A 61,828-nucleotide genomic window follows, 5' to 3' on the forward strand; every position below is an offset into this window, starting at 1 on the left:
TCTAGATGGGGAGATGGAGAATAAATAAAATTACGGATATGTACATAAGCGCTATGGGGCTGGGAGGGAGGATGAATAAAAGGAATAAGTCAAAGCGATGCAGAGGGAGTGGGAGAAGAAGAAATGAGGGGTTAGTCAGGGAGGGCCTCTTGGAGGAGATGTGCCTTCAGTAAGGCTTTGAAAGTGGGGAGAGTAATTGTTCATCAGATATGAAGAGAGAGGGCAATCCAGGCCAGAGGCCGGATGCGGGTGAGATGGATGAGATCGAGGTACAGTGAGAAGGTTGGCATCAGAGGAACGCAATGGGTCGTAGGAATGGCTGGGTTGTAGTAGGAGTGTAGCGAGGTGAGGTAGAAGGGGCAAGGTGATTTAATGCTTTAAAGCCGATGGTAAGGAAAGAAAGAGGGGGGATGCTGCTGGGATAGTATTCCCCCCTTGGCCTCTGCCCCCCACCGCAGCACGATCTAACCTGAGTCTGCTCTACCAGGGGCCTGAACTCCTCACCTTTCACAGCCCTTCCCAAGCCAACTGGAGCAAATACCATTAAAAAAAGGCTACCCTCTTAACTTTTTTTACTCCCTTCCAAATGGGGAGTGGGGAGAGCTGGAGGGCTTGGGGAGGCAAGAGGTTGACTATGACAGCCCAAAAAGTTTTCTTGTTCTCTCTCCTACTAGCAGCATGGTGTAGTGGATACAGCACAGGCCTGGGAGTCAGAAGGTCATGGGTTCTATTCCCGGCTCTGCCGCTTGTCGGCTGCGTGACCTCGGGCAAGTCACTTTACTTCTCTATGCCTCAGTTTCCTCATCTGTAAAATGGAGATTGAGTCCGTGAGCCCCGTGTGGGACAGGGACTGTGTCCAACCCGATTTGCTTGTATCCACCCCAGCGCTTAGTACAGTGCCTGGCAAACAGTAAGCGCTTATTAAATACCAGAATTATTAGGCTGTGAGCCCCAGGAGGGAGAAGGACTGTGTTTAACCTAAGTAACTTGTATCTACCCCAGTGCTTAGAACAGTGTTTGTCACATTAGTAAGCGCTTAACAAATACCATAAAACAAAACAACAAACAAGAGTTGGCTGGGAAGCAGCGTGGCCAATTGATAAGAGCATAGGACTGGGAGTCAAAGAGGACCCGTGTTCTAATCCCAGCTCTGCCATTTGTCTGTGATGTGACCTTGGGCACGTCATTTAACTTCTCTGCACCTCAGTCACCTCATCAGTAAAATAGGGGTTAAGACTGTGGGACATGGACTGCGTCCAACCTGATTATTTTGTACCTATACCAGAGCTTAGTACAGTGCCTGGCACATAGGAAGGATTTACCAGATACCACTGAAAACAAACAAACCCTCCAGAGCAGCCAAGCTCCCTCCTTATGGCAAAACCCCCACTCAGAGCAGCACCCTCTGCACAGCAACATCCTCCATATACTGACACCCTCCTCTCAGCAATTCTTTCCTCACAGTGATGCCCTCCTCAAAGAGACAATATCCTCGGGGTGGAAATCCTCCTCAGAGTGCTATCTCTCTGCTCAGTGATGGCCTCCTCAAAGAGAGAGTGTCCTCAGACTGGACACCCTCCTCCGAGTGACACCCTGTTTTCGGCAATGCCCTCCTCTGAGTGATGGTTTCCCCCTAGCAATGTCCTCTGCCCAGCAATGCCCTCCACAGTGCCCAGGAGTCAAGTCTGGTGGTGGCCAGCTCTGCCAGGCCTGACTCCCTTCAGGGCCTTCCTGTCCCCCCCTTGGCCCCTCGGGAAGGTCTGTGCCAGGCCTGCCCACAGGACTGGGCTAAGGAGTGGTGGAGTGTGGGCTGAGGCGGCAGGCTCCTGCTTCCTCAGTTTTCCTCACTGAATCCGGGAGCCTTTCTGGTGACCGGAGTCTCGAGGGGAAACCCTCTTCAGGAGAAATTTGGCTGCCCTGACCAAGTCAAAGCCTGACCCAGCTCCAGCGGGGACTCATCTCCCCTTACAAGCCCTCCAAATCACCTACAGAAACAAGTCACCGGACCTCAAACGGTACCTCGCTGGCCACCCCCATCTTGGCCCAACCCATTCCTTCTTCTTGCCCCACCAGCAAGCTTCTCTCTCCACCTCCACCGGCTCTCTCATCAGGCTCAGAACAGAGCAGCCTGGTTGGAATCCACTCCAGCCTTGCCCTCTTCCTCTCAGGGGGAATGAATAATAATAATAATGACGGCATTTGTTAAGCACTTACTACGTGCCAAGCACTGTTTTAAGCTCTGGGGGATATACAAGGTAATCGGGTTGTCCCATGTGGGGCTCAAAGTCTTAATCCCCATTTTACAGAAGAGGTCACTGAGGCACAGAGAAGTTAAGAGACTTGCCCAATCACAGGAGCAGTGTGGCATAATGGAAAGAACATGGGCCTGGGAGTCTGAGGATCTGGGTCTTTGCCACTTGCCTGCTCTGTGAACACGGGCAAGTCACTTCATTTCTCTGTGTCTCAGTTTCCTCATTGGTAAAATGGGAATTCAAGACCTGTTTTCCCTCCCTCTTAGACGGTGACCCTCATTCATTCAATAGTATTTATTGAGCGCTTACTATGTGCAGAGCACTGTACTAAACGCTTGGAATGAACAAGTCGGCAACAGACAGAGACAGTCCCTGCCGTTTGACGGGCTTACGGTCTAATCGGAATGAATTAGACCTGATTAACGTGTATCTACTTCAGAGCTTAGAAGAGTGCTTAGCACACAAGTAAGCGCTTAACAAATATCACACAGTAAGTGCTCAATAAATACGATTGAATCAATTTTTTTTAAAAAAATCACAGCTCTTCCACAGGGCAGAAGGGTCAATCTCTCATTCATGCAGTTTCAGATGGTTGCCTGCAGAAGTCAGTTAAAAGCAGCAGGTCTGTAGCCAGTGGGGATCATTTGACCAACCTGGCAAATCCCCCGCAGCTGGAGATGAGGAGTCCTGCCCATGGAACCCCAGCGGTCTGGACATTCCCTCAACCGTGACCTCCTCCAAGAAGCAGCATAGCCTGGCGGAAAGAGCACGGACCTGAGAGTAAGAGGACGTGAGTTCTAACTTTGGCTTCACCGCTTGTCTGGTGTGTGACTCGGGGCAAGTCACCTAACCTCTCGTGCCTCAGTCTCCTCATCTGGAAAATGGGGATTCAATCTTACTCCCTCCTTCCTAAACTCATGTGGGACAGGGTCTGCGATCTGATCTTCTTGTATCTCCCCCAGGCCTTAGTACAATGCTTGGCACATAGTAAGAGCTTAACAAATATCTTAATTATTATTATCATTATTTCTGCCCTCTCCCCAGAGCTCAGCCTTCTGTCTCCTTGGCTTCAGGCATTTCCGGGTCTGCGTCAAGTTGGGGATGACGTACCCCACCTCTCTTTGGCTGCTCCAGCAGATACCAGCCCTCTGCCTATGTCTCCCCAAAGCTCTTGGCTTTTGTAGAAGCGGTGTGGCCTGGTGGAAAGAGCCCGGGCCCGGAAGTCAGAATACATGAATTCTAATCCCAGTTCCACTACATGTCTGCTGGGTGATCTTGGGCCAGTCACTTCTCTCTGCCTCAGTTACCTCATCTGTAAAGTGGGGATGAAGACTGTGAGCCCCATGTGGGACAGGGACCGCATCCAACCTGATTTAGCTTGTATATAGCCCGGAGCTTAGTACAGTGCCTGGCAGATAGTAAGCGCTTAACAAATACCATATGAGAACCAAAAGGGGCCCATGCACCCGGGCCTACGGGCTGGGGTCATGCAGCGGTCACAGAGAGGAGTCGGGGCAGGGTCCGCCTCATCTCTCCTGCAGCAGAAGAACTGAGAGCGAGTAGCAGAGATGCAACTCCTTCACGACTGGACTCACAGAGGGAATGGAGGCATGCGCCCGGTGGCCTGTGGTGCAAACCTCGCTTTTCTGAAGGAAAGGGGGGGGGAGCCGCAACAGCTGCCCCGGCCTTCGGGCTCCATCTCATTCCTACCCTTTGACCCCCAGTAACATCATTAGGCCCCTCTCAGGATGGCACCTGGAGAGTTTCCAGTACCCTACCAGTCTCGGTTACGGGAGGGAGAGTCAAGCAGAGGCCTACCCGTTCCATTCTTAGCTTGGGCAGTGGCTAGCGAGTGGAAGGCAATCCGCTACAAGTCCGAATTCACCCGGGCTGGGCAGCAGCGGTACGGGAGAGAGTCGAGGGCGGAGACTCGAGTTGACCGCGCGGAAGAAGGCAATGGTAAACCACTTCCGTATTTATACCAAGGAAATTCTGTGGATACGCTACCATTCATTCATTCAATAGTATTTATTGAGCGCTTACTATGTGCAGAGCACTGTACTAAGCACTTGGAATGTACAGATCGGTAACAGATAGAGACAGTCCCTGCCCTTTGACGGGCGCACGGTCTAATCGGGGGCTTACAGTGTAATCGAACGATTGCAGGTGGAGGTGGGGCGTTCTGGGAGAGATGTAGTGTAAGTTCCATGAGGGAAGGGTTCTTGTCTCCCGACCCTGTAGTATTCTCCCAAGCGCTTAGTTCAGTGCTTTGCACACAGTAAGCACTCAGTAAATACCAATGATTGGTAGATTGGTTGAGGTCCTGCCCTCTGGAAACTCTGCCCAGGGACTTGGCTCCGTGGGGATTTGCCCGGCTTGCTGAGAACATACGTCCAACCCAGCCGGAGGGGAGTCCATCTCCTTCCCCTGACTGCGCTACTGAGCCCTGGTGTACTCCCCACCTCTCTCAGGACTTAATCTACATTTTTCACATACACCGTCAAAAATTTACTCATGTAGACAGACCTCTTTCCTTCAAAATAATAATAATAATCATGATAATTGTTAGCACCTACTATGTGCCAATCACTGTACTAAACGCTGGGGTAGATCCAAGATCATCAGGTCGGACACGGTCCCTGTCCCACAACCTTAGACGGAGGGAGAATCCCCATTTTACAGACGAGGGAACTGAGGCCCAAAGAAGTTAAAGTGCCCCGCCCAAAGTCACACAGCAGATAAGTGGCAGAGCCTGAATTAGAACCCAGGTCCTTATGACTCCCAGGCCTGTGCTGTATCCACTAGACCACGCCGCTTCTCATGAAATTTGCCAGGAAATTAATCGAATTTGACGTATAAACATCTACCCACCTTGACTTTAAAATCTAATACATCACAAGTAACTTCGTGAGCTCATTATGGGCAGGGAACGTCTGCTAATTCTCTTGTATCGTTCTCTCCCTAGCACTTAGTACCAGGCACTGCACGTAGTAAGCGCTCAATAAATACCACTGACTGAGTGAAAAACAGATCAATCAGTCAGTAGTATTTAGGGGCCACCTACTGTCTGCAGAACCATGTACTAAGCATTTGGGAGAGTACTACAGAGTTGGTAGTCACGATCCCTGCCCTCAAGAAACTTCCAGTCCCGTGAGGGAGGCAAAGGGTTGAAGAAATGGACTCCAGCGCCCAAGTCGCACGGCTCCACATATAGGCGCGTGGGTCTTCAGTTACACACAGCCGTCTCCTACATGTACACGTTCACATACACACTCACCAATCCCTTGCCTCAGATTCTTGGAGCGACTCCACATGGGATTCTTGGAAAGGAAAAAAAAACCTGGAAAACCCCAAAAGCCGGAAACCAGAGGCTCTGCCAAGCCGTTTGCTCGCCTGTCCTCGTCTCCGCTTCGGAGAGGGGCAGCTTTCGGGGGACGCCTGCCCTCGGCCCAGCCCCCCCGTCCTGCCCCCTCCGGCCCCCTCCCCGGCCCATCCCCCCGGTCCTCCCGGTGCCAGACCCCAAGCAGCAGCAGCAGCAGCAGCAGCAGCAGCACAGAGCCGAGCTGCGGACCTCCCGCCTGAGGTGGGGAGGCCCGGACCGGGGCTGGGGCTTGGAGCTTGGGGTGGGGGCTGGGATGCAGCAGATCTGGGGGCGTCAGACACGTTGGGAACCAACTGCGAAAGGGCCCAGGGTCCAAAACCACATCCTCCTCCGCTCTGTTGCTTCCAACGGGCGACGTCTTCCCAGAATCGACTTCCTCCACCCCGGCCGGGGGCCGGACTGGCCGGGCCGCCCTTCTCCCCATCTCTCTCCTAGAGGCCCGCAGACCAAACCCGGCAGTGGGCAACTCAGGGGGTGGAGCAGGGGGGGAAACCACCCACCACTGCATAATGGGCAGCAGATTCACCCGCTTCCAGGCACCACTGCCCACAGAGGACGAGGACGGGAGCAGCCAGAAAGAGGGGCGGCGGAGGGAGGAGGGCGATGCTGAAGGCCCTTACACTAATTTTCCGCTGAGCTTTTTGTTTCTTTGTTTTGTTTTACGGTATCTGTTAAGCGCTTACTAATGTGACAAACACTATTCTAAGCACTGGGGTAGATACAGGTTACTTAGGTTGGACACAGTCCCACTCCCTCCTGGGGCTCACAGTCTAATAATTCTGGTATTTATTAAGCACTTACTGTGTGCCAGGCATGTACTAAGCGCCGGGGTGGTTACAAGCAAATCGGGTCGGACGCGCTCCCGGTCCCACATGGGGCTCGCAGACTCAATCTCCATTTTACAGATGAGGAAACCGAGGCGCAGAGAAGTAAAGTGACTTGCCCGAGGTCACACAGCAGATAAGTGGCAGAGCGGGGAATAGAACCCATGACCTTCTGGCTTCCAGGCCCGCGCTCTATCCGCTACACCACGCTGCTAGTAGGAAGGAGAACAGGAGAACTTTTCGGGCTGTCGTAGCCCACCTCCTGCCTCCCCAAGCCCCCCAAATCTCTCCCACTCCCTATTTGGAAGGGAGTAAAAAAGTTAAGTGTGCACCCTTTTTTTTTCATGGTATTTGTTATGCACTTACTATGTGGCAGGCATTGTCCTAAGCGTTGGGATAGACACAAGTTAAGCAGGTTGGATATAGTCCATGTCCCACACGGGGTCCACAGTCTTAATTCCCATTTTACAGAAGACGTCACCGAGGCGCGGAGGAAGTGAAATGACTTGCCCAGGGTCACACAGTAGACAAGTGGAGGAGCTGGGAGACTTGCCCACAGCAGACAAGTGGCAGAGTCGTGATTAGCACCCGGGTCCTTCTGATTCCCGGGCCTGTGCTCTTTCCGCTAGGCCACGCCACTTCTCAGCCCTTCCCAGCCCCCAGGGCTTCGTCTCGGCCCAAGCCATGGCTCGCTGGACTGCGGCTCACTGGACGCAAGGGCCGGTAGAGATCGCTGGTGTCCCGCCCATCCCTTTCTCCTGCCTCTGGGGTTCCTAATTTTATTAGAGGAAGGAATGTCTCTGTTATATTGCTATATTGTACTGTCCCCGGTGCTTAGTACAGCACCCTGCACACAGTAAGCGCTCAATAAATACAATCGACCGACCGGTGTAGGAGATTTGGAGCCGCGATGGTGGGCCTGTGGTGAGCGCTGAGATCCTTCACTCATGCATCGACGGCCACAGAGCTACGTGGAGAGAAGAAAGGCAGGCTCCTGCTGGCTTGGGCCTGGGAGTCAGAAGGTCATGGGTTCTAATCCCAGCTCCGCTACATGTCTGCTGCGTGACCTTGGTCGAGTCACTTCATTTCTCTGGGCCTCAGTTACCTCATCTGTAAAATGGGGATTGAGACGGTGAGCCCCACGTGGGACAGGGACTGTGTCCAACCCGACTGGCTTGTATCCACCCCAGTACAGTGCTTGGCACATAGTAAGTGCTTAAGAAATACCACGATTATCATCATTATTATTATTATTAGTCCCAACTGGCAAACCTCTCCTCCCGGGAGAGTGGGGGCATCTTGGAGGATGAACGATGACTCCGTGTGCCTTGGGTCCGTGGGAATTGCCGATGTGGAGCATCTGAGCGTTGACCACAGGCCAGGGAACCACGTGGACCCCAGCCAGCTGAGGGGGGAGGTCTTGCTCTGCACACAATAAGCGCTCAATAAATGCGATTGAACGAACGAATAAATGAGAAGACGTGACCCAAGCAAGGGATGGGCACACAGGTTCTCCCTCCCCGAATCCAGCCTCGCCTTCTAATCGATGGTAATTATCGAGCGCCTACTGTACGCAGAGCACTGTACTAATGTCGGGGTCGGGTTTGGACTGTTTGCTTTAAAGTCTTCTTGGGAACCTCACCCCCCTAAAATGTTTAATAAGCAGCACCAATAGGGATGTGGCCTAGTGGAAAGAGCACAGGCGGGGGAATCAGAGGACGTGGGTTCTAATCTCCACCGTGCCACGTGCCGGCTGTGTGACCTCGGGTAAGTTGCTTCGCTTCTCTGTGCCTCCGTTTCCTCATCTGTAAAATGGGAATTAAATACCTGTTCTCCCTCCCCTTTAGATGGTGAGTGTCATGTGGGTCAGGGACTGCCTCATCTGACTGTACTGGACTTGGCACATATTGAGCGTTCACTGTGTGAGGAGCGCTTGTACTAAGTGCTTGCGAGAATACAATCCAGAGTCGGTAGACCCATTCCTTACCCACGAAAAGCCTATCGTATACGGACACGTAATATGTAGCGAACACGCTTCACAATAATAACAATTAGTACTACTGGACTACCCGGGGAATTCAGATCCAATCCTCTTGGCCCAGCCCCGATCCTGCTTCTTGACCTCGTTTTGCTAGGCAGGGCAGACTGCCAATCAATCAATTGTATTCATTCAATCGTATTTATTGAGCGCTTACTATGTGCAGAGCACTGTACTAAGCGCTTGGGAAGTACAAATTGGCAACATATAGAGACAGTCCCTACCCAACAGTGGGCTCACAGTCTAGAAGGGGGGAAATAACGGTATTTAAGTGCTTACTATGTGCCAAGCACTGTTCTAAGTGCTGGAGTAGATACAAGGTAATCAGGTTGTCCCACGTGGGGCTCACAATCTTAGCCCCCGTTTTACAAATGAGGTTACCGAGGCGCAGAGAAGTTAAGTAATAATAATAACGATAATGATGTTGGTATCTGTTAAGCGCTTACTACGTGCGGAGCGCTGTTCTAAGCGCTGGGGGAGATACAGGGTCATCAGGCCGTCCCACGGGAGGCTCACGGTTAATCCCCATTTTACAGATGAGGTAACTGAGGCGCAGAGAAGTTAAGTGAGTCGCCCACAGTCACACAGCTGACAAGTGGCAGAGCCGGGAGTCGAACCCACGACCTCTGACTCCGAAGCCCAGGCTCTTTCCACTGAGCCACGCAGCTTCCCTAAATGACGCGCCCGAAGTGACACAGCTGACAAGTGGCGAGGCCGGGATTAGAACCCAGGTCCTTCTGACTCCCAGGGCGGGCTCTATCCACTAGGCCATGTTGCTTCGCGGCTTAGTGCTGTACTAAAGGCTTGGGAGAGTACAATATAACAGAGTTGGTAGACGTGTTCCCTGCCCACAAAAAGCTTTACGGTCTAGACGGGGAGACGGGCACTCATATAAATAAACTACGGCTTAGGTACGTAACTGCTGTGGGACTGGGGAGGGGGGTGAAAAAAGGGGGTCGGGGAGACGGGCACTAACGTAAATAAATAAACTACGGCTATGTACAAAGGTACTGTGGGGCTGAGGGAGAGGTGGAGAAAGGGGGCCAATCCAAGGGCAAGGGTGAGGCGGAAGGGAGCGGGAGAAGAGGAAATGATCCTCCTTCCAGCTCTGCTGCCCTGTTGATCAAAGGCCCCTGCCAGGGCCCGTGGTTTTCTCAACCTCAGTGCCAACCTCTGGCCTGAGCCCCGGGGACCGTCACCGCAGCCCCAGCGGTCACTCTCCCGGCCAAGCCGGAGAACCACGGCACGGCAGGAAACCTCAGTTGGGAGGGAGGTCGGGGAGGTAATGGGATAAATGCGGGGTCTGAAGGAGGTTGGGCGGCCCACGGCGGGCAAAGGGCCTCAGCGTGCCAACCCGACTGCTAGACGTGGACACCGGGAAGGACAGGGCGGGGACGGGAGGGAAGGGGACGTGGAAACCATCAATGAGGTAGGGAGGGAGGGTGGCCCGGTGGAGAGAGCACGGGCCTGGGAGGCAGAAGACCTGAGTTCTAATCCAGATCAGCCAATTGTCTTCTGTGACCCCGGGTGAGTCGCAACTTCTCCGAGCCTCGGTTTCCTCACCTGCAAAATGGGGATTCCATCCCGGTTCTTTCTCCTACTTAGACTGTGAGCCCCTTGTGGAACGGGGACTGTGTCTGACTTAATGAACGTGTATCTATCCCAATGTTCATAACGGTATTGGATACACGGTAAACAGCAAATACCATTAAAACAAAACAAAAAAAACCCCAAAGCCCTCTCCCAGACCTCGGCACTGGGGAGCCCGTGACCTGGTTTCCCCTCGGTGCTGTAATGCTGAAGGGAAGATGCTTAGTACAGTGCCTGGCACAAACACCATTATTATTATAGTAAGTGCTTAACGAATACCATGTAAAAAAAAAAAAGATGTGCTGTAAGATTCTTGTTTTCTTCTGGAGGAAAGAGAATGTAGGAAGCTGCGGGAACCTTGGTGGGAGGGGAAGGTGGTTACAAGAAGAAAGTGTCTGAAGTGGCATGGCCTAGCGGAAATAGCACGAGCTTGGCGGTCAGAGGACCTGTGTTCTAATCCTGGCCACTTGTCTGTTGTGTGACCTCGGGTCACACAGATTTCTCCGTGCCTCACTTTCCTCAACTGTAAAATGGGGATACCGTACCTGTTCTCCCTCCTACTTGGACTGTGAACCCTTTGTGGGACTGGGTGCTGCTCGTCTTGCCTCCCGTGTGACCCTGGGCAAGTCACTTAACTTTTCTGCGCCTCAACGATCTCCTCTATAAAACAGGGATTGAGACCGTGAACCCCATGTGGGACAGACCGTAAGTTTCTCGTGGGCAGGTAATGTGTCTGCCAACTCTGTTGTACTGTAGTCTCCCAAGTGCTTACCACAGTGCTCTGCGCAGAGTAAGGGCTCAGAAAATACTACCGATGACGATGACGATGACTAACAAATAGTTATAGAGAAGCTATAGAGAAGCAGCCTGGCTCAGTGGAAAGAGCACGGGCTTTGGAGTCAGAGGTCACGGGTTCGAATCCCGGCTCGGCCACTTGTCAGCTGGGTGACTTTGGGCAAGTCACTTCACTTCTCGGTGCCTCAGTTCCCTCATCTGTAAAATGGGGATGAAGACAGTGAGCCCCACGTGGGACAACCCGATTCCCCTGTATCTACCCCAGCGCTTAGAACAGTGCTCGGCACATAGTAAGCGCTTAACGAATACCAACATTATTAGTTTCCCCAGTATGGATGGACTGAATATCGTAATCTGGAGGGAGGGTGGGAGGCTGTTGAGGAGGCTTCGTGGTAAACCCACTTTGTTGGAAGGGTAGCATTCAGTATATAGGCCACCTCCGCATAGTTTCCCGGCTCCAAAAGGCCGGAGCCAGGGGTAAGCGGCCAGCTGGGACCTTTCCTGGCTTCCCGTCCACTCGAATCTCCACAAATGCATTGTATTTCCAGATGTACATTCTCTACCTCTCCTCCTTTCTCTCTCTCTCTCCTCCCCTTCCTTCGCTCTTCCCTCTCCCCTTTTCGGGGAGACACGATCTCCCTCGTAATTTCCAAAAGAAAAGCAGGGTGGCCTAGTGGATAGAGCAGAGACCTGGGAATCAGAAGGATCTGGGTTGTAATCTTGGCTCTACCGCCCGTCTGCTGTGTGACCTTGGGCAAGTCACTTTACTTCTCTGGGCCTCAGTTCCCTCATTTATAAAACGGGGATTAAGAAGGTGAGCCCCATGTGGGACAGGGACCCGATTAGCTTGCATCTAAACCGGTGCTTAGCACAACGTCTGGGACAGAGTAAGCACTGAACAAATGAGCAGCATGGCCTAGTGAGTCAGTAGGACCCGGGTTCTAACCTCAGGTCTGCCACTTGTCTACCAAGATTTGGAAAAGGCACTTAATTTCTCCACGCCTCAGTTGTCTCTTCTGCAAAATGGGGATTAAATAATTATGGTACTTGTTAAGCACTTGCCACGTGCCAAGCATTATTAGGTCATGGGTTCTAATGCCGACCCGATTAGCTTCCACCTACCCCAGCGCTTAGTAATATAATAATAATTACGGCATTTGTTAAGTGCTCACTACGTCCCAGGCACCGTACTAAGCCCTGGGGTAGATGCGAGCATATCGGGTGGGACGCGGTCCCTGTCCCATGTGGGGCTCACATCCTTAATCCCCACTTTGCAGATGAGGGAACTGAGTCCCAGAGAAGTTAAGTGATTTGCCCAAGGTCACACAGCAGACAAGTGACAGAGTCGGCATTAGAACCCATGACCTACTGACTCCCAGGCCCATGCTCTACCCACTAGGCCATGCTTCTTCTCAATAATAATAATAACAATATGGGCGTTTGTTAGGCACTTGCTATGTGCCAGGCACTGTACTGAACGTCAGGGTGGATCCAAGCAAATTCATTCATTCAATAGTATTTATTGAGCGCTTACTATGTACAGAGCACCGTACCAAGCGCTTGGAATGTAGAAATCGGTAACAGATAGAGACAGTCCCTGCCCTTTGACGGGCTTACGGTCTAATCGGGGGAGACGGACAGACGAGAACAATAGCAATAAATAGAATCAAGGGAGAACAATAGCAATGAATAGAATCAATTGTATTTATTGAGCGCTTACTGTGTGCAGAGCACTGCAGTAAGCGCTCGGAACGTACAATTCGGCAACAAATCGGGTTGGACACCGTCCCTGTCCCACCTGGGGCTCACAGTCTCAATTCCCATTTGACAGATGAGGTAATTGAGGCCCAGAGAAGCGAAGGGACTTGTCTAAGGTCACACAGTAGACAAGTGGCAGAGTCGCGATTGGAATCCAAGACCTTCTGATTCCCAGGCCTGCGGTCTGGCCGGCGCACCCTGCGGCTTCCCATAAATAGAGAGAAGCAGCGTGGGTCAGTGGAAAGAGTCTGGGCTTGGGAGTCAGAGATCGTGGGTTCTAATCCCGGCTCCGCCGCTTGTCAGCTGTGTGACCCTGGGCGAGTCCCTTCACTTCTCTGGGCCTCAGTCCCCTCATCTGTCAAATGGGGGATTATGACTGTGAGCCCTACTTGGGACACCCCGATTACCTTGTGGCTCAGTGGAAAGAGCCCGGACTTGAGAGCCAGAGGTCATGGGTTCGACTCCCGGCTCTGCCACTCGTCAGCTGTGTGACCGTGGGCAAGTCATTTAACTTCTCTGTGCCTCAGTTACCTCATCTGTAAAATGGGGATTAACTATGACCCTCAAGCGGGACCACCTGATGACCCTGGATCTCCCCCAGCGCTTAGAACAGTGCTCTGCACATAGGAAGCGCTTAACAAATACCAACATTATTATCACTGTTTAGAACAGTGCTCGGCACATAATAAGCGTTTAACAAATACCACCATTATTAATCCCCGCTCCGCCCAGGGTCACACAGCTGAGTGACCCTGGGCGAGTCGCTTCTCTTCTCCGGGCCTCAGTCTCCTCATCTGTCAAATGGGGGATTATGACTGTGAGCCCTACTTGGGACACCCTGATTACCCTGTATCATCCCCAGCGTTTAGAACAGTGCTGGGCACACAGTAAGCGCTTACCAAATACCAACATTATTAATCCCCGCTCCGTCCATGTCAGCTGTGTGACCCTGGGCGAGTCGCTTCACTTCTCCGGGCCTCAGTCCCCTCATCTGTCAAATGGGGGATTATGACTGTGAGCCCTACTTGGGACACCCTGATTACCCTGTATCATCCCCAGCGTTTAGAACAGTGCTGGGCACATAGTAAACGCTTACCAAATACCAACATTTTTAATCCCCGCTGGGCCCATGTCAGCTGTGTGACCCTGGGCGAGTCGCTTCACTTCTCCGGACCTCAGTCCCCTCCTCTGCAAAAACGGGGCTGGGGATTGGGATCCCCACCCGATGACCCGGTCTCTCCCCCAGCGCTCAGAACAGTGCTGGGCACGTAGTAAGCGCTTAACAGATGCCATCGTCATCATGATTATAAATGGCAGGGGCAGGCGCAGGGTGGAGGGAAGGACCCCTGGAGGGGAGGGGGCTCTCCTAGGCGCCGAGTACCGTGCCCCGCACGTCGTAAGCGCTCATTGAGGACGATGGGCCGATTGGGTGGCAAATCCCAAATGCCATGAGATTAGGGATGTGGCCCGGGGCCGGAGGACCAAATGGTGGCCGGCCCGCCCCCCCCGCCCCCCCATTGGCTCCGGCCCGGACGCCGCGGCTCCCCATTGGCCGCCCGCGCACGTCCGTCCGCCGGTCCCCATGGTGACCGGGGGCGGGGAGGGGGGGCCCCCCCCCCCCGGCCCCCGCTCCCCCCGCCCCGCCCGGCCCGCGGAGGAACAAACTTTGTCTGGAGAAGTTGCGGGTCCGGGGGGCGGGGAAGGGCGACCCCCCCCCCCCCGCCCAGCACCCCCCCGGTAGCCCCTCCGCCCCCACCCCACCCCCGGTGCCCCCCCCCCCGCCCCGCTCACCCGGGCCCGCGCCGGCCGGGCAGATCCCCCGCAGGGCACGGCCAGCTCCGACGGGGCACCGCACAGACCCGCTCAGCGCCCCCCGGCCACACCGACCGGGGAAGCCAGCCCACTCTCCTCCTCCTCCCCCTCCTTTCCTCCTCCTCCTCCTCTTTTCCTCCTCCCCTCCTTTCTTCCTCCTCCTTTCTTCCCTCCTCCTTGTTTCCTCCTCCTTCCCTCCTCCTTCTCTCCTCCTTCCCTCCTCCTCTCCTCCTCCTTCCCTCTTCCTCCTCTCTTCCCCTCCTCTCCTCCTCCTCCCTTCCTCCTTTCCTCCTCCTCCTCCTCCCCTCCTCCTCCTTTCCTCCTCCTCCTTCCCTCCCCCTCCTTTCCTCCTCCTCCTTCCCTCCTCCTCCTCCTTTCTTCCTCTCCCTCCTTTCTTCCTCCTCCTACTTCCCTTCCCCTCCTCTTTTCCTCTTCCCCTTCTTTCTTCATCCTCCTCCTTCCCTCCTCCTTTCTTTCTCCCCCTCCTTCCCTCTTCCTCCTCTTCACCTCCTCCCCTCCTCCTTCCCTCCTCCTCCTTCCCTCCTCCTCCTCCTCCTTTCTTCCTCCTCCTCCTCTTTTCCTCCTCACCTCCTTTCTTCCTCCTCCTCCTCCTTCCTTCCTCCACCTCCTTCCGTCCTCCTCCTCTCCCCTCCTCTCCTCTCCTCCCCCCCTCCTTCCCTCTTCCTCCTCTTCCTCCTCCTCCTCCCCTCCTCCTCCTCCTCCTTTCTTCCTCCTCCTCCTCCTTTCCTCCTCCCCTCCTCCTCCTTTCCTCCTCCTCTTTCTCTCCTCTTCCTTCTCCTCCTTTCCTCCTCCTCCTCCCCTCTTCCTCCTCCTCCTCCTCCCTCCCCAGTTAAGTGACTTGCCTGGCAGAGTCAGAATCTGCACCCATGTCATCTGATTGACAGGCCCATGCCCTATCCACTGTGAAGGTAGAACCAAAAGGATTTAGTGAGAGATTGAATATGTCGGTTGAATGAGCGAGAGCAGTCAAGGATAAAGCCAAGGTTAAGGGCTTGTGAGACAGGAAGGATGGTGGTGATGCCTACAGTGATATGACAGGCACAGGGAAACATGGTTCTCCACACCCAACCTTGAAATACCCGATATGAGGATTTCAATACGAGGGGTTACCACAGGACAATTGCTTAGCTTGTCTCCTGATTCTCTCCTTTTTGTCTTCCTCCCTTCCACTCCCACCCTGTCGAGTCCCTACCCTTCGACACGTTCCCGTCAACGAATTCCCGATCGACTCCCTCCAAGTCGACTCGTTCCCGGTCGACTCCCAACCTTTCGATTCCCTCCCCGTCGACCTCCTCCCTCTGTTGAAACCGTTCTCGTGAAGGTTCTGTGACTTACTTTTCAAAGGGGGAGGACTTAATGTTTTAGATTCCTGCCCCTTTGAGCATCGGATATACAGGTATGAGATAGGTCCATGTCCCACATGAGGTTCAATCCCCATTTTACTGAGACACAGAAATCTCCCTTCTCGTTCACCCTGACTTGCTTCCTTTATTCATCCCTCTTCCAATCCCACAGCACTTATGTCCATATCTGTAATTTATTTATTCATATTAATGTCCATCTCCCCTTCCAGACTCAGGCAGGGAGCATTTCTGCTAACTCGGTTGCATTGTACTCTCCCAAGAACACAGTAAGCACTCAATAAATACAACTGGCTGACCAAGTAACTTGCCCTGGGTCACACGTCAGGCAACAGATGGAACTGGGATTAGAACCCAGGTCCTTTGACTCCCAGGCCCACATTCTTTTTGCTAACCCACGCTGCTTCTGTCCATATCAGAGCATCTCTAACGAGCTGTCCAATCTCTCATTCCAGGACCCATGACTGTCTGCCAGGAGGGGGTTCGGGGAGGCGGGGGCGGGGGTGGTGGTGCCAAGAAAGTGCTCTGGGGATAATCTAACCCATTAAAGTACCAATGTCCAGAGCACTCTGTGGCTAACTGTAGCAGAATATTAGCCAACACTCTTCATACCTCTCCAGCAGGTAGTACAGTGTCACACATCTCATGGACACTTAACAAATAATTGGTGCTGCTGTTTATAACATCTACAAAAGCACTTGGCCCAGCATTTAGTGAATGTACCATCTGTGAGTGGGGTGGATTTGCACTCTTTGGTCCTCCGTAATGTTTTACAATGTCTAGCTGCGCCGAAATGAGTAATTGGGTCTCTAAGGGTAACTAAATAGTAAACTCCAATTTCGCACAAAAGTAAAAACCTGCTAGTATTTTAATTCATAGCGAAGAGACTTTGTCAGGAGATCAATCAGTATTTACTGAGCGGTTATTAGGTGCAGAGCACTCTACTAAGTGCTTCGGAGAGTACAGTACAACAGGGTTAGAAGAAACGCTTCCTGCCCGCAATGAGCTAACAATCTGGAGGTGATCCTTCAGACCTTGGAGAAGAAGGATATCAAGTCATTTCTTGAAGATAATCTCTTTGGCTTTTATAACTGATTTTCTGATTTCTCATGATAACACAAAACTTTTCCACTGCCAATCTTTCCTATGTACCTCGGGACTTCCATCTTAATTCTTGTTGTGTGGACCTCCCTCTTGTCTTCTCTATTCCTAGGCCTGTTTGGAGACATTGATGGTTAAAAGTATTTGAGGCTCTGATATTTCCACCTTTGGGGTTTCTTTGGAGGTGCTCAACTGAGCTTTCTAGTCTGTAAACTCATTGTGGGCAGGAAACGTGTCTGCTAATTCTACGGTATGATATTATCCCAAGCACTTAGAAAAGTGCTTTTAACACAGTAAGTGCTCCCTAAATCCGATTGAATGAATGAATATAGGATGGCTGTCACTCTGAAAAACTCTGTATTGCCCAGATCTCAGGCAACTAACCCAGGCTGTGTCAGCCTACACCCAGTCTGAAGCATATTAATGGTGTTTCCCTTTTAGGATCTAGGCAGGGTCTCAGAAATTTGTTATGGAAGTTTACAACTGCGCTTGGTGTCCACACGAACCACACCCACTTACCTGACTGTGCCGTGACAGCCCCGATCCCCTTGATATGATTAGGCCTTATAGAGATCTTTGGGGAGTGGGAGTTCTGGGTGCCACCAGGGAGATTCAGGGAGCAACACTGGCCTGAGATTGGTGTGAGGCCTAGGAAGGGAGAGTCGAAGGACCCAGCTGGGCATGCTGTTGGTAACTGCTTGGTAAAGTAGCCGACATGGGGCCAGGGCCTAGAGATGGAGAAGCAACATGATTTAGTGGAAAAAGCCTGAGCCTGGGAGTCAGAGGACCTGGATTCTAGTCCCAGCTCTGTCACTTATCAGTTATGTAACTTTGGGTGAGTCACTTAACTTCTCTCTGCCTCAGTTACTCATCTGGAAAATGGGGATTAAGACTGCGAGTCCCACGTGGGACATGGACTGTGTCCAACCTGATTAGCTTCCCCACTTCTTAGTACAGTCCCTGACACATAGTAAGTGCTAAACAAATTCCTTAAAAAAAAAAAAATCAAACAGAAGGTGTGGCTTCATGGCCCAACTTCATGTGTGACTTTGTTCCTGACTGGTTGTGTGACCCTGGACAAGTCATTTCACTTCTCCGGGCCTCGGTATATCCCTCTGGAAGAAAGGGGGTAAAAATGATTTGCATCTCTCTGAACACTGACAGGTTATTACATCCCCGGTCATACTTGGGCACTTGGTCTGGCAATTTGAGCTGGTCCTCCCTGTCCGTTTCCACCCACTGCTCAATGCTTCCCTGCCATTCCTTCTCTCCCCCACCCCCCACTCACGTTTTCCAGGTGGACAAAGTGAAATCCAGAGGCGAGGATGGAACAATGGAAGCAAAATCGGCACCTCCAGCAGAAGGATCCAGGCTGCAGTCTCCAAATTTAGACCTCCCAGACCCCCGGGCATACAGCGTACAGCATGCAGCAACTCTCTGATTGGGGTTTCGAGTGGTGTCTCTTTAAATCCTCACCAGAGCTGAGCAGGGAGGAGGACGAAAGAGGAGCAAAGCCCTGGCCTCCTTCCAGGAGCAGTGTGGGTGGTCGCTGCTGGGGCCCAGGCCAAGGCATGTGAGTGGCTGGTCTTTTTGAGGGGAGCAGAGGGAGGGGCTGGTGTGCTGCCGATCTCTTTCCCTCTCATCTGCCCTCCTCTTTCCCCCTTCCCAGGATGATCTCATCCTTCAGAGTTAGGGAGCTTGCATTCCTGGCCTGGAGGTTCCTGGGCAGCCTCTTGGCCTCTTCTCCCTGGGGTTTTGGAAAGCTGGAACTAGTGGAGAAAGGCAACAGGCCTGAACCCTGAAGAAGTGACCACCCTCCATCAGCTGGGGCGAAAGGCTTTTTTTTTTTCACCAGGCCTCCGTTGCCAAATTACCCTTTCTTAACTGGGGGAGAAACCTTTCTTCATCCGCCTCCGAGTCAAGGGAGGACCTTGGTTGGATCAGGACAGCAGTGTGGTCTAGTGGATACAGCACAGACCTGGGTTCTAATCCTGACTCTGCCCCTTGTCTGCTTCTCCGTGCAAACCACTTTAACGTCTCTGTGCCTCAGTTATCTCATCTGTAAAATGGAGATTAATACTGTCAGCTCCATGTGGGACATGGACTGGGCCCAACCTGATTAGCTTGTATCTATCCTAGTCAGTCAGTCAATCTTATTTATTGAGCGATTACTGAATGCAGAGCATTGTACTAACACCCGGGGGAGTACACAACAAGTTTACAATCTAGAGGGGAGACAGTCATTCATTTAAACAAATAAATTACAGATATTTTTGTAAGTGCTGTGGGGCTGGGAGGAAGACACAGAAGGGAGTGAGAGAAGAGGAAAAAGGGTCTTAGTCAGGGAAGACCTCTTGAAAGAAATGTGCCTTCAATAGGCTTTGAAGGTGGGGATAGTAATTGGCCTAGTTGATAGAGCACAGACCTGGGAGTCAGAAAGTCAGGGGTTCTAATGCTGGCTCCACCACCTGTCTTTTGTGTGACCTTGGTCAAATCACTTTACTTCTCTGTGCCTCAGTCACCTCATCTGTGAAATGGGGATTGAGACTGTGAGCCCCACATGGATCAGAGACTGTGTCCAACCCGATTTGCTTGTTTCCACCCCAGCACTTAGTACAGTGCCTGGCACATAAGAAGTGCTAAACAAATACCACAATTATTATTATAATTACTAACTGTCTGTCGGGTATGAACAGGGAGGGTGTTCCAGGACAGAGGCAGGATGTGGGCGAGAGCTCAGGAGCCGGCAGTAGGGCTGGGGGCGGCGGAAGGGCATGTGCCATTTCCCACCCTGCTGAGATCGTGCCCTGCCCCTTCTGATCCCAGCCTCAACCCTTCTCAGCCATAGAGGGGTTAATGGCCCATAGAGTTAGCTGTGCCTGGGGGCTAGGGACCCTCGGGAGGGGGTCAATGCCAGCCAGGGTTTTGACATCCAGGCCCCCTCTACCTTTCCCTTGTGAGAATCAGCTTCCGGGGTGCAATTAAGCAGAGAGGCAGAATGGGAAAAGATGAATCCTGTGTGATGTTGATGAAAGATATATTGGGGGGATGATCTGGAGAGGTAGAACAGGAAGAATGTAACTTTTGAAATTTGAGTGACTCCAGCTATCAATCAATCAGACTTATCAAGTGCTTGCTGTTCCCTGAGCACTGTACTAAGTGTTTGGGAGAGTACAATGTAACAGAGTTGGTAGACACATTCCCTGCCCAATTAGCTTACAGTCTAGAGAGGGAGACAGACATTAATATAAATAAATCAGTTACGGATATGTACATAAGTGCTGTGGGGATGAGGGAGGGGTGAATAAAGGGTGCAAATCCAAGTGCTTTGGTGACGCAGAAGAGAGTGGGAGAAGTTCAGGAAGGCCTCTTGGAGGAGATGAGGTTTTAATAAGACTCTGAAAGTGGACTGAGTGATCTTCTATTGGATATGAAGAGGGAGGGCGTTCCAGGCCAGAGGCAGGATGTGGGCGAGGGGTAGACAGTGAGATAGATCTTGAGGTACAGTGAGGTTAGCATTAGAGAAGCAAAGAGTGCTGGCTGGGTTGTAGCAGGAAATCAAGGAGATAAGGTAAAAGGAGATTAGGTGATTGAGTGTTTTAAAGTTTAGCATGCCACCGCCCCGCCCTTAAAAAAACTCCCGTTGTTGCCCATCCACCTCTGTGTCAAACACAGACTCCTCAGCCGTGGCTTCAAAGCACTCCATCACCTTGACCCCTCCTACCTCACCTCGCTTCTCTCCTTCTACAACCCAGCCCACACACTTCTCCCCTCTAGTGCTAACCTGCTCACCGTGCTTTGCTCTCGTCTAGCCCATGTCCTGTCTCTGGTTTGGAACCCCCCCCCGCCCCAATCTGACAGACAGCTACTCTCCCCTCCTTCAAAGCCTTATTGAAGGCACATCTCCTCCAAGAGGCCTTCCCAGACTAAGCCTCACTTTTCCTCAACTCCCACTCTCTTCTGCATCGCCCTGACTTGTTCCCTTTGCTCTTCCCCCCTCCTAGCCCCATAGCACTTATGCATATCTGTAATTTTATTCATTTATATTGACGCCTGTCTCCCTCACCCCCAGACTGTAAACTCGTTGTGGGCAGGGAAAGTGCTCATCTGCACATAGTAAGTGCTCAATAAATATAATCTGTGCACAGTAAGTGATCAATAAATATGACTGAATGAACTGAATGAATGATTGAGTTTCCGTTTGATGAGTAGATAGATGGGCAACCCCTGGAGGTTCTTGACGAGTGGCGAAACATGGACTGAGTGGTTTCATAGAAAAAGGATCTGGGCAGCAGAGTGAAGTATGGATTGAAGTGAGGAGAGAGACAACAAGGCTGGGAGGTCAGCAAGCTAACACTCAAGAGCCTTGGGATGAAGAGGGAAGGACATCCCAGTTTCAAAACTTGGCTAGAAGAGCCTGCAAACGGTCAGTCAGTCATATTTATTGAGCACGTCCTGTATGCACAGCACCTTACTAAGCACTTGGGAGAGTACAATATGGCACATATTCCCTATCCACGATGAGCTTACAGTCTAGAGGGGGAGACAGCAGCTGCACGGCTGTGCAGGTCCAAGACTCCAGCAGCTTTTACCTCAGCCTTCCCCCACCTCCCTCACTCGGGCCCCTGCTCGTCTCCAGATGTGCTGGTGGGATGGGCAGGAAGCGTGAGGCCCTTGCTCAGGCCTCAGACTGTGGGTAGACCTAAGCCAGCGTGGGCCTCGGGGGGAACTCCGAACTCTACTCTTCTTTTGCTGAGCGTCCCTAGCACAGCTGAAAGTGGAAGTGGGCCCAGGGTCAGAAAGGAGCAGAAGAGCCGCTGCAGGAGGCTAGGCTCTGTGCCACTGAGTGGACTGCGAGCTTCTGTTTTTTACATTCTGGACCCTGGTTGTGGCGGGAGCACTCCCAGAAGTGTGTCAGCTGGAGCTAAAGCTCTGTCCAGCACTCACTCTTTACTCATTTAACTGGTTCTCTCTCTCCCCCACCCCATCTCTCCTCCCCTTTCAGGCAGGTCCATCGCCCCTCAAGCTCAGTCACTATCGGGTAGTAGAGCCCTGGTCTGCTCTGGGACCCCTAGATACGCCCAACTGACCCACTGGGTGACCAGTGAGGAGAGTTTCTCTACTTCTGTGAGCCTCGGGCGTCTCCTTTGAACCAGCAGAAGTGACGTAGCCCTCACGCTCAGCTCCAAGGCAGCTACCAAACCTGGTCTAGTCCAGGTCCTGGAAGGACACCCCTCACCTTCCACAGTCTGTTGACCGAGAGTTAGAGTTGGTGTCAGGATTTCTGGGATCATTGCCTTAAACCAGGAGGATGGTAGGGACCCCATTGATTCAGAAGAGAGGGAGGGAGGTCTGCTATTTCGCTTGACAGGGTGAGGCTCCCCTAGTCTGTATTACATAACCAATTCTTTATTGGGTGTCAGGTAAGCTGTCAGAAAGGAACAAGAATAATTCTCATTTTGTTAGAAAAAAAACTCCCCAAATCCCTGCCACAAACACTTCCAGCCTTGGGCCGACTCCATGGGGATGGGAGTGTGGGGTTTGGCCCAGTGGGATCATATCCGACGGAAAGCAGCCATTAACCTCAAGTCCACAGCTTTCTGGGCAGATGGGGTCCCCAAACCGGATAGTCAGTTCTAGCCTGTCCACTAGGCAGCCTGAAAGATCCCAGGGGACTGGGCAGGGGTGAGGCAAATGAATGGTTCATTCTCAAGAGGTGCCGAGCAAGAAAGGATCCAGCCCCAGAGCCCAACGAGGATCGGAAAGGTGGCGGTGGCTGTGGAGAAGGAGGAAGACCAGGCAGAGTGGCAGAATGGGTGAGTTCCCCCTTCCCCCTTCCCTTGCTCCCCCTCCCTCTTCCCTTTCCCCCCTTTTTTTCCTCTAAGGGCCACCCCTCAGTACCTTACCCTAGTGCTCCACCCCCCAGAACCTCGAACCTGGACCTGGGTTCTAATCCCTACTCTGCTACTTGTCTGCACTGTGACCTTGAGCAAGTCACTTCACTTCTCTGTGCCTCAATTCCGTCATCTATAAAATGGGGATTAAGACTGTGAGCCCTATGTTGGACAACCTGATTACCTTGTGTCTACCCCAGTGCTTAGAACACTGCTTGGCACATAGGAAGCGCTGAACAAACACCATTATTATTATTAATGGGGATTAAGACTGTGAATTCTATGTAGGACAGGGACTGTGTCCAACCCAATTATCTTATAATTACCCCAGCACTTAATGCAGTGCTTGGCACATAGTAAGCACTTAAACAAGTACCACAATTATTATTATTATTATCTGTTTCCAGTCACATTTCAGATGAAAAAAGGGATCAGGAGTAACCAATTTTTTGATGAGTCTTTGGAGGTTCGTTAAAAACTACTCTTTTCTCCTTTGCAGACAGTGGTTAATTTTCCACATGACTGTCCCTTGCTGTAGGCCTCCTGATTGGTTTGAGCTCAGCCTCTGGGAATGTTGGTGACTCTGCCCTGTCCCCACCAGCGCCTGCTGGTTTGGACTCCGCCATATGCTCTCAGGAGGTGGTTCCAAAGGATCACAGATTTTTGCCCTCAGTCCTGGACGGGCAAGACTGTGGGGAAATATCTCTAAAACGCTCATCTCTGAGTGCAGATGACCAGAGCACAAATGAGCCAAAGAGACGAGCATCTGGAGGACGGCGGTTGGTGAAGAATGGGAGTTGGAGACTATCCCCTGCAGCCTTGGGCCTGGTGCTTGGATTTCTTGATCCAGGTCCTCTTAGAAATATCAATGAGTGATCTCACTGATGGGCTGTCGTCTGTTCTTCAAGTTGACAATTGTTGGGATTTGTTGGGAGCTGAACTGGTGGCTTTTAATTGTAGTTCTAGGAGGACTCTAGGAGTCAGACTGCAAGCCCCAGGTGGGACAAGGTCTGTATCCAACCTAATTAACCTGTACCTTTGCCAGCGCTTAGTACAGTGCTTGACACATAATAAGCACATTACAAATATTATGATTATTATCATTAGGAAGAGAAAGTGGAGTGGATAGCAGATATAAATGCATACTGATAACAATACATAACTCTAAATCTTTGGGAAAGTCACATTTCTCAACCAATCATTCATATTTTTTAGTGTTTGCAGAACAGTGTGCTAAAATTTTGAGAGTGCACAATATAACAGACTTGGTAGATATGTTCCCTGCCCCCAATGAGCTTACAGTCTAGAGGGAGTAGATAGTACAATTTATTCCCTGCCCTGAAGGAGCTCACAATCTAACAGGGGAGTCAGATATTAAAATATTTGCTAATAGTGGGGGCAGTAGGAAAACCAAGAATCGAACAGGTCTTGAATAAATGTTCCAGGTTGAAATTTCAAAATAAATAATTGAAGATACCCTTTAATACACATCTATGCATAAAAACTGAGGATGGGGAAAAATACATATATAACATTCATATGTGAATACATATATATTTCTACATATATAAATACATATACGAGAAGTTGTATGGTCTAATGGAAAGAGCATGGGCCTAGGAGTCAGAAGATCTGGGTTCTAATCCAGACTCTGCTATTTGCTGTGTGACCTTAGACAAGCCCCTTAACTTCTCTGTGCCTCAGTTCCCTCATCTGTAAATTGGGGATTAAAACTACGAATCTCATGTGGGACATTGACTATGTCCAACTGATCAGCTTGTATCTACCTCAGTGCCTAGTACAGTGACTAACACATAGTAAGCACTTAACAAATACCCTAAAAAAAGCAAAAAAAAATCCAAACCTCATAGAGCAAACTGAAATAATGAAAGAGAGGGAGAGGGAGGAAAAGAAAGAGAGAGAAGAGGGAGGAGAGAGAGAGAGAGAGAGAGAGATGGGGATAATCTAGGAGGGCTTCATGGATCTGGTGGCATGAGGCATGATTGGATGATGAGGAGTGGGGAAAGGCAATTGAAGGTTGAGGGGTTGGCCAGGACAATTGTCTGGAAGCAGGAAAGCGGTAAGCAGGGGAGGAAAAACAGGGGTATTTGCTAGGGCTGGAGAGTTGGGCTGGGGAGTGGCTTGTAGAAGTAACAGTCATACTATTTATTGAGCATCTCCAAGTGCAATGTACTTTAATAAGCTCTTGGGAAACTTAAAAAGAAGTCATTTATTTCCTGCCCCTAGGGAGCTTACATTCTAGCAGAAGAGACAGTTCTAGCGGTATGTACAAATAGAGTAATCAAAATTAATCATCAGATGAACAATTGAATAAATGTCTAAAAATAAATGCCAAGGATGGCTATAAATAGGTACATAAGTGCTAGAGATGCCTAAGGGGTTTGTATGACATGGGATGTTGGAAATTAATCAGGGACGACTTCTTGATGGAAATGGGAGTTCCAGAGGGCTTTGACTGTGGTGAGAATTGTAGTCTGTCACTTATGGGGGGCGAGGGGAGAAGGGAGGGAGTCCCAAACGGGGGGAACAGCTGGTGGGGGGAAGGTTCCTGGAGACCTTGCAGTCCATAGTTAAGAGTTTCCTTTCGATTCAAGTGATATTTGGAAGTTGTTGCAGGATTGTCAGAAGGGAAGTGATGGATTGAAACACTATTGTGTGTAGGGAGCCAGAGAGAGGGCCAGGGACAGTAGTTTGGAGGCTAATTTCAAGTTGTTAGTTCACAAACCTCACTGAATCTTTGTATTATTATTATATATTATATTACATACATGAATATGTATTATATAATAATATTGTTATGTACTTACTATGTACCAAGCAGTGGGGTAGATGCAAGGTAATCGGGTCACACAGTTTCTGCTCCACACAGTTTTCACAGTCTAAGTAGGAACAAGAGAAGTTATTTAGTCCCCATTTTCAGTTGAGGGACAAAGCAATGAAGTGACTTGTCCAAGGTCATACCAAAGGTAAGTGGCGGAGCCAGGATTAGAACCCAGGTCTCCTGACTCCCGGAACCAGGCTCTTTCCACTAAGCCACGTTGCTTTTGTGACAGAACTGCCCAGCGGAGCTACCCGTCAGGGTGCAACCTCAGCCTCTTATCCTAGATCTTGATAAGCAGAAGGAAGTGTTTCTGCATCCATGCACACCCACGCTGGTCATCAGTAAGCAACCAGCCAGCTGGGCCCTACCTGGGGTCAACCAGCCAGCTGGGCCCTACCTGGGGTCGATAAATCAACCCCTAGAAGAGCTGATTGGTGTTTAGAGGGTCTTGTACCAGCTGGAATAATAATAATAATAATGATGGTATTGGTGGGGTCAAGCACTGTTTTAAGCACTGGGGTAGATACAAGATCAGCAGGATGGACACAGTCCCTGTCCCATATGGAGTGCACAGTCTTAGTCCTCATTTTACAAATGAGGTAACTGCGGCACAGAGAAGTGACTAGCCCAAGATCATAAAGCAGACAAGTGGCAGAGCCAGGGTTAGAACCCACCTCCTTCTGTCTCCGAGGCCGGTGCTTTTATCCACTAAGCCATGCTGTTTCCCTGTCCCATGTCCCAGGCTGGGGTGCCTGCGGGACCTTGGGCTAGGCATAAGAGGTGTTCCTGTCTTGGACCACTTGTCCCTTCCCCCTAGAGAGCCCGTGGTGGTCCCTGAGTTCTGGACAACCCCTCTGGGGCTCATAATCCTATTCTCTGGGCTAAACAACTTTGAACCTCTTCATCTTTGTGGATAGCTATCCCTTTAATAATTTCCGGTGCCCTTGTCGGGGCCTCGATCAGTTTCTGCATCTCGTTTTGAAAGGCCTTGGCCTAATGTGGACATTGCGCTCAGAGAAGGGGCTGACGAACTGGGGTGGGGGGGGATACTGGAAGAATCGCTTCTTGATAATTTCCCCGCCGCATGCCTGTCTGTAATAAACAGAGCAAATGGATAACGATGATGAGGATGAGGTCCATTCTCCCTTCTGTGTCTGGGGAATGTGAGCAATATGCCCATCCAGGTGTGGAGGGAAGAAAACCGGTTTTCTTTCTCTTTCTCCTCCCAGCATTTTCTCCCTCAGCTAGCCGCAGTCCCAACGGAGAGGAATCACCACTCCAGTACCCTAGAAGAGCTGATTGGTGTTTACAGGGTCTTGTGACCAGCTGGAAAAATAATAATAATAATCATGATGGTATTGGTGGGGTCAAGCACTGTTTTAAGCACTGGGGTAGATACAAGATCATCAGGATGGACACATCCTACAGGCTAAGCCCATCCAGGCCATATGTAGCTGACATATCCCTTGGGCACAGCAGGGATCCACAGCTCCCTAATGCCCTTGTGATGGGGGGTGGCTGGGGAGAGGAAGAAAGGCAGAGATTGGCCTAATCACCTCCAAATCCTCACAGAGAGTCTTTGGAGGGAAGGAGCCCACAGTTAATGTTGGTATTTGTTAAGCGTTTACTATGTGCAGAGCACTGTTCTAAGTGCTGGGGGAGATACAGGGTAATCAGGTCGTCCCACGTGAGACTCACGGTTAATCCCCATTTTACAGATGAGGTAACTGAGGCCCAGAGAAGTGAAGTGACTCGCCCACAGTCACACAGCTGACAAGTGGCAGAGCCGGGAGTCCAACTCATGACCTCTGACTCTGAAGCCCAGGCTCTTTCCACTGAGCCACGTTGCTTCTCTGACAGTCCTCTGACAGCCCTTTTCCCATCCTTTTCAGGGAAGCTGACTGGTAAAAGAATTGAGCTGGAGTAGAGTGGATAAAGTTCTAATTTGGAATCAGAAGCTCCGAGTATGAGGCTTGGCACTGCCTGTGAATTGGGTATCTCTCAGCACTTTGGACCTCTTGCTTTTTCCCAAAAGTAAAACAGGGCCAGATCTAACCCCTCTTCCTACCTCCATGGTCTCGTGGGATGGAAGAAATGAGAAGGGGGTGCTTGACATCCAGAGGCTTACGGGCAGCTTAGAAAGGGAGGCCGAGGCTCCACTCATTGCAGGTTCCATTAAACCTGGGTTCTAATCCTGGCTCCCTCACTTTTTTAAAAAAATGACATTTTGTTAAGCACTTACTATATGCCAGACATTGTCCTAAGCTCTGGGGTAGATATAAGCCAATTGGGTTGGACACAATCCAATGTCCCTCATGGAGTTCACACTCTAAATCCCCACTTTACAGATGAGGTAACTGAGGCGCAGAGAAATTAAGTGACTTGTCCAAAGTCACAAAGCAGATAAGTGGTAGATTAGAACCCAGGTCTTCTGACTCCATGCCCGTGCTCTTTCCACTAGGCCATGCTGCTACTCATTTGTCTGAGAAGCAGACAAATCCTCCTCCCTCCGTCTTAGACTGTGAGCCTAATGTGGGGTAGGGACTGGGTCCCTACATCTCGTATCTACCCCAGCGCTTAGAGCAGTGCTTGATACATAGTAAGTGCTTAACAAAAACCATAAAAAACTCTCTGAGCCCTGAGCCCCCTTTCTCTCAACATGTGATCTCCTGTAACTTCCTTTAATGACTCAGTAGTCACTAGAAGTGACTATTGCTCTATTCTTTTTTGTTCACAGATCTCCTAGCTGAAAGCAACTTCCTTCTCAAACTTCAAAGTCATTAGCGCTGAACCTCAGATTCCAAGAGATAAGCGCCGAGGAGAAAGGTTTTTATTCTCCGGAATCATTTGTCTTGTCTCCGCCACCAGCTACGGCTAAGGAAGAGCGGCCGCTCCTTGGGAGATCCAGGTGGGAAGAAACCCCTTCTTGCAGAGGATGCGCTTGGCTTGGACCTGCCAAGCTGGGCTAGTCAGAGTGCCAGCACTGGAGGCCTGCGTCTCACTGATTTGAACACGTGGTAAGAGAAGTTTACGGTGGAGTGGGAGGGATGGAGTAACGGGGCATGGTGTAGTGGCTTCCACTTGTGAAAGTAATAATAACTATTGTGGTATTTGTTAAGTGCTTACTGTGTGCCAGGCACTGTACTAAGCATGGGGGAGATGCAAGCAAATCAGGTTGCACACAGTCCCTGACCCAGTCAGGCTTCTAGTCTTGAGCCCCATTTTACAGATGAGGTAACTGAGGTAACCTCAGATTGATTGACTGATTGATAGTGACCTCCCAAAGTGACCCTGCCACTCCATTTGTTGGCAGCTCTGGTCATCCCAGCCGCTGGCTTGTTTCTCTTTGAGACTGAGAGCCTGATTTCTCCTGAGAGCATCTCCCTACCCATCCGGAGAGCCAGGAAAATGTCCCCCAGGCCCACGGGCCCAGTTCCTGAGCAGAACAGAGGACCCAAGTCAATCAGTGGTATTTATTGTGTACTTACTGAGTGCAGACCATTGTACTAAATGCTTGGAAGAGTATAGTTCAACAGAATTGGTAGACATGTTCCCTGCCCACAACAACCAATCCTGCACACTTTGCACCTCTTGTGCTAACCTTCTCACTGTACCTCTATCTTGTCTATTCATTCGTTCGTATTAATTAAATGCTTACTGTGTGCAGAACACTGTATTAAGTGCTTGGGAAAGTACAATATAGCAATACACAGTGACATTCCCTGCCCACAACAAGCTCACAGTCTAGAGGGTCTATCTTGCCCATATCCTGCCTCTGGTCTGGAATGCCTTCCCTCCTCATATCCAACGGACAATTGTTCTCCCCCCTTTCAAAGCCTTATTGAATCCCAAGAACATATCTCCTCCAAGAGACCTTCCCTAACTAAGCTCTCCTCTCCTCTTCTCTCACTCCCTTCTGTGTGGCTCCGACTTACTCCCTTTATCCATTCCCCGACTCTCCGCCCGACTGGACTTATCTTTAATTAATTTATTTATATCAATGTCTGTCTCCCCACCTAGACTATAAGCTCACTGTAGGCAGGGAATGTGTCTGTTATATTTTTATATTGTACTCTCCCAAGAGCTTAGTAAAATGCTCTGCACATAGTAAGCATTCAATAAATATTGACTGACTGACTGACTGACAAGGAGCAGCATACCCTAGTGGATAGAGCATGGGCCTGGGAGTCAGAGGACTTGGGTTCTAATCCCAGCTCAGGCTCTTGTCTGCTGTGTGACCTTGGGCAAGTCACTTCACTTCTCTGTGCCTCAGTTCCCTCATCTGTAAAATGGACATTAAGACTGTGAGCTCCCTATGGGACGTGAACTGTGTCCAACCTGATTAGCTTGTATCCGAGCACTTAATACAGTGCCTGACACATGGCAAGTGCTTAACCAGTGCCATGAAAAACCAAAAAAGGAGCTTACAGTCTACGTCTAAACGTCTTTCATGATCAGTGCCCCGAGCATTTAGGAAGAAGGTAGAAGGGTGTGTCATGATTAATGCGGGCCTCACTGATGGTGACCCTGGTGTACCAACCCTCAAGAGGAAGTGAGATTTGGGGGATTATATTTAAGATTCTGAGCAGCAACCTCAGTTCTATTTATAGGCTTCCGGGTCGCTTGTTTTCACCCGCTCACTTTTGGGCTCCTTCTGGGCCCAGGAGAATTTTTCAAATCTTGTTCTGCACAGGGATTTTCAGGTTTCGTCCCCAGCAGGTTAAAACACAGTCTTAGGACAGTGCTGCTCAGCTGGAGGATGCTTTTTAAGGGAAATGGAAAAGCTGTAGAGTAACGGTTCTAAAACCCCTCCATCTTGCTGTCACTTCCCCCAGAAGTGGGGGTGGATCGTCAGGGTGCTGAGCACATTTCCATGGAGCTGGAGCCTGGGTGTCCTTGCCCCGAGATTTCTCCGGACCACAGATTTTTCAGGTGGAAACGGGAGCAGACCTTCCTATCCTCAGTCAGTCAGTAGTCAATTGTATTTATTGAGCACTTACTGTGGGAAGAGCACTGTACTAAGCGCTTGGGAGAGTACAATATAACAGACACATTCCTTGCCCACAATGAGCTTCTAGTCTAGAGGGTGAGACAGATATTAATATTAATAAATAAATTACAGATATGTACATAAGCGCTGTGGGGCCGGGTGGGGGGATGAATAAAGGGAGCAAGTCAGGGCGACGCAGAAGAGAGTGGGGCAGAAAGGAAAGGAGGGCAAGCGTCTTGGAAGAGATGTGTCTTCAGTAAGCCTTTGAAGGGAGGGAGAGCAATTGTCAGATATGAGGCGAGAGTGGGTTCCAGGCCAGAGGCAGGATGTGGGTGAGAGGTCGGCAGCGAGATGGATGAGATCGAGAAGGTTGGCATTAGAGGAGCAAAGTGTGTAGGCTGGGTTGAAGCAGGAGAGTAGTGAAGTGAGGTAGGAGGGGGCAAAGTGATTGAGTGTTTTAAAGCCAAGGGTGAGGACTTTCTGTTTGATGTGGAGGTGTATGGGCAATCACTGGAGGTTCTTAAGGAGTGGGGAAACACGGCCTGAATGTTTCTGTAGAAAAATGATCCGGGCAGCAGAGTGAAGTATGGAGTGGAGTGGGGAGAGAAAGGAGGCTGGGAGGTCAGCAAGGAGGCTGATACGGTAATAAAGGTGGGATAGGATAGGCTAGATTGGATAGGATACCCACCCTGTGCCCTGTGGCTCAGTTAACAGAATCAGCTGCCTTGACGATGGGAATTGCTACAGGATTGTATCGGTAGCAGTGTTTTGAGATGTGAGTTGTGTAATAGCTATAATTAAGGGACTGGAGATGGTCTGGGTAGCATTTACCCCAGATCAAAGCTCTGTCCTATTCAGAGCTGGGTTGCTCAGCTGGATGTTAAGTGTCATTGATGACTGAAATTAAAGTGCTGCCAGCCATGATAGGACAGCTGTATGGTGCTCTGCTCTGTCTCCACAGGGGGAGAAACAGTGGTATCCAGTGAGCCGTATATTCATGTAGGGTAGTGTCTTTCAAGCTGGGGGGAAGGAATTCCTTGGTAGGGTCACTGACGGGTCACAGGAGGGGTGAGCTGGGCTCTACGGTCACCTTCCTCCCCTCCCTGTCCTCTGGCCCCTCATAGATTGGGATTTCCTCGGCAAAATGGCGGAGCCCAGCCACGCTGTGCAAAGAATCCCGCATATGCAGCCCAATCCCATTCAGGGAGCCGGGTCAGTCTGAGATCCCGGAACTCTGGAGTTTGGCTTGGGCTGGGCTAGGCCCCGGGATTCATAATAGTAATAATAATAATGATAATAATGATAATGGCATTTGTTGAGCACTTACTATGTGCCAGGTACAGCACTAAGCGCTGGGGTGGATACAAGCAAATAGGATTGGATACAGTCCCTATACAGTCCCTGTCCTGCTTAGGGCTCACAGTCTTATTCCCCATTTTACAGATGCGGTAAAATGCTTCTCTGCTTCTCTGAGGCACAGAGAAGTGAAGTGACTTGCCTAAGGTCACACAGCAGACAAGGCCTAAGGTCACACAGCAGTTAAGTGGCAGAGCTGGGATTAGAATCCATGATCTTCTGACTCCCAGGCCCGTGCTCTATCCACTAGGTCATACTGTTTCCCAATAATTATAGTACTCGTTAAGTGCTGACTCTATGCCAAACACTATTCTAAGTGCTGGGGTAGATACAAGTTAATCAGGTTGGACACTGTCCCTGTCCCAAATGGGGCTCGCAATCTTAATCCTCATTTTACAGATGAGGTAACTGAAGCCCTAGGTCACACAGGAGACCCGTGGAAGAGTTGGGATTAGAACCCAGGTCCTTCTGGTTTCCAGGCCTGTGCCCTATCCACTAAGATACTCTGCTTCTCTCAAGATGACAGCTCTTGAGATTACATTTCGAATTGGGATCTAGGACCTGGAGCCTGAAGCTACCACCTATGAAGGTCAACTGTGAGTCATGTTGACTCTTCTCTAGAGTGTAAGCTCATTGTGGGCAGGGGATGTGCTTGACAGTTCTGTAATACTGTTTTCTTCCAAGGGCTTAATGCACATAGTAAGTGCTCAATAAATGTCAGCGGGTCTCAATGGAAAGAGCACAGGCTTGGGAGTCAGAGGTCATGGGCTCGAATCCCGGCTCTGCCGCTTGTCAGCTGTGTGACTGTGGGCAAGTCACTTAACTTCTCTGTGCCTCAGTTACCACATCTGTAAAATGGGGATTAAGACTGTGAGCCTCATGTGGGACAACCTGATTACCCTGTATCTACCCCAGCGCTTACAACAGTGTTCTGCACATAGTCAGCGCTTAACAAATGCCAACATTATTATTATTATTATGATGTCACTGATTGACACCAAGAGGTGAACCAAGGAGGAGAGCTGATTTCCTGTGCTCCTTCCAAGCGCTTAATACAGTGATCTGCACATAGTAAGCCCTCAGTAAATATCACTGATTGGGAGAATACAACAGAGTTGGTAGTTACGTTCCCTGCCCACAAGGAGATTACATTTTACAGTCTAATAATAGTAACTGTGGCATTTATTAAGTGCTTACTATGTGCCAACCACTGAATTAAGCCCTGGAGTAGGTTCAAGATAATCAGATCCCACTTGGGGCTCTCAGTCTAAGCAGGAGGTAGAACAGATTTTGAATTCTCATTTTGCAGATGAGGGAACTGAGGCATAGAGAAATTAAATGACTTTCCCATGATCCCACAGCAAAGAAGTGGTAGAATTGGGATTAGAACCCAGATCCTCTGACTACGAGGCCCGTGCTCTTTCTAATGGGTCACACTGCTTCTCAGCACTCAGCAGTCCCACACGGCAGTGCACTCAGAAGCGAAGGACACCATGGTTGACCAGAGTGGTTTCCCCCCAAAATAGAAAACCTTTTCTCTGGATTTTCCCCACAGGAGTGTGACCTAAAGCCCCATCTATTCCCAACTGCTGTCCCAGATCCCAACCACCTACCCATCCTGCTCGAAGTCATCTCTCCGGCTTCATCCCCTCACCCGTGCTCTCCCGTCAGCCTAAGACTCCCTCCCTCCGCAAATCCAACTGACCACGGACGCTTGTCTCGTCTTACGCTGTCGAGTCGTCTCCGATTCATAACGACTCCATGGACACGTCTCTCCCAGAAAGCCCCACCTCCATCTGCAATCGTTCTGGTAGGGTAGCCGAAGAGTTTTCTCAGTAAAAATATGGAAGTGGTTTACTAAGGCCTTCTTCTGTGCAGTAAACCCGAGTCTCTGCCCTCGACTCTCTCCCATGTCGCTGCTACCCACCACAGGTGAGTTTTGACTTGTAGCAGATTGCCTTCTACTCGCTAGCCACTGCTCAAACTAGGAATGGAATGGGCATGCCTCTGCTTGACCCTCTTTCCCATAGCCAAGACTGGTAGATTACTGGTAACTCGCTAGGTGCGATCCCGATCCCCCACGGTCACTCCCTTCCTCAAACTCCACTTCCTACCAGAAGCCTTCCCTGATTAATTCCTAGCATCCCAAATCATTCGAGTCCACCAATAGTTTCCAGCACATATGTCCTTTTTTAATCCCCATCCTGATCACTTTTTTATGTATGCTATTCAATTGTATATTCGATTACTTTCTTTGATTATTCTACTTGTAAATATTTTCAGGCCTATATCCCCCTGAGAGTGTAAGCTTCTTATGCCCCTCTAAACTGTAAGTTGGTTGTGGGCAGGGAACATGCCTACCCACTCTGTTGTACTCTCCCAAGTGCTTAGAACGGTTCTCTGCACAAAGTAAGTACTCAATAAATGCTGTTAATGATAACGATGATGATGGTGGTGGCTTAGTACTTTCCATGTCCTGGGTTGAGTACTTTGCTCTCAGGAAGCTCTCTCTACTTCTAGCCCCACTATTATTACAACTGCAAAACGCTACAAACCCACTCACACTCCCTCACTTCACCATCACCACAGACCAATGACAGAGTAGCTCATCCATTCCCAGGAAAGACTTTGCCCCGGGAGCTACCTGGATCCTGTAAGGAAATGGCAGGTAGGAGGCCGCTCTAAATGTTTCAAGCATTTGCAAAACACTCATGGATGTTCTAAAGTATTTTGAAGCCATTTAAAATGTCTTCATTGTCTTCCAAGTGGAAGTGAAGAACTTTGGAAGTAAGATATTTAAAACTGTGGTATTTGCAAAGCAGCGTGGCCCAGTGAATAGAGCAGAGGTCTGGGAGTCAGGAGGACCTGGGTTCTAGTCCTGGCTCTGCCACCTGTCTGCTTTGTGACCTTGGGTAAGTCACTTAATTTCTCTGTGCTTTAGTTACCTCCTCTGTAAAATGAGGATTAATAATAATAATACTTATAGTATTTATTAAGCACTTACTATGTGCCAGGCACTGGGGTGGGGGTACAAGCAAATCAGGTTGGACACAATCCCTGTCCCACTTGGGGCTCACAGTCTTAATCCCCATTTTACAGATGAGGTAACTGAGGCACAGAAAAGTCAAGTGACTTGCCCAAAGTCACAGAGCTGACAAGTGGCGGAGGTGGGATTAGAACTCATGACCTCTGACTCCCAAGCCCGGGCTCTTTCCATAAGTCATATGGCTTTTAAGACTGTGAGCCAAATGTGGAAAAGGGACTATGTCCAACTCAACTCTTATAAGTACCTGGCACATAGTAAGTCCTAACAAATACCACAATTCTTTTTCTTCTTCTTAAGCACTTCCTGTGTACTAAGAACTGTACTAAGCACTGGGGTAGGTACAAGATAATGAGATAGGACACAGTTCCTGCCCACATAGGGTTTACAATCTAAGTAGGAATAAGGTCAGGTATTGAATCTCCATTTTAAAGATGAGGAAACTGAGGCCAAAGTCACACAGCAGGCAAGTGGTAGAGGCAGGATTGGAACCCAAGCCTTTGGACTCCTAGGCCTGTGCTCCTTCCACCAGGCCACGCTAGAATGTTTTTAACATGCTACTAATGGATTCAAATATTTTCAAAAATTTTCAAATTTTGTTAGCCCTTCGAGGGCAAGGCCATGTCTTTTTTTTTGTTAAACTCTGGAGCACTTAGTAAAGTGCTCTCTGCACAAAGTAGGCAGGCAGTAAATGCCACTGATGGATGGAAACATGCCTATTTCAAACACTTTAAAATGGCTTAAGTGTTTTTAAACTAGGCAAATCATAAAAACATTTGAAACACTCAAGATGGTCTGTAATTCTTCAAAAAATGTTTCCATCCTGTGGGGGTGTCTCTGCAGGTGATGTTCGAGAACGCTGTACAATGAAGTCCATTTTGCTGGCCTGCTTCTGCTGCTTCTTCATCATCCTCTGTCGGGGAGGTAAGATCGACTTTATTTCATCTGTAGGATTTGAGGTAACAGCTCGAAGGAAGGTGGACTGAGAAATTCCGGCTTGGATGAGGATGGGAGCCTGTACCCTTTTCTGAACCTCTGAATGTCTTTCAGACTCCCTTTCGATCAATCAATCAATGGTATTTATTGAGCATTTACTCTGTGCAGAGAGAGTACGATGTAACAGAGTTGGGAGATCTGTTCCCAGTCCAAAAGGAGCTTACAGTCTAGCGGGAGAGACAGACATTGAAATATATTATGGATATGCTCATAAGTGCTGTGGGGCTGAAGGTGGGGATTCCCGATTAGACTGTAAGCCCATCAGTGGGCAGGGACTGTCTCTATCTGTTGCCGATTTGTACATTCCAAGTGCTTAGTACAGTGCTCTGCACATAGTAAGCGCTCAATAAACACAATTTATTCAATAGTGTTTATTGAGCGCTTACTATATGCAGAGCACTGTACTAAATGCTTGAAAAGTACAATTTGGCAACAGAGACAATCCCTTCCTTCCAACGGGCTCATAGTCTAGAAGGGGGGGAGGGATGAATCGAGGAGCAAATCTAAGGGTGGTCATTTCCTTCTTTTAGGAAACGAGGTGGCTATTGTTATATCGTACTCTCCCCAGTGCTTAGTACAGTGTTCTGCACAAAGTAAGCGTTCAGTATGACTGGTGGAGAGGAGACTGCCCATGGGTGTTCACATTGGCCATGGTTGCCACCCCCTCGCCGCAGGCAATTCGAAACTGCCATTATGTCTGGGGAGCACAGGTGCGTGGGCCCGAGGGAGGTCGGGATGGGACTAGGGGACGTGGGCTGAATGGACTCTCGCACTCAAGTGACCTCTTGAAACGATTTGAACCCGGCAGCTGGCCACTGTCGACCTAAATGGCAGTGGAGGAGGCTACTTTCTGCAGGCCCAAAAGGAGGGAGGGCTGTTCCTACCGTTGTGTGGGAAGGGGAGGGCCAGAAGGGCCGATAGGCTACTCACTCAATTGCACTGTGATCAACCGATTGTATTTATCGAGTACTTACTGTGTGCAGGGCACTGTACTAAGTGTTTGGGAGAGTACAGTACTTATCACCTGTGTGACCTTGGGCAAGTCACTTAACTTCTCTCTGCCTCAGTTCCCTCATCTGTAAAATGGGAATTAAGACTGTGAGCCACACGTGGTACAACCTGATTACCTTGTACCCCCCTAGTGCTTAGAACAGTGCTTGGTACATAGTAAGTGCTTAACAAATGCCATCATTATTATTATTATTACAGTATAACAGGCTCGGGACATGCTCCCTGCCCACAACAAGCTTACAGTCTAGATTGTACTCTCCCAAGTGCTCAGTTCAGCGTTCTGCACACACTTAACACTCAATCAATATGATTGATTGATTGATTGATTGATAGGTAGGCAAAGCAGAGATGCCAACAAGGCAGTAGTAGATGGTTCTGATTTTGCGGGGAGGCGGACCAGGTGGTGGTGGGACCATCTGAGATTCAGGGGCAGAGGGCAGACCGGGCCATGGAGGACATGAACCAAGGAATTAATTCCTCCCTGCAGAACAGACAGTGTCAAATGATACGGAATCGAATGTTAAGAATAAATTGAAGTTACTGGAAAAGTTGGCACTGAATGGAACCACTGAAAAACAAAGGTAGGAGCTGCGGCGGAGGGAGTCTGGGTGCTGTAGATTAAAATACCAGGCATAAAAATGCACAGGGCCATGTAATAATAATAATAATAATAATAGTTATAATCGTGGTATTTGTTAAGTCCTTATTATGCGTCAAGCAATGTTCTAAGTGCTGGGGCAGGTACAAACTAATCAGGTCGGACACAATCCCTGTTCCACATCAGGCTCATAACCTTAATCCCCATTTTACAGATGATGATGATGATGATGATGGTACTTGTTAAGTGCTTTCTATGTGCCAAGCACTGTTCTAAGCATTGGGGTAGATTCAAGTTAGTCAATCGGGTTGGACACAGTCCCTGTCCCACATGGGGCTCATGTTCTTAATCCCCATTTTACAGATGAGCTAATTGAGACATAGAAAAGTGAAGTGACTTGCCCAAGGCCACACAGCAGATGTGTGGTGGAGCCGGGATTAGAAGCCATTTCCACCGGAAAACTGACCTTTCCAGCATAAAACAAGACCACTAACCACCCTCTACCATACCCTGCCAACAACCCTTCCTTATAGTGCGAGCTTGGCCTGGAGGCGGGAGGCTGCTCTACTGGAATGGAACCCGGTCAAATAGGAAGTGGGTCAGATCTCTCTTTGGAACCTGCCAGTGGGTACACTGTTGCTCTGGAAGCCTCAGGACCTCCCAAGATGAGTCTCAGGCGGCTTCCTGTTGTGTCCCATTCACTCCCCGTGCAGAATCTACCATGCTACACTCCCCTCAGCTGGGGCTTTGTGGTTATGGGAGGCTGTTTAAGGTGAGCCTGAGGCCAGTTGGAATTGACTTTGTGTGATTGATTCAGCACGGCCTGCGAAAAGCAGTGTGGCCTAATGAATAGTGCACAGGGCTGGGAGTCAGGAGACCTGCTTCTGCTACTTGTCTGCTATGTGACCTTGGGCAAATCACTTATCTTCTTGGAACCTCATGGGATAGAATACCTGTTCTCCTTCCCCCTTAGACCTTGAGCCCTGTGTGAGGCAGGAACTGTATCTGACCTGATTATTCTGTATCTACACCGGTTCTCAGCCTAGTGCTTGGCACAGAGTAAGCATTTAACAGATACCATAATTAATACTGTGGACAGGGAATGTGCCTTGTGCTTCTGATGCATTTTCCCAACCACTTAGAAAAGAGTATTACACCCAAGGGGTGCTCGATAGATGCTATTACCACTGTTATTAGGGAAAGGAAAAGTGATAAGGGGAAAGAAGGAAAAGAAAGGCGAGAAAGGAGAAGAGAAAGTCCTGCCATGAAGTGTGTGGGCTGAAAATATCAGCAGGTCAAAGAGAAGTTGAGATATATTTATATAGACAGCTATAAGGCATTAAAGACAATGCTAGGGATGAAGAGGGGAAAAGACAGTGATATTAGCTACTTCATCCCTCACCATCATGGTGGAGGACAAGAAGGGCACCCATCACATGTCCTGAGGAAATCTCATTGCTACTATCAGAGATGGATTACTGCCTAAATGACCCAGGAATGGCATTGGTTGTGGATGCGTCTATGAAGGTGAAGTTTTATTCCTGTGTTGAGTTATAGTTGCACAGACTGATACTCAATTAATGGTATTTATGGAGAGCTTACTATGTGCAGAGCACTTTACTAAGCACTACAGAATTGGCAGTCCCTTCTCACAATAAGCTTACAGTCTAGAGGTGAAGACAGGCATTGATAGAACTAAATAATTTATAGAAATGCACAGATCCACAACCAACACTTCCTTCAACACTGACCAAGATTGTCCTTTTCTGAGCTGTTACATTTGGTATTTTCAATTCCTGAGTCTCCTCATTCCTGAGTAGCACATGCAGATTGCTCCACTGCAGATGTCTTTAAAAAATAAAAGTCATAGAACTGGGGAGATTAGGCTTCTGTGTCTGAATCTGAGTCAGATTCTCCTAGGAGGCAGAAACTCTAGTGGGTAGAGGAGATGACAGGACAGAGAAGTGAGAGATCATGGGTGCTTCCTTGGAATTTGGGTTTAGGTTTTATTTTGGACAAAAGGTAAACAAACTTTGTACAGGCAACTTGGGGGGAAGCAGGTAGTAATTTAGTAAAACTTGCCTGTTTACACTGAAACACGGTACTCTCAAACAATCCATCAATGGCATTTACTGAGGGTTTACTATGTGCAGACACTGTACTGAGTGTTTGGGAGAGTACAGTATAATAGAGGTAGTAGACATGTTTCCTGCCCACAGGGAGCTTACAGTCTAGCGGGGAGGCAGACAGTAAAATTAATTATGTTTATATGCATAAGTGCTATGGGGCTGAGGGTTGGGTGAATAAAGGGTATAAATCCAAATACAAGGGTGACCACCACTGGGTTTATAGAAAAAAAAAATCTAAGAAGGACTAGCTAGAGCTGGCTACAGGCATGGACTTTCTTGGGTGTCTCTTTCAAGTGACAATGACTTTGAACGTCATTAACTAACAATGGACAATCATGTCTTCTCTAATGAGTGTCTTCCTTATCTAGGTAGGCCAAAATGCAATGACTGTAGGGACCTGGAGGGGAATGGTTAGCCAGCAATAGGACTAATCTCTCAGGATTTTCAATGAGTCCTACTTTTTTCCTTCCACCTGCTCCCTAACTTCTCCTCATTCCCCACCCCCTACCCCAACTCCAACTCTGCCTCTTGTCCCTCCCTCCGCACAGCTCTGAGTTGGCTCTTTCATATAGGTCTCCCAGCCAGCTTCGTTGTTTTGAGGACTGGTTCCTGAACCTCAGCTTTCATGATAGTAATCTCAGTGTTCGGTCCGACTACATCCATTCCCTGGCCTTCAAACTCAACTGCAACTTCTCCGGGCTGAGACTTCACAGCGATCGTGATAAGGTCAGTGGCAACTTCAATCCCCCTCTGGAGGGGACATGACTCTGACAGGGGGATTGTGGCCCTACCCCAGCCTCATTAACCTTTCCTCTGTGAACTCCCTCACTCTAATTACCCACCTTTGCTTCATTTCTCTAGTGTAATTCAGCAGTCTCGGCTCATTTGGACCTGGTTTGGATCCCTTGGGTCCTAGTCTCGGTATAGCTTCTATGGTTTAAGAACCAGTCATCCCAACCTTTGTGGCAGGATTTCTCTTCTTTAAATCTTTAAATTATATCATGTATTTACATTATATAGTATGAATTACTTATTTATTCGTATTAATGTCTTTCTCCCCCACTAGACTGTAAGCTCGTTATGGGCAGGAAACGTGCCAGCTATTTCTGTGTACTGTATTCTCCCAAGTGCTTAGTACAGTGTTCTGCACATAGTAAGTGCTCAGTCAATATGACCGATCGATTGATTCTGGAAAGAAAGCAGAAAACAATGCAACTCACTGGATGACCCCTTCGAAGTGCATTCAGACCACAGGATGGGTAACCGTGACCACATTTTAGTACATCTTCCAGATGTGCCGGTCCCTCATGACTTTTGACTCTTTTTTTATGTCATTTGTTAAGTGCTTACTATGTGTCAAACACCGTTCTAAGTGCTGGAATAGACACGAGTTAATCACGTGGACACAATCCCTGGCTGGAGGGTTAGGATTTCCTTTCAGCTGAATCCATCCTGGCAAAAGTAAACACTTAACAAATACCATCATCATTATTATTATTACTGACTCTAGAAAGAGGTGGTCAGTTGGGGCACCTCAGTTCTAGACCCCACACGTGTCCATCACCATTCGTTCATTCATTCAATCATATTTATTAAGCACTGATTTCGTGCAGAGAATTATACCAAGTGCCTGGGAGGGTACAGATACATTCATCACCATCACTGGCTTCGAATGTCTTAGCAGAGCGGCCCAGGGTGGGATGGCTCTCAGGTCTCGGACTCCTCTGGTGTTCCCTGGCTGGAAACCACCTCCCCCATAACCCAGCCCCATTCAGTGGAGCAGGAGACGAGGGGCAATGGAGTCATGAGGCTGAAATTGTGAGGGGGTAGGACAGGTAGTAGAGAGGAGCAGGTAGAGCAGTGGCCTGGGACCTGACAGGGGTTGACTTCCCTCTTGGTCTGTCCAGAGCTGCCCATATTTGAGGAAAAAATCCTGTGGCAGGTTCCCTCAAAGTCAGAGGTTCAGCAGGGCTCTATCCAAGGGGACGATTTCAGTAGTAAAATTACTGTTTTGGCACCTAATTCTGTTTCCTGCCCCCACCCTCCACACACCCCAAACCTGGAAGGGAGCAGGGGAGACAAAGAGGCAGGGGAGCTGGGAGGAGTGGAGACACTGGCCTGTGTTCAAATCGCAGCTCAGCCTATTACCTGCAGGCTTTGAGCTCATTCCTTCTCTTCTCTGGGCTTCCATTTGTCACAAGGGAATAAGACCCTTTGAAATCCCAGTGACTGATAGATAAGTCGGGAGTGCAGGAATCATAGGAAGGGCCCCTTTTTTAAATAAAAGTGGGATGCAGGCTGTGAAATATAAGGGCAAGGTTGTAAGCGGTTGCCTGCCCTGTGGTTAGAAGCTGCAACCACAAACCAAACAGAGCCAGATGCTTAGTGGTCTTCTCCACCACAGTTTCACGTTGTCAAAAGTTATCCTTGAATGTGAAGGACAGTTTTACATCAGGGCACTGTTATGTTTGTCCACCTCCAAGCATGGGTTTCTGACACTGGTTTGATGGCAGTTCCTTATTTTGGTGTACCCCAGTCAATCAATCAATCAATCGTATTTAGGGGCCACCATGTGAGGGATGTTTCTTGTGCCTTTTGGGTTATTATTTTGCTCAGGTTTCCCCAGACATCTTTAGGGCTCCCCAGACGTCTTCAAGGTCCAGGTCGCCAACAATCCAAACGAGTAATCGGAGCTTCTCAATCCACAGACGTCCACACCACAAAAATGAAGTCTCAATCCATCAGTGGTATTTACTGTGTTCAAAGAACTCTTCTAAGCACTTGGGAGAATACAGTAGAGTTCACACACACACACACACACACTCACACACTCTCATATGCATCTGTTTGCCTGTGTTGCAGGTGAGTTGTAAAATCTCTTGAGAAACTGGATGGCCAAGCAGTCTTCGTTAGATGAACATTTAGTGTTCCCTAATCCTCATGATTACTGAATGATGATGATAAGGGATTTAGGCAATGAACTAGTAGTAATAATAATTTGGCTTTTGTTAAGTGCTTACTCTGTGTTTAGCATGCTACTAAGCATTAGGAAAGGTACAAAATAATCAGTTCCCGCACTGGGCTCACAGTCTATAAGTAGGAGGAGGTATCAAATCTCCATTTTGCATGTGAGGGAACTGAGACCCGGAGATGTTAAGTGACCTGCCCAAGGTCACACAGCAGGTAAGTGGCAGAACCAGGATTAGAACCCAGGTCCTATGACTCCCAGGCCTCTTTCTACTGGCCACACTGCTTGTGGCTTTCTCAGGGTTGGGAAATGACTTGCATAAGGTCTCCCACTCAGTCAGAGTTTCAGTTAGAACATGATTCAGGTCTCTCCATCCTTAGTCCAGGGCTCAATCCACATGGCATTTCTCTGACTAAAGCTGCGTCCTGGAGCTCTGGCTTCTAATTTATTATTATAATAAACAATAATAATAATTACCGTATTAGTTAAGCACTTGCAATGTGTTCTGTTCTGAGCACAGGGATAGATGCAAGGTAATGAGGTTGGACACAGTTCCTGTCCTACATGGGGGTTGTAGTCTTAATCCCCATTTTATAGATGAGGAAAGTGAGGCTCAGAGAAGTTATGTAACTTGCTCATTGTCATACAGCAGACAACTGACAGAGCCAGGATTAGAACCCAGGTCCTCCTAATTCCCAACCTTGTGGTCTATCCATTAGGCCACACTGCTTCTCCAGTCTGTGACTTCTTCTGCCACTTGGGGTTGATTTCAAATTTCTTCCCATTCTATCAGCTAGAATTGGAGATTTGTTGGTTTTCACTTGCTCCTGTTTCTGTTTGAACCCTGCAGGACAAAGTTGGGCACGAAATGCAATTTCCAGCAGAGCTGGTGAAGAGACCTTGTGTGGAAACCTCTAGGAAAATTAAACTCATCTGCATCTATTTTACCATCACTGGCCTCTTCAAGGTCAGAGGTTCTAGAAGAAGAGGAAAAGAGATGGAGGGCGGGAACGAGGGTGGGTGAGGGAGGAGAAGGCCCCATCTTATTTTTGTGGATTTGTTAAGTACCTACTCTGTGCCAGGCACAATACTAAGCTTTGGGGTAGTTACAAGATAATTGGGTTGGACACAGTTCATGTCCCACATAAGGCTCACATTCAAAATCCCCATTATAGAGATGAGGTAACTGAGGCATAGAAAATAAAGTGTGACTTGGTCAAGATCACACAGCAGGCAAGTGGCAGAGCTGAGATTAGAACCCAGGTCCTCTGACTCCCCAGTCCGGGCGCTTTCCATTAGGCCATGCCGCTTCTCCTTTTGATCTCAAGCTTCGAAGTATCTTTCCCCTGAGCGCTTCCCTTGTTCAAACTGCAACCTAGTGCCGTGAGGAGAGTGGATGGAGTCAGTCCTGGGGGACATTACTTTGGGGATAATCTCAGGGCTAATGGTGGATAGAATCCAATTGGAATTTGTTTCCCAGATGGCCCTCGTCCTCTCCCTAGGGCAGAAGTTGGAGAAGCAGGATGGACCTTTCGAGTTCAGCAGCAAACTCATCAGGCCCTGAGGCCTTTCCCCTCAGCCACACTGGATTTGCAACCCCAGATAATAATAATTGTCTTATTTGTTAAGCCCATTCTATGTGCCAGACACTGTACTAAGCACTGAGGTAGATACAAGATAATCGGCTTGGACCTAATCCCTGTTCCACATGGGGCTCACGGTATTAATCCCCATTTTACAGATGAGGAAACTGAGGCATGGAGAAGTGAAGTGACCTGCTTGAGGTCACACAGCTGACAAGTGGCAGAGCTGGGATTAGAACCCAGGTCCTCTGACTCTCAGGCACGTGCTCTTTCCACTAGGCCACACTGCTTCTCCGGGGAGTGGGAAGGGTCCCACCCCATCTTAAGGTACCTCCCGCCATTCCTGGAAGGGAAAGGAGGGAAAGTAGGAAAGGTGGTTGAGAACAAAAGGCGCAGGGTCATTAGAGTTCTTGATCTCTCCTCAGAGAGGGCAGAGGTTTGCTCCTTGAAGAGCCTGCCACCCTCAGAAGGTGGGGGTCCCAAGGGTCCTTTCGAGGTCAGTTGAGGTGAGCAATCAGAAATCTTCTGCATTCTGGGCCACACTGACAATTCTGCAGAGGCAGGGGGCCTCTTGGCAGTCATCAATCAATCAATCAATTCCATTCCCTGATCATGACTCCTATTGGCTTTTCAGGATGCTAAGAACAGCATTCTTCTCAACAATAACATTCTGGGGGCCCGACTGGACAACTACAGCATTTCCGGTCTCAAGGATATGGTGAACATCAGCTTCCGACACAGCCCGGACCTGGTGAGTGGCTTTGCCCTGTCCTGAGCCCAGTGATGAATTCTACAGGGGCAGGGTAGGAAGGGCCTGGTCACCCTGAGCCCATTGTGGGGGTCTTCAGGGGCTGGGCAGAAAGGGTCTGGTCACCCTGAGCCCATCGGGGGGATCATCAGGAGCTGGACAGGAAGGGCCTAGCCATGATGAGCCCAGCTGTCTTAGCATCAGATTCCTCTCCTTTTAACTTGATGATGATGATGGAATTTGTTAAGTGTTTACTATGTGCCAAGCACTGGCCTAAACGCTGGGGTAGGCACAAGGTAATCAGGTTGTTCCACATGAGGCTCAAAGAATTAATCCCCATTTTACAGATGAGGTAACCCCAGAGAAAACCCCAGTGACTTGCCCAAAGTCACACGGCTGATAAGTGGCGGAGCCGGAATTAGAACCCAGACCTCTGACTCCCAAATCTGTGCTCTTTCCACTAAGCTATGCTGCTTCTCAACTTACCTGTTGAGAAGCACCTGTTACCTCTTACCTGCTTGAAACTTACCTGTTGCAACTCCGGAGAAGGCCTGAGTGAAGGGGGTTGGTGCACCGTTTGGGGGGCAATCAATTAATCGATCAATGATATTTATTGAGTGCTTACTGTGTGCAGAGCACTGTAACTAGAGGGCTTGGGAAAGTATAATGCAACAGAGTTGGGAAACACAATCTCTGCCCACAAGGAGCTTACGGTCTATAGGGTCATGAAGAACTCTGGGAGCCAGTTACCCAGTTTCTCAGGATAGATAAGGTTTAGAGAGAAATGAACCTGAGGTGGAAAGTTCTATTTATTAATTAGTTGGTTATGGTATTTATTAAGCACTTAGTTTGGTGCCAAACACTGGGGTAGTTACAAATCTAACAGATCAGATAGTCCCTGCCTCATGTAGGGAGGCATTAACGAGCAAGAATTGCCAGCCTCCACATGTAGGAGCCTAAGATCAATCCGAACATAATAATAATAATGTTGGTATTTGTTAAGCGCTTACTATGTGCAGAGCACTGTTCTAAGCACTGGGGTAGACACAGGGGAATCAGGTTGTCCCATGTGGGGCTCACAGTCTTAATCCCCATTTTACAGATGAGGTCACTGAGGCCCAGAGAAGTTAAGTGACTTGCCCACAGTCACACAGCTGACAAGTGGCAGACTGGGATTCGAACTCATGACCCCTGACTCCAAAGCCCGTGCTCTTTCACAAAGGAGGCCTCTCTTTGCCCCAGAGACATTTAGCTGCCCCTTATTTCCAAAATCCTGCTTTCCAAACCATCAGCTTTGAAATAATCACCCCATCTCATCAGCTCCCAACATATCCTCTGGGGACTGTTGAAGTTAGAGTTTCTTTCCCACTTTGGGTCTCAGTTTCTTTACCTGCAAATCATTTCCCCTGCCCCCTTCACTCCTTTTGGAGAGGATAACAAGGAAACTAGGAGGATGACGAGGAGCCTGAGGGGTGAAGGGGTCCTCAAGAAGTTCTAGGTCTAAACAAAGAGCTGATAATATAATAATAATAATTATAATAATGATAATAATCCTCCCCGAGCACGAGATGAAAAACATTTCCATGTCTAAGAATTCTGTTGTACCGTACTCTCTCAAGCGCTTAGTACAGTGCTCTGCACACCGTAAGCACTCAGTAAATACCACTGATTGATTCGTAAGTGCCAGGTGGGTTGTGTAGATGTGCTTATGTGTATGGGAATCGTCTGACCAGAAGAAGCCACCCTTTGGTCCTCCTCCTTCCCCCTTCCCCTCCCCTCAGCACTGTGCTCACTTGTATATGTTATTTATTACCCCCTTTATTTTGTTAATGAAGTGTACATCCCCTTGATTTTATTTATCTTGATAATGTTGTCTTGTTTTTGTTTCATTCTGTTTTGCTCTGCTGTCTGCCTCCTCCATTTAGACTGTGAGCCCATCACTGGGCAGGGATTGTCTCTATCTGTTGCCGAACTGTACATTCCAAGCGCTCAGTACAGTGCTCTGCACATAGTAAGAGCTCAATACATACTAGTGAATGAATGAATGAATGGTAGGCAATAACCTTCTCATCTGGCTTCTCTCGCCTCGCTTTTAGGAAAAAACTGATATGACCTGTGTCTTCTGGAAGGAGGGAGAAGGTAACGTTGGATGAGGGTTCTGGTTTCTTGCTGGAGGGATAGTACCCATTGTTACTCCCTGGCATTGTGGCAAGAAGTTACTGAGGGCGAGAACAGAGTCGAAACATTTGGTTGGAAGAGCGGGCGTCTGAGACCTGCTTGATCTCCACCTGGAGAGTCCGAGATGGCGGTGGTCAGGAGAGAGACCCTAGGGCCGCGAGGGCCAAACCGGTCCTTGTAGGAGCGGAGTCACGTAGACCGGCCTGAAAGCCTCACTGGCCTTCCTGTTGATTTCGGAGCAGGTTTGAAGTTTGCCGGCCTTCTCTTCTCCTTGTAGGAAAACAGAGTTCAGGTTCTTGGGAAAGTGACGGCTGCCAAACCATCAGGGAAAAGACCTGGGTTCGATGCCGCTGCAACCACCTCACCTATTTTGCCGTCCTGATGGTACGTGCCCATCTCCCGTGGCGGGCCTGGCTCACCCAAGCGGGTAGACGTTTCCGAGCTGGGGCCAAGCCCTCTGTTTTGCAGCAGCTGATCCCTTTCCATCTTCTCTCCAGAATCTGACTTCCAGCTTCCTGTTTTCACAGAAAATCTCCTCCGCCGCCATTGACGAGAAGCTGCTGGCCCCTCTCACCTACATCTCCATCGTGGGCTGCAGCATCTCTGTGGTAGCTTCCCTGTTTACGATCCTGCTCCTCCTCCGCTCCAGGTAATCTCTGGGCGGGCTGGGCGAAGGAAGATGGGGCAGCCGAGGCGGTGGGCCCAGGCAGTCTTGGGCGAAGCTCAGGGCCGGCTCCCGGGACGACTCAAGTGGAGGGTGCTACTGCTGCCTGTCAGCATCCCAACGGCTGAATTCCATCTGCTCGGGCCAGAGACCGGTCCCTGAGCGGCCCCGATTGTGTCCGTTCAAGTGTTCAGATCCAGGCAGACTCAGATTCCCTGCCCCTCACTCTAGGTGGGTCAGGGCTGGGCAGGGGGCAGGGCAGGGAATGGAGGTGCAGCTGCTGGGGTGGTCCCCATGCCGAACAATGCTCACTCACGCCCGGGAGCCCCTTGAGGAGGTCAGGACCCCAGGCTGGTCTACACAGGATTTGGGCTGGACTGACACGCCGTAGGCTTGGGACTGAAAGCCGCCAGCTGGGCTGAAACTGGGGCTGAACATGGCCTAGCTGGGTGGAGGCTGGGGTTGAACGTGGCCTGGCTGGGAGGAAGCTGAGGCTGCTGGTCAGGCCGGGGCCTCCAGGACCTCCAGCCGGGACGCGCTCACTGGCCTCTGCTCAGGCTGGGGACACAGATAACCTTCTGCAGTTCCCGGGACTCCTTCCACAGGAAGGAGGACAACTGCTTATGGCAGATCCACATCAACCTCCCCGGGTCAGTGCTGCTTCTGAACGGAACCTTCTTGCTGGCCGTGGCCCTGGCATCCGAGGGCCCCGGGTGCGTGGCCCTGGCCTCTTTCCTGCACTTCTCCCTGCTCAGCTGCCTGACCTGGATGGCCATCGAAGGGTTCCACCTCTACCGGCTCCTGGTGCGCGTATACAATATCTACATCCGGCACTACCTCCTCAAGCTCTGTGCCTTTGGCTGGGGTGAGTGTGCCTTCCCGTTCGCCTCCAGAAATTAACTGTGGCCTAGTAGTTAAAGCACAGGCCCGGGAGTCAGAAGGACCTGGTCCTAATCTCAGTTTTGCCACTTGTCTGTGGTGTGACCTTGGGCAAGTTGCTTCATTTCTCTGTGCCTCAGTTACCTCATCTGGAAAATGGGGATTGAGACTGTGAGCCCCATATGGGACAGGGACTGTATTCAACCTGATTATCTTTTATCTTCCCCAGCATTTAGAACAGTGCCTTGCGCATAGTGTTTACAAATGCCAAAATAATAATTATTATCAAATACCATAAAAATACGATGGACCGAGTCTCCACCTCCAGGCAGCAGGGCTGGATCACGAACTCAATCAATCAATCCATCAGTGGTATTTACCGAGCACTTACTGTGTGCAGAGCTCTGTACTAAGTGCTTGGGAGAGTATACTATAACAGAGTTAGTAGTCACATTCCCTCCCCAAAAGGAGCTTACGGTCTAGAGGGCTCCTGCCATCTTTACCATGGTGTAAAGCTTGGGTTGGAATCTTGCCTTCCCTTGACTCTCCTGGGGGAGGATTCGGAGGACTTACCAACTGGACAGAAGGGAGGAAACCCGATCTGGTGGCCAGGCTGACCACAGTGGAACCCTGGGGTCCAATGTTGAGGAAATTGTGGCCTGCGTGACTACAAGTTCTTGCTCCCCTCCATTCCTGTGCACTTTCTATTTTCTTTGGACTCCCCCATAATGATAATACAATAATACTTGTAAAGTGCTTACTCTGTGCAAAGGACTAGGGTAGATACGAGATAATCAGGTTGGACACAGTCCCTGTCCCATACGAGGACCACAGTCTAAGAAGGAAGGAGAGCAGGTATCATGTCCTCATTTTACAGAGGAGGAAATGGAGTCCAGAGAGGCTAAGTGATTTACCCCAAGTCACACAGCAGGCCAGTGACAGAGAGGGGATTAGAACTCAGGTCTTCTGACTTCTGGGCCCATCCTCTTTCCACTAGTTCAGGCTATTCCTCCGTGAATTATTCTCCTTGCACTGTTGGCTCTTGGAGAAGGACACTGTGATTTTTGTTGGATATGTCTTTAGAATGGGCAGATTGTTAATCTCTGTTTAACTTTGGAAACAGATCAGTTCAAAAGGAAGCCCAGCTGAGATTCACACGGCCAACCACTCTGCAGTGATAGGGCATTTTATGATAAAGCCACCTGGGACTGGGTGGACTGAGATTAACAGCCTGCCCATTCTAAAGACCCAGGTCCTTCTGACTCCCGGGCCCGTGCTCTATCTGCTGACTCCGCCCCAACCTGGGCCCCTGAGGAAACAGATTAGGGACTCTCCCTTCTTTTCCCCCTTCCATTTCCCCTACTGAACTGCCAGGCCGACCCTTAAAGCTTCTGGTCTAGTGATGACCTTGGAGGAATCTTAGGCAAGTTGCTTCTGTTTTCTGGTCACAGTTTTCACACCCGTCAAATGGGAAGACTGGGCCTCATGAACCCTTTCCTTCATGGGAATGAAATGGCTCTAAAAAGGCTGAGAACAGTGTGGTCTAGTGGGAAGAGCATAGGAGTCAGTAGACCTGGGACCGGGATTCTAAACCCGACTCCACCACGTGCCTGCTGTGTGACCTTGCACAAGTCACCTAATTTCATTTGTTTTCATTCAGTAGTATTTATTGAGCACTTACTGTGTGCAGAGCACTGTACTAAGCACTTGGGAGAGGACAGTATAACAATAAATGCACATTCACTGTCCACAAAAAGCTTACAATTTAGAGTAACTTCACTAGTCCTTTCTGTGCCTCTTATTCCCCTCTGTATAATGGGAATTAAATACCTGGTCTCCCTCCACATCAGACTATGAACCTTATGAAGGACAGGAACAGTGTTCATCCTGATTATCTTGTACCAACCCAGTGCTTATTATGTTGTGTGGCACAGAAAAAGTGCTTAACAAATACCACAGTCATTATGATTTAGGGTCGTTTGTTTCCTGCTTTCATGTTGCCTGTTAGGCATACAGTGGCAGTTCTCCTGAATTTACCTGGCAGTTACTAACACAGTTTTCCTTGCTTCGTGGACACTGCCTTCCCCTTGCCAGGGGGTGTCTTACCAACCTACCCCATCCATCCCATTGTCCCTGTTTTTTTCTGCAGGTTTTCCCTCCTTGGTGGTCCTGTGCCTTCTCCTCATCGATAGAACCACGTACGGGTACCACGAGATTAAGTTCAGTACCAGAAATCCAAATGCCACCATCTCCAACAGCTCTGCCTTGTGAGTGTCCGGTGGACTCCGGACCCCCTGCCCTCCTGGGCCTCCTCAGCAGCACCGGGGGAGGAAAAGGTTTGAGGGTGGGCAGGTTGAATGAAGGGAGGAACACTTTGGGCTGAGAACCGAGACTTCTGACTTTCGTTGTCAGCTCTGTCCACGCTGCTGGATGCTGATAAGTGGATGTTTCCTGTAATCCTACAGCCCAGATGTAGGAAGGTGGGCAGCTGTGGGATCGGTACCCAGTGTCCAAAAGCAGGCGGGTGCTGCTCCCCACCCGGGGGATTCCGGAGAGCCCCCTCTCCCCAATATCAGCTGGTGTGCCTGGGCTGAGGAAACCCTAACATTAACAGGTGCTAATATTCTGAAATATTTTCTGCCCCAGGTGCTGGATAAATTCCCAGATGGTCCAGAATGTCTTTGTCCTGGGCTACGGAGGTGTCACCATACTCTTCAACCTAGTTATCCTGATCCTCGTAGCGAGGGTGATCTGGGGCCTGAGAGCCAAGAACTGTCAACAGAGGACGCAAGGCCCTATGGTTTTCCGGGACATGCTCATTATCCTGGGCCTGACTGTCCTGCTGGGGACCACCTGGATCTTGGCCTTCTTCTACTTTAAAGTGGTCCAGGAATTCCTCTTCTCCATCATCAATTCCCTCTATGGTCAGTAACCATGCCTGGACCTCGTGGCTGGGTCTCAAAAGGGCAGGGAGAAGGGGGTGGTGGTCTTTGGAAGGGAGGGGAGGCAGAGACCTTCCCTGTCTGACTCTTGCAGCAACAAGATTGTCCAAGACACCCCTGGTATGAGGATATCCTTGAGTTAGGGCTTCCCAAGCAATCTCGCTCTGAGGGAAGATATGAGAGAAAGGCCAGGGCACTCAAGGCTATTGCCGGTAGTGTGGGTGTCATTCGACAAGGCAGACATCAGAGGCCTGACCCAACCTCCCCTGACAGAAGCCAGCCCTGTGTTCTTCCTGTTCCCAAAGATCACCTCCCAGTTCTCCACCAGTCTCTGACTCACGTCTCTGTAGTAGGGTCCCTGCTAGGGTTTAGATCCTCTGTGGGGGCTCAGATCCTCTTGCGATTTCTCCCTTTTTTGATCCATCGCCAATCAGAAGGGATTTGTCGAAAGCCTTCCTAGCGTAAAGTACTGTACTCAGCACTTGGGTGAGTACAGCGTAATCTGAATTGGGGGCTTTGTTAATAATAATAATGTTGGTATTTGTTAAGCGCTTACTATGTGCAGAGCACCGTTCTAAGCGCTGGGGTAGACACAAGGGAAGCAGGTTGTCCCACGTGGGGCTCACAGTCTTAATCCCCATTTTACAGATGAGGTAACTGAGGCACAGAGAAGTTAAGTGACCTGCCTTACTCTGTGTGATGCAGGATAATTAGATGGGACACAGTCCCTGTCCCACACGGGGCTCGCAGTCTATGGGAGGAGAGTGGGTACCTTAGCTCCATTTTATGGATGAGGGAACTGAGGCCCGGAAAGGTTAAGTGACTTGCCCGAGGTCACCCAGCAGGCAAGTGGCGGAGCTGAGATTAGAAATAAGACCTGTGTTCCCGGCCCGCCCTTGCTCAGCGACTACTAGGGAAGACTGACAAAAATAATTCACAAATAATGTATATGGGAGGGTGTAACAGAAAGTAGTCAAACTTTTATCAGGATCAATAGAACAAATAACTTGTATCTACCCCAGTGCTTATAACAGTGCTTGGCACATAGTAAGTGCTTCAAAGGACCACAACATTAATAATAATAATTAGGTAACTGAATATACCGATTAGAATCCAAATCAAAGTATACCTATACATACGCAAGGTTTTTTGTTTGTTCGTTTGGTTTTGGTATTTGCTAAACACTTACTATGTGTCAGGCACTGTACGAAGCACTAGGGTAGATGCAAAATAATCTGGTTGGACACAATCCCTGTCCCACATAGAGTTCACAATCTTAATCCCCATTTTACAGATGAGGTAACTGAGACACAGAAAAGTTAAGTGACTTACCAAGGCTCAAGTGGTGGAGGCAGGATTTGAACCCAGGTTCTCAGACTCCCAGATCTGGGCTCTTTCCACTAAGCCATGCAGCTTTTCAGTATGAAAGTTCTCCTGAATACATAAGTGCTAAAGTCACCTGTTGTGTTGATTTAGCTGCTCTGACTCAAGGGGCCGAATGTTGTTCTCTCGACCGTATCCCCACCTGGGACAGGGACCATGTCTCACTTCCCCCTGCGTATCTTTCCCAGTGCTTAGGACAGCACTCTGCACATAGTAAGTACTTAATTATTATTATTACCACTACTATCTCAGTGATCTGTCGTTGTTTACCTCTTACCCCTAGGCCTGTTCCTTTTCCTTTGGTTCTTCACCCGCAAGAGTCATCCTGACCCAGAAAGCAAATCGACCAGCTCCTCTTCGCGGTGACCAGCCCACAGGATGTGGCCATCGTGGCTTCTTTCCTGTGTCTTTATTCCATCTCTCCCACAACCACATCAAAGATGTCAGTCAAGTCTGAAAGGCTGACACCCCAGACTGATATCCCAGGCCCAAAGAGGGTCCCTGAGCCTTCGGGTTTCAAGACATTTCCGGGAAGCTATTCTAGAGAGAGTCACAATGGACCTTGTGCCCTCCATGTTTGCGACACCTAGCATTTCTGGAACTGAGAATGATCAGGGTCTGTATCCAACCTGATTATCTTGTATCTACCCTAGTGCCTAGTACAGTGCCCGGCATATTGTAAGTGTTCAATAAATACCGTTAAAAAACAAACAAAAAAAGCTAGAGGAGGTGCCGACGCTAACGTCCTCCTCAGTCCGAATTCCAGGAAAAGGCCTGTGAATAATTCCCATAGCTGAACTCTGGATGGCAATAATTCACCATCATTATCATCATCACTGGTATTTATTGAGTGCTTACTGTGTGCAGAGCACTATTACTAAGCGTACAATACAACAGAATGGTAGACCCGTTCCCTGCCCACAGTGAGGTTACAGTCTAGAGGCAAAGCCCCACGCTAGAAATTCGGTGGACTAAACCCGCCCACTATCTTTTCTCTTACCCTCTTTATCTCCTTCTGACCTCCCGCTTGAAATCTTCGGTATCCCAACAGAATTCTACTGAACCCAGCTGCAGTCCCTTAGGACTAGCCCACATCCCTATTTCTGTGGTTAAACATGGCAAATCTTCATGTCCTGTTTGTTCCTCCATCTCAGTTCTCCCCTTAGGCTGCTCAGGGGCCAGTTATGAGAGCTAGCTCTAGGGGAAAGGCAGATACACGCCTTGGGCCGCCTTAGCCCGAACACTGTGACTGGGGTGGAAAGTTTGAGCTTTAACTAAAGGTGACAGTACTGTAACACATTATGATCGCCGGACAAATAGTAATTGTAATATTTGTTAAGCACTTACTGTGTGCCAAGCACTTTGCTAAGTGCTGCGGTAGATATAGGATAATCAGATTGGACACAGACCTGTTCTGTATGGGGCTCACAGTCAAAGAGGGACAACTCGCCCATTTTGTACCGTTTCCCAGCACTTAGTAAGGTGCTCTGCACCTAGTAAGTGCTCAGTAAAAATACCACTGCACGGTAAAAAGTCCTGCTGCCGCATGTGACATCCTGAGGGGTCAGCGATAGCTCCTTCCCCTGTTCTTGCCTTAGTTTCCCCAAGAGGAGAATAGAATGGTCTCAGAGTTGAGGGGAAATTGACTAAAACATTCCAGGCGATCCCATATTGTTTCTGTCCTTCAAATGAAAGGGGTGACTGTGGTGTTGCAGAAGGGTCTCTGGACCCCTATAGACCCTGAGGCAGCCAGGAAAGAGACCCCGGCCAGTAGGAGGTGGACCCCGTGAGAGCCGCCATTTGGACCAGTCCTGTTCCAGGTGGGGGAATGGGCTCATTCCTTGCTTCCCACGAACGCCCGCCGTGGGCCCCGGTCTCCATGGTAACTTGTCCCCAGTGGGCCCATCCATCCTGGGTTGGCGGCAGTACTCCATCCGATGGGAAGAGGGGCTCGGGGACACCTCGAGGGGCACTCAAGCTTGGTCCGGAACGGGTCTGGCACAGCTTCGGCCCTGTCCATAGGGTGGGGACTGTGGGCTGTACGCTCGTTGCGGGCAGGGAATGTGACTGTTTATTGTTATACTGTACTGTCCCAAGCACTCAGCACAGTGCTTTGCGTAGAGTGAGCCCTCAGCAAATACAAGTAAATGAAGGAATGGACCGACCAGAAACTCCTAGGCAGGACTCTTTCCATGGGGGCCACTGCAAAAAGGCTGGTACTCACTGCCATGGCCACGAGATGGCAGCCCATCTTCGCAGAGACTATGTAAGAGATGCCCATCGGGCTTCCCCTTCAGTCGAGGGATGAGATGGCCAGTGTGCGTCCACTGGAGCTCTGCCCGCAAACCTGCCCCTAGTCGGTAGAGAGGACCGACCCCCTGCCCTCCTCTTTGGTCTCCACCCTGCCTAGAGTGGGACCCAGCAGGCTGGAGAGAAGGACAAACTCACTTCTGCTCGGATGCGGATCATCCATCTGCTTTATTTCATTCACTCGTCCATTCACCCGCTCTTCCTTGAATGTGTGTGTTTCATGTCGCTAATAAAGAATGAACTTTAGTCCTGCTTATGGAGTTTTATTTGGGGCTTGAAGGGAGCAGGGAAATATCAGCTCGTCAGGCTGTGTGACTGTGGGCAAGTCACTTAACTTCTCTGGGCCTCAGTTCCCTCATCTGTAAAATGGGGATTAAGACTGTGAGCCCCACGTGGGACAACCTGATTCCCCTGTGTCTACCCCAGCGCTTAGAACAGTGCTCCGCACATAGTAAGTGCTTAACAAATACCAACATTATTAAATATATGTGAGGAGGAAGGAGTCATTCCTTGCTTCCAAGGGCATCCTCCTTGGATGCCAGGCGGCCGCTAGCTCTGACCTCTTTTCATCCATTTTGGCCTGATGAAGTAGTGTGGCCTAATGGATAGATCCCAGACCTGGGAGGCAAAAGGACCTGGGTTCTAATCCTCGCCCTGCCACTTTTCTGCTATGTGACCTCGGGCAAGTCACTGCACTTCTTTGTGTCTCAGTTCCCTCAACTGTAAAATGGGGATTAAGACTGGGAGCCCCTTGTGGGACAGGAACTCTGTCCAACGAGATATGTGTTGTATCCATCTCGGCGGTACAGTGCCTGGCACATAGTAAGCTCTTAATAAACAAATACCACAATTACTATTATTATCAACAATAATAAAAGTGCTTATTATGTGTCAAACACTGAACTAAGCTCCGGGACAGATGCGAGAAAATCTGGTCAGACACGGACCCTGTCTCACATGAGGTTTACAGTCAGAGGATGAGGGAGGGCAGCTATTTATACCCGTTCTTGGAGAAAAGAAACTGAAGCACAGAGAAGTTAAGTGACTTGCCCAAGATACCCTGCTGGCAAGTGGCAGAGCCAGGATGAGAACCCAGAACCCCTGGCTTCCAGGCCTGTGCTCTTTCACACTGCTTCTCTGCACCATTCTGCTTTTCCAGCACACTCTGCTCTGGCCCCTTAACCTGATGACTCTTATTGCTTAATCAGACCTCGGGAAAGTGGAAATCTACTGGGCAAGATGACAGGGAGTCCGGGAACAAGTGGAAACTTGTCATCCCCATTGGTTGTCTGCTAAGCAGGCACTGTGGAGTCTATGAAGGAGGCAAGGGAGCACCGTGGCCTAGTCCATAGGATATGGGCCTGGGAATCAGAAGGAACTGGATTCTAATCCTTACTCTGACACTTGTCTGCTCTGTGACCTTGGGCAAATAAAAAAATAATAATAATAAGCAGACATTCTGATGTTCTCTTCAAAACTTTTCTGCTTTGTGTGCCTGCCCATAGCTCTGCCCACAATCCCTTCTAAGTCCTTATTTGCTCAGGTGCCTTCTTTCCCTCCCCTTCATTATTGACTCATGTCCCTCCATAAATATGGAACTGTCCCCTCCCTCTCCCCACCTCCTTCTAGCTGATGAATCGCCTTCTGCATCTGCTCTTGAGTCTTGTTCCTAAAGCCTGCTCTGAGTCTCTTTAGAGGCCAAATTCAGTGGGGCATACTGGGCTGTTGTTTGGTTTAGGTGCCTTGAGAGCGCACGCCTCCATCGCTCTTCTCTTCCTGCTTGTATTTCACAGCACTGCTTTTCTCTCCCCTGGGACTAATCCTGTCAGTGAAAAGAAAACGTGACAATCAAGGGAGGTGAGCCTAAAGCTTTCCTAGTGTTTGCCAAGTGAACCAAGCTCAACTGCCACAAAAATTGTCTTTTTTTCCCTTTTTTACGGTGATTGTTAAGTGCTTATTATGTTCCAGGCACTGTACTAGGTGCTGGGTTAGAGACAAGGTAATTGGGTTGGACACAGTCCCCCTGTTCCGCAAAGTCAGACCCAATCCCCTCTTACTGGATTGAAAATCAGTAGGGGCTGCAGTTCTACTCTGATTCTTTTTATATTTCCAAGTTCCTCCACAGGTCGTCAGTCATTTCTGCCCTCCCTCTCTGTTAGTTCCAGAGAGGTTGGAGGTCATAATTTTGCAGTTCTTGGGTCCCCAAGGACCTGAGGACTGGAAGCAACTGCCACTGATGATTGGGGACTGGAAGAAGATTGGGATTGGGGAAGCAGCGTGGCTCAGTGGAAAAGAGCCTGGGCTTCGGAGTCAGAGGTCATGAGTTCGACTCCCGGCTCTGCCACTTGTCAGCTGTGTGACTGTGGGCAAGTCACTTAACTTCTCTGTGCCTCAGTTACCTCATCTGTAAAATGGGGATTAACTGTGAGCCTCACGTGGGACGACCTGATTACCCTGTGTCTACCCCAGCGCTTAGAACAGTGCTCTGCACATAGTAAACGCTTAACAAATACCAACATTATTATTAAGAAGCAGCGGCCCCGGAGGACCGGAGGATGGACGCTGTAGTCAGTGAGGACTAGGAGAGGGGAACTGGGACCACCGAGGACTGGGGACTGGGACCCGTGGCCACTGAGGAAAGGGACCTGGGAGCTGTGGCCACCGAGGTCGTGGACTGGGAGCCGTGGCCACTGAGGTCGGGGGCCAGAAGTTGTGACCACTGAGGACCAGGTGCTGGAAGCTGCAACCCCTGAAGACCAGCGCCTGGAAACCACAACCACTCAGGATCAGGAAGGACTGGAACCTCATCCCCACCTCCCCACCCCCCATCAGAGCAATTTTGTATACAACTTCCAACTCTGTTACCTCCTCCTAGCAAAAATTTATTTTAAAGTCCACCTCCCTAGTAGATCGTAGGCTCCTTGAAGACAGGGATCATGCCTTCTATATTGTATATTGTCTATTATATCACAGGGATGATGTGGCTTAGTGGCTAGAGCACGGGCCTGGGAGGCGGAAGGTCACGGGTTCTGATCCCAGCTCCACCACTTGTCTGCTGCATGACCTCGGGAAAGTCATTTCACTTCCCTGGGCCTCAGTTTCCTCATCTGGAAAATGGAGATTGAGACTGTGAGCCCTACACAGGGACTGTGTCCAACCCGATTTGCTTGTATCCAGCCCAGTTTAGTACGGTGCCTGGCACCTAGCAAGCATTTTAATAATAATATTAAATAAGAATTAAATAAGAATTTAATACTATTATTATTATTATTATTGCACTCTCCCAAGCTTATTACACCACTCTCCACTCATGCCCTTGCCCTTGGATTTGCATCCTTTATTCACCTCTCCCTCAACCCCACAGCACTAATGTACATAACCGTAATTAATTTATTTATTTTAATATCTGTCTTCCCTCTAGACTGAAAGCTCATTGTGGGAAAGAAATATGTCCACCAACTCCATTATACTGTACTCTCCCAAGTGCTTAGTACTGTGCTCTGCATGCGGTAAGTGCTTAACAAATACGAGTGATTAATTGCTTGATGAATGAGTACCACTGATTGATTGATTGACAAGCTGTTCCTAATGAACAAAATGGAGAGAATCTAATTTCCCAAGAAAATCCGTAATGCCTCAACAATATTACGGGGCACCTGCAGTGTGCAGAGAGAGTAACGGACTGAGGACAAACAAAAGAAGCCAAAGAATCATCTCTGCCCTTGAGGAATCTCCCTCAGGCTGGGGGAAAGGACAACTTATAAAGTTTGAAGGAGAGAATCAATCGATGATATTTGCACTAAGCACATGGGAGAGTAGAATAGAGTTGGTAGACTTGTTCTCTGCCCACCATGAGCTTAGATAAGATAGCTGTGATAAAAACATGGTAGCCTAGTGGAAAGAGCATAGGCCTGGGAGTCCGAGGACCTGGTTTCGAATCCCAGCTCTAACAGATGTCTGTTTGACCTTGGACAAGTCACTTAACTTCTCTGTGCCTCGGTAACCTCATCCGTAAAATGGGGATTAAATCCTACTCCCTCTTATTTAGATGGTGAGCCCCTTATGGGACAGGGACTGTCCGATCCGATTAACTTGTACCTACCCTAGCACTTAGTACAGTTCTTGACTCATAGTATGAGCTTAACAGGTACCATTGATATTATTATTATTACTAATAATGATAACAATAATAATAAAAAAGTTTTAGTTGGCATGCTACCTATTGCAAAGGGAAGATTTTTATTTTTTGGCTCAAAAATCAACCTTTCCAAGAGCTGAAAGAAAATGATTACATTAAAAACTTTTAAAAATTACCATACTATTCCCTCTTTTATCCTCCCCATAAGACATTGCTTCTCCCATGATCTCCCATCCATTTTCATGATTTTCTCCAAAAAAACCCTCATTTCAGTTTCCCCAGAAACAATTTGGTAACCTGATCACTGACCATTCCATGCTCTTCAGCATGTGGAAACATTAGTTCTCCCCAAAACTTTCAGGTCTTCACAATTCTTATAACTTCAAAGCCTAAAACTGCTGTCCACCTAATAGTAATAACAACATTATGTGACAGACACTGTACTAAGTGCTGAGGTAGCTACGAGGTAAATAAAAAATAAAATAAATAAAAATAAATGTTGGTATTTGTTAAGCACTTACTATGTGCAGAGCACTGTTCTAAGCGCTGGGGTAAACACAGGGGAATCACGTTGTCCCACGTGGGGCTCACAGTCTTAATCCCCATTTTACAGATGAGGGAACTGAGGCACAGAGAAGTTAAGTGACTTGCCCACAGTCACACAGCTGACAAGTGGCAGAACTGGGATTTGAACTCATGAGCCCTGACTCCAAAGCCCGTGCTCTTTCCACTGTGCCACGCTGCTTCTCACTGCGCCACGAAGGTAATTGGGTTGGACGCAGTCCCTGCTCCACACTGGGCTCATAGTCTTAATCCAGTGCTTAATTCAGTGCTTAGAGCAGTACTTGACACATAGTAAGCACTTAACAAATACCATTGTTATTATTGTTATGAATCCCCATTTTACAGATGAGGTAACTGAGGTACAGAGAAGTAAAGTGACTTGCTAGAAGCATCTGTGAGCTCCAGAAAAAACATCATCCATTCCGTGTGTTCAGTGGGTTGGAGACACAGACAGGTCTCTCGAACCTTTCAAGATGTGACACAGTTGTAACCACAAACCCCAAATTGCTTCTGACATGCGGAAACTCTTTTGTGAGAAAACTGCCTGGACCACAGAGACCTGATAGAATATCATACATTATATATCTTTTAACTGTTTACTTGTTAAAACACTTACTATGTTCCAGTAACTGTACTAGGCGCTGAGGTAGGTATAAGGTTGGACACAGTCCCTGTCCCATGTGGGGTCACAGTCTTAATCCCCATTTTGCAGTTGAGGGAACTGAGGCATAGTGAACGGAAGTGACTTGCCCATGGTCACACAGCAGACAAATAATGGAACTGGGATTAGAACCCAGATCCCCTGACTCCCAGGCCGGTGCTCTATCCACTAGGCTATGTTTTTTCTCATTCAGGGACTTCAAATGACAAGAGGCTATTCGTATCCTTTACAAAACTCAACTCTCGTTCCCCTTACCAATTCTAATGGACGTCACTCATTTTTATGAGGAGGTGGTCAGGGAGAGGGACTTCAGGCACGACCCTCTGGCTCTTCCACTACGACCCCCTGAATCTGGAGCTGTGGGGCTGGGGGTGGGTGGGTGGGCAGGTAGGGGGGACCCATGGGGATAGGGGGAAGAGGCAATCAATCAGTGATATTTATTGAACTCTTATCCTGTGCAGAGTACCACATTAACTGCTTGGGAGAGTATAATTCATCAGAGTTGGTAGACACTTTCCCTGCCCACAAGGATCTTACAGTCTTGTGAACTTACAACACACAAGGAGCTTACAGGATTAAGACCCATCTTAATGCTGCGTCAAATAGGGGATCAAATCTATTACTAACTATCCTTGCTGAATAACAGCCAATAGGCATTCCCTTTTGAGGTTGAATAAGGTAATAAGTTGCCTTATTCAGCTGCTTCTCCTTTGCTGAGGGGATGCAGTTTGTTGGCATGACCCCAGAGAAGTCCGCTTTGAGAAGGTACCATGGTCTAGGGGAAAGAACATGGACTGTGAGTCAGGAGAAGCCACTGGCCCGCCAGGAGGCCTTGGGTAAATCCCTTAACATCTCTGTGCCTCAGTTTCATCATCTGTAAAATGGGGATAAGGCACCTTCTCGTCTTAGTGTTTAGATTAGGAGTTCCTGCTGGAACAGGGACCTGTTCTGATTTGCTTATGATGCCTCTATCCCAGGGCTCAGCACATAGTTAGTGCTTAATGCTGGGATTAGGGG

At 49.2% G+C, this 61,828-nt stretch overlaps 1 protein-coding gene and 1 non-coding gene across 2 annotated transcripts; both read left to right on the forward strand.

Moving 5' to 3' along the window:
• The first annotated feature begins 3,989 nt into the window (after positions 1-3,989).
• Positions 3,990-4,127, forward strand: LOC114815247. The gene has a single exon (XR_003763012.1). It is a non-coding gene; the product is annotated as a small nucleolar RNA SNORA7 (small nucleolar RNA).
• Positions 4,128-28,435: 24,308 nt separating this feature from the next.
• Positions 28,436-55,694, forward strand: ADGRG5 (adhesion G protein-coupled receptor G5). The gene is made up of 13 exons (XM_039913660.1): positions 28,436-28,687; positions 35,903-35,983; positions 37,554-37,647; positions 40,366-40,519; positions 43,612-43,728; positions 44,979-45,095; positions 47,189-47,231; positions 47,548-47,654; positions 47,798-47,919; positions 48,540-48,799; positions 50,963-51,080; positions 51,460-51,737; positions 53,422-55,694. Exons 2-13 carry the CDS (start codon positions 35,926-35,928, stop codon positions 53,502-53,504), a joined length of 1,551 nt encoding a protein of 516 aa, XP_039769594.1. The 5' UTR covers positions 28,436-28,687; positions 35,903-35,925; the 3' UTR covers positions 53,505-55,694.
• Positions 55,695-61,828: the final 6,134 nt, after the last annotated feature.

The sequence above is a fragment of the Ornithorhynchus anatinus genome, chromosome 11 (assembly GCF_004115215.2).
Source record: "Ornithorhynchus anatinus isolate Pmale09 chromosome 11, mOrnAna1.pri.v4, whole genome shotgun sequence".
NCBI lineage: Eukaryota > Metazoa > Chordata > Mammalia > Monotremata > Ornithorhynchidae > Ornithorhynchus > Ornithorhynchus anatinus.

What these genes read in the sequence shown, in the direction of transcription:
- ADGRG5 (XM_039913660.1), top strand. Translation starts at nt 35,926, where the DNA reads ATGAAGTCCATTTTGCTGGCCTGCTTCTGCTGCTTCTTCATCATCCTC. An exon ending in GGAACCACTGAAAAACAAAG is followed by an intron (nt 37,648 to 40,365) that starts GTAGGAGCTGCG and finishes TCTTTCATATAG; the next exon opens with GTCTCCCAGCCAGCTTCGTT. An exon ending in CTGCTCCTCCTCCGCTCCAG is followed by an intron (nt 47,920 to 48,539) that starts GTAATCTCTGGG and finishes CTCCTTCCACAG; the next exon opens with GAAGGAGGACAACTGCTTAT.